Consider the following 71,222-nt stretch of genomic DNA (forward strand, 5'->3'; position numbering starts at 1 on the left):
GGTTTTTCTATAGACTAGCAGCCTTCCACAATGGAGGAATGCTGTGGCTAGGTTCTGATCCATACCATCTGGAAACCTCAATTACTAGTCCAGGCAGTGTGGAGACTACACCATCCGTAGTCACATGATTATTTTAAGCCAATCACAGGCCTTTTATTCAGGTTACCCCAAGTGCTTATTTTCCAATGCAGTGATTCTGTGGATGCAAAGGAGGGATTCTATTGTCTCGAGTGAGGTGATGTGTATGAATGCCAGAGTGAGTGTGTGTGTGTCTGAAGACGGGGTAATCCTGACTAGGCCTTTAAAATCTCCACCTGAATCAGTCATAATGCTTAAAAAGTAGTGCTCAGTTAGTCTGTGAGTGAGTATGTGAGCGAGTTAGCATACTATTTAGAGTACTAAAAGTACACTTTTAGACCACAAATAGTGTCCAACTGTGTTTCCATGTTCTAGGCGGAACCCAGTGTGCTGGTCTCTCTTCTTCTCTCCTCCTCCTCCACTCTCCTTCTCTTCTTTTTTTTCTCCTCTCCGCTCCGCCCCTCCCCTCTCCTTTCCTCCCCTCTCCTCCCCTCCTTCCTCCTCTCCTCTCCTTTCCTCCCCTCCCCTCCCCCCCTCTCCTCCTCTCCCCTCCCCTCCCCCCCCTCTCCTCCCCTCCCCCCCCCACTCTCCTCTCCTCCCCTTCCCCCCCCCTCTCCTCTCCTCCGCTCCCTTCTCCTCCCCTCCCCTCTCCTCTCCTCCGCTCTTCTCCATTCTCTAGTGTCTACTCTCGTCCTATGTTTGTTTTCCTGGCGGCTCACTGCTGTGAAGATCCTCTGGTTCTCTTGTTGCACAGCCAGATGTTCTGCCAGACAGACAGGCAGGCCGAGATGTGTTGCTTCTCCTGTCAGACAGACAGGCAAAGAGGTATAAGCAGGGAAGACAGGCAGAGAGACAGGCTGAGAGGTAGAAGCAGGGAAGAGAGGCAGAGAGACAGGCTGAGAGGTATAAGGAGGGAAGAGAAGCAGAGAGACAGGATGAGAGGTACTGTATAAGAGGTACCGTTCTCCCCTTTTGATCTCCATGAGTTAGTCTGATTGGTGCAGTAACTGCATGGGACTGCATGTTACTCACAGGAGGGTTAAGGGCTTCTCATCATGCAAGTGTTGTTCGACACAATCTCAACTACATCTGCAGAAACTCCCACGGCTGACTCTGCAATGGATCCTCCCCTCTCTTCTCCTCTCCTTTCCTCCTCGATCTGCAGCCTCCTCTCTGTGGTAAAGGACAGAACTACAAGAGACAGGATATAAATGATGTATGTTGCAAGACACCATTACAGTTGTTTGGTTGGAAGTCCTCCATCTTTATTTTGGCATCTTTTGAGTTACGTTCAGTGCAGTGGATGGGATTTACTGCACACAGGAAAATAGTGTAAGAATGAATAAGCAATGTACTTACTCCCTAATCTCATTGTGAATGCTACTTCCCACACACATGCGTACTTTAGTTGCTACCATGGTTGCTGCAAGGTCAAGAACAAGTAAACGTTTAAGCAATGAACTGAAGCTTTCAAATAACTGATTGTTTCCGCCATCTCCGACAGCATGTGATGCAAATGACCAGACAGCAGGGGGCACTGTTGTACTGCGTTCAGTAGAACTAGCCAAAACATCTCAGATCCCCACTGTTAAAAAATGAATATCCCAAGTTGCACATTTCATACTAATATAGGACATTGGTGGGGAAACGATATCAGGTACTCAAAAGTATGTTTAATCTCAAAGGTATGTTTCGATCACCCACTCACTGCATACAACCACTCCACCAACAAAGAGTGACTGGACCATCCTGTGTGCAGTTCCCTTTATCAACCAGTAAAGGGCGCTCTAAACCCAAGTCTCCATTGTCCTCGAGTGCTCCCTTTATAGGCAGGCGGTCACGAGCGGTAGGCAATGCAGAAATGCCTGACAGTGGAACGGACACCACACTAATTGATTTGGTACGGGTCAGTGACGAGTCTCATGGCTACCGACACACAGTTCTGGCTTGCAGACCTCAAACCCTGACATCATCGCATTCACAGTACTGCCCTGGGCATGGCCTTCCATTATCCTTTTCCTGTTTACCAAGTGTTCTTTCTGATAAGGAGGCCTGCGTGTTTGTACATCTGCACTGTATGTGTGTATGTATACGTACGTGCGTGTGTGTATGTTCGTGTAACCGTGTTTGTAGATGGTGAACTCGGGCAGTTTGGGTGTGGAGACCACTGTTCAGATAAGGGCAACGCAACGAAGAGCCTGGTCACACATTACCGAGTTGAAAGCGAATTCTCCAAGAGCCGCCCCTCCTCACTTGCTACAGAGCCTGGCTCGAGCTTCCAAACAGACCACAGAACTGTAGGAACGGCTGCCAGTGCAGTTCAAGAAACCATCGCTAAATCCAGTAGGATCAACCCACTTGCGCATGTTGGTCTCAGATACTCAGACCGATGCCCTTGTTAGAGGCTCGGCATGCGCAGACAAGGTGTGGACACTGGGAAGAAGCCTGGCTGGAGCCTGTGCCGTCGCATGGTGAGACAGCAAACAGTGTCTGGCCCCATGGAGAAGCCCCCCCACCCCCCCCACCCCCCCCCCCTCCAGCCGCCCCTCCCAGGCAGCCAAGGAACATGGTGTCCATCTGCCCCGCCCTGCTGCAGAACGCTGTCCCTGCCCAGACTGGGCAGGAAGAGCCAGGAATACCAGGAGCTCCCAGGGACAGCTGACTGTTGCTGCTCCATCTGCAGGGCGAACAGGCAGGCAGGTGGAGAGGAGGCTGGAGAAAAACCATGGTAACCATATCCATGGAACGGCAACTGCATTCAAGAGAGTCCCAAACTGGATAGAGTTACTGCTGCCGTATACAGAACACTTGTTTTGTGATTTGTTTTATTGGTTGTCACCGACATCATTCCACCAGTCAAGACCCATTTCAAGTCCCATTTGCAAAGACTACAGCTGTGAATCCATGGGATTGTCTTGACATAGTCATGCAAACATACGTTCAGTGTTGATTTTCTAGTCACCTGTTTGTCTGTATGTATGTCTGTCTGTCTGTCTGTCTGTCTGTCTGTCTGTCTGTCTGTGCCTGTCTGATTAACTAACTATCTCTCTCTATTTATCTATCCATCTATCTTTCCTCCTGTATGTAATGATGAGTTGTGTGCAGTCACAGGCCACGCTTCATGTCCAACTAGGCGTTGTCTAAGCAGACACGGCCTCCTGCTCAGATCAGTGGGCCCCAGGATAGGAGAGATGAAAGGCAGGATGGGGGGGATCAGGTGTGCTGTGAAGTCGTGCTGAGAGGCGGGGGGGAGGGGGCAGGCAGTCAGAGGGGCAGGCTGTTATCCAGTAGGCCACAACGCTGGAGGTCCAGGAGAGGCCCATGAAGGGCCCCTCAGAGCTGCCAACAACAGGATGGGGCCTGCACTGCCATCTGGGGGAGTCAGGCTTTGTTTTGCCCTCCACTCTCCCTGTAGACATCCTGTATTTACAAATATGAGGACACTGAACCGGGAACCCTTACGTCACGTGAAAGGAAACTGTGGAAATTGCTGAACAAAACTCGTCACTTTGCCTCGGACCCAAGGAGTAAAAGTTCCCCTTTCTCCGCAGTGTAGGAACAGACTCCTCTTTGTTCGGCTGTGTGCTAAAGCTAGTTTTCCAGAGCCTCAGTCGTTTCAGTCGGAGCTGAGCATGGATTCTCAGAGGGGCCGAGAGGTAGTCTCCTGACAGCAGATGCTGTACTATACACTTGGAAGCGGAAGCTCCCATCAAAGATAGTGGAGCAGTAAAACAAAACAGACTCTGGGACATCTTTTCTTGTGGGCTTTGCTCTTGGGCGGAGGACCGCTGCTTTGGATGGGTGTCCTCCCGTCTGTAGAGTGAGATTAGATATCTGCTGCGTATGTGAAGAAACCTTGCTGTTCGGGGGATGCATTTCATTTACATGTTGAAGGATTCCCTCACGTACACTGGAAGTTTCGACTGAATCCACTTTATTAATCATGGAAAATGTATGCATTTTCGTAACACTGCGTACACAGCAAAAAAAACAGGCGTAACACGTTGTAAAACACACAACAGCACTGAGACATCTGGATAAATAAATGAAGCAATTCAGGCTGCCAAGTAATTTAGTTGAACCACAGATAGAGCAAGGGGTGGGTGTGCTGATGTCCGTATTGAACGCCCTCATCAGGCAGAGTGGCTGTGCAGCAACAGAAGAGCTCTCACAGCACAATCACCACCCACACCCACCCTGACTCCCGTCATTAAGCAATGGATCACAGACGCAGAGGTATCGACGACCGATCCGTCACGGTGAAACAATACGACGAGCGCGTAGAAAACCCCAAACAGACAGAACAGGCCGAAGCTGTTTGTTCAGCAGTAGGTTAGTGACTTGATTTTTTGGTACTTGAAAACCCAAGGGCACAGTGTTGAGACTGAACATCGAGTGGTGGTCTCTCCCAGTGGAGCTCTCTCCAACATTGTCCTGACCCAGTGTGGTACAGTCAGTCCCCTTACAACTGGAGGTTCCTCCCTCCTAGGGATGAAAGGGCGCCTTAATTGAGGAGAACCACAGAACAACTGACACGACGACCAGATTCAAGATTCAACATGAAATCTTTTCCCATTGCTCCCCTCCTCCCTCCCTCAGGCCTTATAAAAGGGAGCGTTCCGCGTGTGCTGCACCACCAACATGTGTTACTCCATGTCCGCTTTGTAAACACAACCTAAAGTAGAAAATGAAATGTCAGATTTGTAAATACGGGGTCTATAAATAGGCAGCTGAGATTAGAGCAGGGGGGGGGGGGGGGCCGAGAGAGCAGGGAGGGAGCAGGGGAACTCCCTAAAGAGGCCCCTTAGGATGTGCGCTGAGTGAAGCAATATCTCAACATCGCTGAGAATGACATTCTGTGCAAGCGAAGCTTCCACAGAAGCCTCCGGTGGGCATGCGGTCTGGGGGCCGGGGGCCAGGACCGGGAGTTGAACTGGAGCAGAATCTGTAACAGTATCTGTAGATGTATGTGTAGCTAGCTGTAGCTCTGGCTGGTGTTGACGTTGAGAGGCTGAGTCTGTATCTGGGACTCAAGCTACGGCTGTAGGTTTATCTGTGGGCCGGGGATGTAGCTGTGGTTGTCGCTCGGGCTAGGGTAAGCTGTAGCTGTAGATTTTTCTCTTTCTGTGGTTGTAACTGTAATTGTAGTTGCAGATGTGGGCTGGGGCAGAGGCAGGAAGTTGGAGAGCTAGGACTGGACTGAGGCAGGGCCTGGGCTCTCAAGTTGTATCAAAAGTTTGGCGTGAGATGCCTGTGCCTATGCCTAGGGCTGGGGCTAGGTTAAGATGAGGCATGTGTCAGTCCTGTTGACTAGAAGTGTCCTTCACCTGACAGAACAGAGCAGCCAGAAGGAAGCAATCTCCACGTCCTCCCTATCCAGATACTTGCCCTCTCCCTAAAGGGGAGCTCAATCCCCACGGGGCGATAAACATACTGGACAGGGTAGTCTCTGTCTACCCTAGTCCTGTTGTCTTATCAGGACTCACGCCAGGCCAGAAGGCTGTGTTCCCAACACTGTTTAAATACGGCACAACACTCAACATGCAGTTGCATGTTTCATCGGAACTGTCACACACACACCTACACACACACATACCTACACACACACATACCTACACACACACACGATGTTAGCACACAGTCTAATTTCCCTCAGCTGTTTGTGGTCTGTTGAGGGCCTTGCTCTTACACAGCGCCCTGAGCGCACTGTCTGACGTTAATCACTGGGAAGTGTGTCCGTTCGCTGGAGAGGGGCCGCATGCCGCTGGCCGGCCTGGTATGTGCTCTGCCGGGGTGGGTCGAGTGTCTCTGCGGACTCGCAGCTTTGGCTGGCACAACTGTCACATGGCTCACCTGGAATGTGCCTGACTTTGAATGTAGATTAGGTGTTAGGAGGGAGTGTACAGTAGCGGAGGATACTCTGACATACTGTATGTGACGAATGCCCACCAGGATATATGTTGCATGGCCACTATAAAATGTGCAGTGATACACGGGGTGTGTGCCAGTATGGGGACGAGGGGGAAGGGGGGGGCTTGGTAAATTGACTGTATGCCCACTACTTTACGTGATACTGGACCACACCACTGTGTACAGTACTGTTTGTATCTTTGTGTGTAGGGTTAATGGGGGAGATGGCGGTCGGGCGGGGGGGGGGGGGGGGGGGGGGGTTGAGGACTGTGTGGGGGTGTAGTGTGTGTGTGTGTACGTGTGGTGGGGGGGGGAGTACTGTGTGAGGGCGTAGTGTGTGTGTGTAGTAGGGGTGCAGGGTTAGTGTGTGCGGGGGGCATAGTGTGTGTGGGGGGGGGTTGTGTCTGTGTGGCGGGAGTTAATGTGTGGGGAGGGTAGTGTGTAAGAGGGGGTAGTGTGGGGGAGGGGTAGTGTGTGTGTGTGTGGGAGGGTAGTGTGTGTGTGTGAACGGGGTAGTGTGTGTGTGTGTGGGGGGGGGGGGTAGTCGTAGGGGTCAGGAAGGAAGCACAGACATAAACGCTGGAATGCCGGGTGCCTCTGGGGCTGTGGGGCTCAGGCACCTGTCTGCCCTCCGTCCTCCAGGGTTCAGTGCTGCCCGAGGGGCATCTGAGACAGGTGTGAACAGGAACACCCCTCCCTGGTTCACATCCCTGCTCCCCTCTCCTCCCCTCTCTCTTGCTCCCTCTCCCCTGCTTCCCTCCTGGCTCCTCTCCCCTCCTCTCCTCTCTGGAGTGGATGAGCTAGGCCTCACAGAGGAGCAACAGAGTGACACAACTCTGAAGCAGGTCTCAGATGATCTGAAGGATGAAGCCAGTGACCTGGATCTGTCCAGGCCCCAGTCCCCACAGCCCCTAGCCCCCCAGCCCCTCATTCCCCCAGCCCCCCCTGGCCAGACCACGAGCCTCAGGGCCCAGCTCTCCCCAACTCCCCAGCCTGGTGGCAGCCTCCCTCCCATGTCCTCTCCAGCATCACCGCGTCCTTCTGGTCCTTTACAGCACATACACTGTAGTCCTACCACTGCTGTAACTGTCCCTTGCTCTCTGTCTTCCTAGACCTCTTCCACTAAGTAGAGCATGGTCAGGTTCTCGGGACCTGTCACCAGTCACCTCATCTACTGCCTGTCTATCTCTGTCACCCTCTCTTCTCTGTGTTCTTCCATTCTGCTGTGCTTTCCTCTTTCCTCCTCTCCTACCCTCTCCTATCTTCCCCCTTTCCTCTCCTCTCTTCCCCTCCCCCTCTCCTCTCCTACCCTCTCCTCACTTCTCTTCTTTCCTCCTCTCCTTTCCTCTCCTCCTCTCCTCTCCCCTCCCCCCCTCTACTCTCCTACCCTCTCCTCCTCTCCCCTACCCTCTCCTTCTCTCCTCTCCCCTACCCTCTCCTTCTCTCCTCCTCTACTCTCCACTGAGCCTGACTCTGCATTGCAGCTGAACACAAACCTGCAACCACAGCAGACTACCAGACGTGAAGGGTAACATAGTCATGCCCTCCAGAACACACACTATCACACGGACACACACGCTAAGACCAATAGACACACACAGGCCAACACACACACAGACCTTGGTGACCTGTGGGTGTCCGAGAGGCCCGACGACTCTCAGCGCACTTGGCTGACGGCTAAATGGAAAGCGTTCTTAAAACGGTGAGCTAAGAGATAACATGGAGCGCTCACAGGCAGCTAGGCAGCCAAACGGGCTTCGAGGTGCTAATCAGCTGGGAAACTCTCACTGCTCTGGGAAGTAGCTGGAGATTGTGGTCGTTAGCGGGCGCAGGACCTGCGCCATGTCAGCGCCGGTCTAGACAGCAGCCATGTGTGAATGGATGACCTAACGCTCACATGGGTTGGAAACAAGTGCTCGCATTTTTGAAGGGAGGCACTGATAAGGTCTATGGCTTATGGGTAAGGGGATATAATGTGTGACAGATCGGTGGCTTGGGTTTTTACAGCATTTAGACATGCTTTGTTGTGTGACACTGGGATATGATTGAATCATATGATAACTAAGCTATTATCAGACTCGAGCAGATCCTGTAATTACCGCATTCAAATGACGACTGATCTCTCCGTCTCCATCTCTGAAGATGAGCATGCGTGATTTGTAAAACCTTCCGCCAAGTTTCGACTTTACAGCCTGGCACGGAAACATTCCTTGGCGTTCGGTGTGAAAGGGCGAATTGTATTTCAACCTAACACTGCTTCGTACCTACCGCTGCGGTTGGAAAAAACGAAGACAACGTGGGTGCCGGGTGCCCCAGTAGACATCGCTGCTTGCGACTCTCCCGCCCGGTCTTTGACTGACCGGTAAATCGACCAAAGAGAAAGTGAGGCGGGCGTAGAGGGAGGGGCCATTCAAATGATGCGGTGACTGCTGTGAAAGAGATGCTCCCAGCTTCTGTGGACTGAACACTTGCGCTTGTGAATGTAACAGTGCGAACGTGGACTCAACTGCTCTTTCTTCTATTGTAAACAAAGCAGACTGCTTTCATCCATTGCAACGAGCGACATGGCTTCAAAATGTCCAAAGTGCGACAAGACGGTGTATTTTGGTAAGTAGCCCAGTTACCAATTGACTTCTCTCTGTCAGCTAACCTTTAATCGATTGTAGCTAGCTAGCTGTTATCAATATTAAAGACTAACGTTAGACTATATAGAGATAGGCGTTAGCTGAACCATTTCTGTTACTACAGAAAACAATTAGGCCTATCGTTTTTTGTCTCAATTCTGTAAATAATTGTAGGCTATCTATCAGTAATGTAAGCAAGGCAAGGTGCCACGTCTTTCTTTTATCAAACGTTTAGTCTGTTGAATTATAATTGTATTCATTCATTGCATCACGGTAGCATGTCTAGACGTCTTGCTTGACCCTCGCAATGTTTGTACGCTAGTACACTGTTGTTCAGGATTGTATGGACCATAGTATCAATCCACGTTCACAGCATTCCAAAGATTAGGGTTACCTATTTGGGAACAAAAGTTGATGGTCACATTCCTTGTATTGTAAATAATTGACTACAGAAAAAACAGACCCGCGATCTCTGGGAAAAGGCTGAATACAAGCTCTACCAATGAGATAAATTCTAACTCCCGATCTATCGCCATAAAGTTATCGTTGAAATATGACAAATTTGATTTGCTGTGCTTGGCACGCACAACTATGCCAGTTGGCTTCGGAGTGTGTTTCCTGCGCTTCTTGCCCAGGGTGTGACAATACCATATGTTCAAAATGACCACTCCTTGGGGAGCTGTGTACTGTTCTGTGGTCAAGCTGTGTCCTAGGACCAGGCTGTTCTCAACCACATGACAGACAAACAAAGATGTACACAACCCCCCACTTCATTTAACTAGCAGTGCACATCAAAGGTAACATTATTATGCTGTCTTGATTTAGGCACAGTCACATGGGGTGTGTGTGTGTTGCTGCCAGCGGATTGAAATAAATACATTTACCCTTCAATGGTTTCATCCTAACTACACCTCACAGCACAGGAAAGCTGTCATGGGTTCAGAAAATCTATTAGAGGATGGAAGGGCTGTTGCATAACTCCAGAGGCAGAATGCTCTTTACAGCTGCTGCTCATGCAGCCAACAACTGGGTCCCTCCAGTCACTGAACTGGAATAACGCGCCCAAAATAATAATAATATGATCTCCTGAAAACAGCCATCATACACGTGTGATTAAACCACTGCTTTTGTGGTCTGTAATCCCAGCAGCACGTCTGTGAATGTGAGTCGATTCTCCTTTCTTATTCCTTTTCTTCTTTTTATGTAACTCACTGGGATCCTGCCTGTGGTTATTTTTACTATGACTGCTGGCTGAGAGAGGTGGGGTGTGGCTGTGTGTGTGTGCGTGTGTGTGTGTGTGAGTAGGAGTGTTCCCTGAGGCAGTCTTGACAGTGTTCATGGAGGCAGGCTTCTGTGTACAGTGATCTTGCTGTGATGTTACTATGATGTGTGATGTTACTATGATGTGTGATGGTCTGGGCATGTTTGACAGAGAAAGACAGGATGGGAGGAGAGAGGAAACTGTAGGCTACTATTGGGGTGTATGTGAAGACGTTGAGGTAGGATGATGAGGTCTGAACCAGGGTGAGGTAGGATGATGAGGTCTAGGTGAGGTCTGAACCAGGGTGAGGTTGTATGATGAGGTCTGGGTGAGGTACGATGATGAGGTCTGGGTGAGGTCTGAACCAGGGTGAGGTAGTACAATGAGGTCTGGGTGAGGTAGGATGATGAGGTCTGGGTGAGGTCTGAACCAGGGTGAGGTACTATGATGAGGTCTGAACCAGGGTGAGGTAGGATGATGAGGTCTGGGTGAGGTCTGAACCAGGGTGAGGTAGTATGATGAGGTCTGGGTGAGGTCTGAACCAGGGTGAGGTAGGATGATGAGGTCTGAACCAGGGTGAGGTAGGATGATGAGGTCTGGGTGAGGTCTGAACCAGGGTGAGGTTGTATGATGAGGTCTGGGTGAGGTAGGATGATGAGGTCTGGGTGAGGTCTGAACCAGGGTGAGGTAGTATAATGAGGTCTGGGTGAGGTAGGATGATGAGGTCTGGGTGAGGTCTGAACCAGGGTGAGGTACTATGATGAGTTCTGAACCAGGGTGAGGTAGGATGATGAGGTCTGGGTGAGGTCTGAACCAGGGTGAGGTAGTATGATGAGGTCTGGGTGAGGTCTGAACCAGGGTGAGGTAGGATGATGAGGTCTGAACCAGGGTGAGGTAGGATGATGAGGTCTGGGTGAGGTCTGAACCAGGGTGAGGTAGTATGATGAGCTCTGGGTGAGGTCTGAACCAGGGTGAGGTAGGATGATGAGGTCTGAACTAGGTCTGGGCGATATAACGAATATTAGAGATAATATCACAATAATTTTGACGACGATGTAAAATGTGAAAAAGTCGTGAATATCAAATATTTCAAACTCAAGCATACTTTTAAAATACTTTTTTTTTGCAGAAATACAATCAATTATTGAGTATACAAACACACACAAGAATGCAAGGGGTACATCACAGTACAAATCATACCAAAACATTATAAAGAGTACAGACATTAATTGGGGGCAAATGAAAATCATGTTCTTTTATTATTTAAAAGAAAATGCAAACATTTACATTTAGTCATTTAGCAGACGCTCTTATCCAGAGCGACTTACAGTAAGTACAGGGACATTCCCCCGAGGCAAGTAGGGTGAAGTGCCTTGCCCAAGGACACAACGTCATTTGGCACAGCCTGTAATCGAACCAGCGACCTTCTGATTACTAGCCCGATTCCCTAACCGCTCAGCCACCTGACTCCCATATCGAGACATATATCGAATATCATAAACATTTTGACAATATCGAGATATATATATTTTTTTATATATCTCCCAGCCCTAGTCTCAATGAGGGTGAGGTAGGATGATGAGGTTTGGGTGAGGTCTAAACCAGGGTGAGGTAGGATGACGAGGTCTGAACCAGGGTGAGGTAAGGATGACGAGGTCTGAACCAGGGTGAGGTAGGATGATGAAGTCTGAACCAGTGTGAGGTAGGATGATAAGGTCTGAACCAGGGTGAGGTAGGAGGACGAGCAGTGTTTCCCCTAGGTTTACATGACTTATGTAAATTAATAATATAATGGTAGGGGAAACACTGACGAGGTCTGAACCAGGGTGAGGTAGGATGACGAGGTCTGAACCAGGGTGAGGTAGGATGATAAGGTCTGAACCAGGGTGAGGTAGGATGATAAGGTCTGAACCAGGGTGAGGTAGGAGGACGAGGTCTGAACCAGGGTGAGGTAGGAGGACGAGGTCTGAACCAGGGTGAGGTAGGATGATAAGGTCTGAACCAGGGTGAGGTAGGAGGACGAGGTCTGAACCAGGGTGAGGGCGATGTGACAAGGTCCGGGTGAGGTCTGACACTCCCGGCCTCTCACCCTCAGAACGTCAGGGTGGCGATATCACAGAGGAATGCAAGACTGCTACTTTAAAAGGAGATTGTGGTTGCTTCCATCACCTAGCCTCCTTTACTCCCTGACTGCCCAGCAGAGGAGGAGAGCATGAGCTCAGGATAATATTGTCATAGGCCTGTCCACAACCTCCATAGGCAATACCTAATATAGTTAGTATGAGAATTTGCCATTTAGAGGTTCTACTGTTTTTGCAATTATTATTTTTTTGTCTCGGGAGCTACAAAAGGCAGGGCGCTGCCTTACTGTACCACCTGGTCTTCCAGCTGGCATGTGCCATCTCTTTTCCTACCTCTCTCTCTCTCTCTCCATCCATCTCTCTTCCTCCCCCTCTCCCTCCATCCATCTCTCTTCCTCCCCCTCTCCCTCTCTCCGCAGACACGCTTATAAAACATGTTTTATTAAACTTCTGTGGCTCTTCACTGTCTGGGTGGAAACTTCCATCTTACAAGCAAATGTCTGATCATTTTCCGCTAGGTCTTTATTTGGAAGCTGATAGCAGATGTTGTCTTAGTTGTGACTGAAAGGCATACGGGCACCCCAGCGCTCCTGCACGGCAAGACTCACGCCGCGAACCCTTTCTCTCTCCCCCCCTTCGCAGAAGGCTATCCGTCCTGTGTGAGAAACCGGTAGCCTATTACAGAATGTCTTTGCTCCTAATCCCCACGGGATTTCTGTGGATGAAAATCCAAATAAACTCCAAATAGAAGCGCAAGTGTAGGCAGAGGAGGAATGTGTGTGATTCCCTGAGGGCGGGCAGGTCAGGGTGACTCGTTCACTTCTCAGATGAACGGGAGGGCACGTCTGTCAGTCTGCAGATGCCTGTGCTACTGGACATTACACCGGGGACTATTGACTGGCATGTGACTGGGCCATGGACCCAGAGGGAAGTGTGTGTTTATGTGTGAGTGACTGGGGGGTGCGTGACTGGGGGTATGTGTGCTTTGTGACTAGCATGTGTGCTTTGTAGCTGTGTGCGTGTGACTGCGTGCGACTTTGTGTGTGTGTGATGGCGTGATTGTGTGCGCGTGCGTGTGTCAGTGCGTATGACTGTGTGATTGCATATGACAGAGTGTGTGCTGTGTGTATGACTATGTGTGTGTGATTGCATATGACTGTATATGTGTGTGTTTGCACATAACTGAGTGTGTGTGTGTGTGTGTGTGTGTGTGTGCGAGTGCACAGCGAAGCTCACTGAATCCAACTGAAGGCAGATCCGTCCTGACCTGGACTAAGACCGGTGATGTCTAGCAGCATGTTGTGCTGCATGTCAACTGGGTTAGCGAACTAAGATGAAGTCCTATTGGTGGCCTGCCATGGGATCCTCTCTCTTTCCCTTTCACTCTCTTTTTGTCCCTTCTTTTTATCTCCCCCTGTACTTGGTGTGGCCCCAGGCTCTGGATTCCTGTTCAGAATTGAAGTAAAGCGGAGGGGGGAGAGAAGGGAGGGGGACGGGACAGCTTTGCCTTCATTTAAACCGAGATACTCTCTAAGCGTCTCACGCATTATAATGGCCAACGACATCTCTATTCAGACAAGGCTGTCTCTGTCCCCGTCCGCTGGCCGAGCAGAATACCTTCCATCCTGCAGCGTCCCCTCAGCCCTCCTCTTACCTCCCCCCTCAGCCCTCCTCTTACCTCCCCCCTCAGCCCTCCTCTTACCTCCCCCCTCCCCTCAGCCCTCCTCAGCCCTCCTCTTACCTCCCCCCTCCCCTCAGCCCTCCTCTTACCTCCCCCCTCCCCTCATCCCTCCTCTTACCTCCCCCCTCAGCCCTCCTCTTACCTCCCCCCTCCCCTCAGCCCTCCTCTTACCTCCCCTCATCCCTCCTCTTACCTCCCCCCTCCCCTCAGCCCTCCTCTTACCTCCCCCCTCCCCTCAGCCCTCCTCTTACCTCCCCCCTCAGCCCTCCTGTTACCTCCCCCCTCCCCTCAGCCCTCCTCTTACCCCCCTCCCCTCAGCCCTCCTCTAACCCCCCCCCTCAGCCCTCCTCTTACCTCCCCCCTCCCCTCAGCCCTCCTCTTACCTCCCCCCTCCCCTCAGCCCTCCTCTTACCTCCCCCCTCCCCTCATCCCTCCTCTTAACTCCCCCCTCAGCCCTCCTCTTACCTCCCCCCTCCCCTCAGCCCTCCTCTTACGTCCCCCCCCCCCCTCAGCCCTCCTCTTACGTCCCCCTGCTCCTGCCTCCTCTGGAGCGTTGCGTAACCACGGGTGAAAGTGCTAAACCGGGGCCCTCTTTCCTCCACACCTCCTTTCAGCCTCCAGAATATCCTTTTTCATCCACATTTTATTTATTTGCCAGACGCCTTTAGCCGAAGCGACACACGAATAGTGCTCTCGCTCTGGTGGAGGTGACTCTGGGCCTGCTGGGTTGGTCCCTAAACAGGTTCATTACCTAGCATAGGTCTGTTGTGTAATGGAGTTATTAGGAAATTACCCATTGAATTCGGCCACTCTGTCTCTTTCTATCTAAATAGATTCAGCCCTTTTGACGGTCCCTCTTCCAGATTGAATCATGCACTGTTCCCGCCCCCAATTCTGCCTGGGAATCCATCCATGACAACAACAAACAAGGTTGAATCTCCTTTGCTAGTGTGTTGGGGTGGGGGGGGAGTAAAAGCACGTTTCACAGCCAGTGTAGCTGAACAGTAGCAACATTGTGAGATGCAGCTGAAAGAACCGGGCAGGGCCAGTATTCAGACCAGCGCTCTGAGTGAGCTTGTGCATTTCAAACAGTAGCCCACATAACAGGATATCTAACAGTATCTTATGTAACATCTAACAGCAGCCTATATAACAGTATATCTAACAGTAGTCTAAATAACATAAACCTATATAACAGTATATCTAACAGTAGTCTAAATAACATAAACCTATATAACAGTATATCTAACAGTAGTCTAAATAACATAAACCTATATAACAGTATATCTAACAGTAGTCTAAATAACAGTAACCTATATAACAGTATATCTAACAGTAGTCTAAATAACAGAAACCTATATAACAGTATATCTAACAGTAGTCTAAATAACAGAAACCTATATAACAGTATATCTAACAGTAGTCTAAATAACAGAAACCTATATAACAGTATATCTAACAGTAGTCTAAATAACAGAAACCTATAACAGTATATCTAACAGTAGTCTAAATAACAGAAACCTATATAACAGTATATCTAACAGTAGTCTAAATAACAGAAACCTATATAACAGTATATCTAACAGTAGTCTAAATAACAGAAACCTATATAACAGTATATCTAACAGTAGTCTAAATAACAGAAACCTATAACAGTAAATCTAAAAGTAGCCTACACAGCAGTCGCTAATAGCATCGTGGTTTGGGTGAATACTCAATTCCGATTTGTTGCAGGGTGTCCACTATTTTCAGATAATGGACACTTACTAAGTAGTTCCAGTGAAACTGTCTGTTCACCGTTTTAAATGTATGTGATTTGTTGATGAAAATCTTGATTGATTATCAGTAGCCTACACAACAGTAGCTTGATTGAGACCACTAACGGGCAGCTTGAGAGAGATGCCCGGCCCGATGGACACTGAGAACCCTGTCTAACATTGGCTAACCCAGGCTAACCCTGGCTAACACAGGCTAACCCAGGCTAACACTGTCTAACACAGGCTAGCCCAGTCTAGCCTAGTCTAACACTGTCTAACCCAGTCTAGCCCAGACTAACACAGGCTAACCCAGGCTAACACTGTCCAACCCAGTCCAACCCTGTCTAACACTGTCTAACCCAGTTCAACCCTGTCTAAAACAGCCCTGTAGAACTGTCCTTCACATAGTTAGCTGGAGCCCTACAGTTTCCAGTGTACAGTAGCATGCATGTAGAGGAACGCCATAGTGGCATGTCTGCTTGTGGTCGCTAGTCTAGTGTGCCATGTCCTGCCTTGTTAGGGTCGCAACGTGACCTAGTCAGGGGCCATGGTGAGGGGGAGGGAGGTAGGGAGGGGGACTGAGGCTAGCTGCAGAGAGGGTGAGGGGGAGGGAGGGATGGTGAGAGGGAGGGTGAGGGAGGGAGGATGTGGGAGGCGACCCAGAGAGAGTTCTCCTGACCAGTGCTGCCAGACAGGATGTGAGTTAACTACAGACCACTGACGTCACCCAGCAGACCTCACGAGGGCGGCCTCTCTAGAGAGGGTGGGGGGGAGGGAACCTCGCCTTGGCTGAGGCGACACGCCACCTCCTCAGCCACGTTTTCTCTTGGGTTGCATCAGCCACATGCAGCAGTAGAGGCAGATATACACATATCCCAGAGGCAGCAGTAGAGGCAGATATACACACATCCCAGAGGCAGCAGTAGAGGCAGATATACACACATCCCAGAGGCAGCAGTAGAGGCAGATCACACACATCCCAGAGGCAGCAGTAGAGGCAGATCACACACATCCCATAGGCAGCAGTAGAGGCAGATATACACACATCCCAGAGGCAGCAGTAGAGGCAGATATACACACATCCCAGAGGCAGCAGTAGAGGCAGATATACACACATCCCAGAGGCAGCAGTAGAGGCAGATCACACACATCCCAGAGGCAGCAGTAGAGGCAGATCACACACATCCCAGAGGCAGCAGTAGAGGCAGATCACACACATCCCAGAGGCAGCAGTAGTAGACAAGCCCAGAGTCCAGAGTCAGACATGCACGCAGCCTTGAGCGCAGCTGCCACATCAGTCCTACTAAACCACCAAGCACTTCAGAGACTAACTGCTTATCATTATGGGATGTTGAGCAGTGTGGCTCGAGCCCTCACTGGTGTCCTTGCTGAATGATTCTGCTGTGTCTCCGGGGTGGGGTGGCATGCCAGAGTGTGGCTTGAGGGCTGAATAGCCATTGTCTCGGGGCAGGTCAAAGGGGAGTCTGACCTTGAGGGTGGTTTGTTGTCCAGCGTAGCAGAAGGCGGAGAGGATACAGTGAGAGGAAGCCCGGGCCGCATGGCCTTCCTTCCTGCTGGGGAGGTGGAGGTGGGAGGGCGGAGACTGGGGGTTTGTGTCTCCGGTCCTTTTGTGTGTGCGCGCGCGCGTGTGTTTTTGTGTGTGTCCCTCTTTTCTTTGTCTCTCTGTGTACCTTTCATTGTACCTTTGTGCCCTGCACGTGCAGCCCTAGCCCCGGCCCTAGCCTATAGGCCCTCTGGAGGCAGGTGCAGGACAGCTAGCATGCGTGCAATGCAAATGCTAGGCGGGCTGGCTGGCCACCTAGACTCGGGTGGAGTACATTTACATTTAGTCATTTAGCAGACACTCTTATCCAGAGCGACTTACAGTAAGTACAGGGACATTCCCCCAAGGCAAGTATGGTGAAGTGCCTTGCCCAAGGACACAACGTCAGTTGGCATGACCGGGAATCGAACTGGCAACCTTCGGATTACTAGCCCGACTCACTCACCGCTCAGCCAACTGACTCCCCTAGAGTCAGTTGGCTGAGTAGAGCTGGGAAAGAAAGGGAGGGGTGGAGGGGGGGAAGAGAGAGGGGGGGAAGAGGAGGGGGGGAAGAGGAGGGGGGGGAAGAGAGGGGGGGGGGGAAAGAGGAGAAAATAGGGGATGGAGGGGGTGGGGAGGAGGGGCGGATGGAGGGGGATTGGACAGGTGGAAGAATGCAGGAGAGGATAGGGGAGAATGGAGGGACAGGAATAAGGAGGGAGGGGGGAGGTGGAGGGGGTTTCCAGTAGGAGGGAGCAGAACAGATGGGTCCACAGTGTGGTGGCCTTCAGCACAAATGAGCCCAACCAGGCATTACATGGAAATATTTACCCGAGTGTCTAACATCATGGCCTGATATGCACTAGGCTATATTTGGACAATTAAGAACGTTACCACATTTGAACGTTTTTTAACCGTCTTAATGTGTCACTCAAATACACGCCCTACTGCTCTGTGTGTGTGTGTGTGTGTGTGTGTGTGTGTGGGAACATGCAATGTGTGTTTGTGTTGTCAGTGAGTATGTGGGGAAAGAATGTAGATGGAGATTGATGGGTGGATAAGCGTAACACTGGAGTCATTTATGCTGATTAAAGAGCGATGGATGATGTTGCTCATCACATTTAATGGCATAATGTGCCCTCCTCTCTCTCTCAATCTCTTTCTCAATCTCTCCCATCATCGAGTCCCTTATTGCTTGATTGATTGATTGATTGATAGTCTTTCTTCAGCCATTTCACCACACACGCGCACACACACACACACACACACACTGTAATCATGTTATTGAGTGATAAGAGCACAGCGCCCCCTCCCCCGGCGTGCTTATTTATCTGCCAAGCTGAAGATCATCTACTCCTCTTCATCCCTCTCTCCATCCCTTCATCTCTATCTCAATCCCTCCCTCCCTCCTCACCTGTCCCCCTGGCCCCAGAGGTCTGCTAGCCTGGCAGGGTTGAGCTATGCCATCTCGTTAGTGTTTTCTAATTAAGGAGGTGTAATTATGCCTGTGGGGAGAGAGCCCATTAGAGGCCCTCTTCCCCGAACGCCCCTGCTTAAACCACTCGCTCCTTATTATCCTTCCCTAATTACACACACTGGATTGCTGCACAGCCAACCCATAAACCGGTCTCTCTCCAGTCCTCACACACACCAGACCTCCGCTCTCTCATACTGGTCTCTCTCCAGTCCTCACACACACCAGACCTCCGCTCTCTCATACGGGTCTCTCTCCAGTCCTCACACACACCAGACCTCCGCTCTCTCATACTGGTCTCTCTCCAGTCCTCACACACACCAGACCTCCGCTCTCTCATACTGGTCTCTCTCCAGTCCTCACACACACCAGACCTCCGCTCTCTCATACGGGTCTCTCTCCAGTCCTCACACACACCAGACCTCCGCTCTCTCATACTGGTCTCTCTCCAGTCCTCACACACACCAGACCTCCGCTCTCTCATACTGGTCTCTCTCCAGTCCTCACACACACCAGACCTCCGCTCTCTCATACTGGTCTCTCTCCAGTCCTCACACACACCAGACCTCCGCTCTCTCATACTGGTCTCTCTCCAGTCCTCACACACACCAGACCTCCGCTCTCTCATACTGGTCTCTCTCCAGTCCTCACACACACCAGACCTCCGCTCTCTCATACGGGTCTCTCTCCAGTCCTCACACACACCAGACCTCCGCTCTCTCATACTGGTCTCTCTCCAGTCCTCACACACACCAGACCTCCGCTCTCTCATACTGGTCTCTCTCCAGTCCTCACACACACCAGACCTCCGCTCTCTCATACTGGTCTCTCTCCAGTCCTCACACACACCAGACCTCCGCTCTCTCATACTGGTCTCTCTCCAGTCCTCACACACACCAGACCTCCGCTCTCTCATACTGGTCTCTCTCCAGTCCTCACACACACCAGACCTCCGCTCTCTCATACTGGTCTCTCTCCAGTCCTCACACACACCAGACCTCCGCTCTCTCATACTGGTCTCTCTCCAGTCCTCACACACACCAGACCTCCGCTCTCTCATACTGGTCTCTCTCCAGTCCTCACACACACCAGACCTCCGCTCTCTCATACTGGTCTCTCTCCAGTCCTCACACACACCAGACCTCCGCTCTCTCATACTGGTCTCTCTCCAGTCCTCACACACACCAGACCTCCGCTCTCTCATACTAGTCTCTCTCCAGTCCTCACACACACCAGACCTCCGCTCTCTCATACTGGTCTCTATCCAGTCCATCCTCCCAGTTCTAATACGAACACACAGAAGGGACTCCCACTACCCAGAAAGCATATGTCTGACTGGGAGGATCAGGTTCCAGAACCATCCTCCAGCTGATGTTTTTAGAGAGATGTCTTGTTGTGATCCAGCTCCAGTATCGGGACTCCTCACAGAGAAGGAGCGCTGAGCTTCCTTCCTCTCTGTTCCAGCTTCTCCTATTGGCCCTGGCGTGTTTAGAGCCCTCCCTCCTCTCTGTTCAAGCTTCTCCTATTGGCCTTGGCATGTTTACAGAGGGCCGTATTTCATCTTCAGCGGATACGTTTTCCTACTTATTGCTGATTCTATTAGTTGGCGTATGACTCCAATATTCAGTGGTAGAGGAGACAGGACAGGAAACTGGGCTGGGAGAGCTCTCTCTGTCTCTCTCTCTGGTCTCTCTCTCTCCCTTTCTCCCTCCCTCCCTCCCCAGATGGACCATGACAGGGCAGGAATGACAGTGCTGTGGCCCTACTGTCAGGTGTTCATCTCCGTTTTCCTCAGAGTAGGAAAGACTTTGGGCCTACGTACTGGTGACCGGGTCAGGGTATCACCAGAGGTCAGAGTTCCTCCTCCGCTAGTTTGGAAGTCTGGCTTTGTAAAAGTGCTGGGAGGTATTAGGTGAGCGTGAAACCACAGCGCAGCATGGGTTCTGGAGGGTTCTGGAGAGTTGCGTTAGAGAGTGCAGCGTAGTGAATCTAGCCAGGTCTGTGTTGACAGGACCGGTCTGAGCCAGATGCTGGAGGGCTTAGCTCAGGAGCTCCACAGCTAAGCAGCTTAATGCAGGTATCATATGTCTGGTGCTTTCTGGGCCCTGTCTCAATGAGGGTCCTCTTAACCATCATCATCATCATCAGCAGCAGCAGATCACCCACAACCAATCACACGCTGCCTCATGAGTAATGACACACAGGTCACGCTGCCAATGAAGGACGGACCTGGAGGTTTGTTTGGGCCTGGCTATGGTGCCACAGGAAAGCCGTGCTGTGCTGTATTGTCTTGTGTTTTGGGGGTTAGACTGAGCCACGGTGACCCAGCCGAGGCTGAACTCTGGACATAGCAGCTTTTCCCGCCTCATCAATATTGACGGCGCTGACTCCCACAGCAGAGGAAAGCCTCTGGGAAGTCCTGGAGTTTGGGTTGGTTTGTCCGAGTGCACACATTTACCCTCCTCTAGTTACCATAATGAGCGGAAGAGCCCTTTCATTAGAAAGGCGGGACACAGTCTCTCGCTCTCTCGCCCAAACACTTGTCTCTCACTCTCTCTCTCTCTGTCACTATGTATCACTCTCCCTCTCTGTCTCTCTCAGATGCTATATATGGGATGGGTGGAGGGACAGGGAGAAGGATAGCAGGCAGGGCCACCAAACTCACACACACACACAGACCTGTCTGGGTTGTAACTCAAACCTCACATGCTCGTTGATCAGACAGACACTACAGCCCTATAAACCAAGGAGCTGTTGGAACTGTGCAGCTTCATCTCCCACACACACAATGACAGGGGCAGGGGGGCACCCCCCCCCCCCTCCCCCCCGGCTGAAGTGTCCTAGGCCTGGGAGTGTAGTGAAGTGTCTGTTGGTGGAGTTGTCCCTATCTCTGGCCTCTCTGACAGCAGTTGTTGTGTGTGTGTGTGGGTATACTCTGCAAAGAGGTCCTCGTTCCTTTTTGTTTTAGTGTAATTGACAGTGAAACAGCCAGGCTGATTGGAGATAGAGCCAGCCCTGTGGGCAGTTCCGGGGGGGGGGGGGGGGATGCAGGGCTGTAAAACAATCCTACTCAGGCAGGAAAGGTTAACGTTAATAGGGAGAAAGCGGAGGAAGAAAGGGGGGGGGGGGGTGAAGAGAGCATGGAGGGAGTGAGGGAGGGAGTGAGAGAGATGAGGGAGGGAGGGGGAGAGACAGATGACGGTGTGGGAGGGAGGGAGGGAGGGAGGGAGAGATGAGGGTGAGGGAGGGAGGGAGGGAGGGGGAGAGAGAGATGAGGGTGTGGGAGGGAGGGAGGGAGGGAGGGAGGGAGGGAGGGAGGGAGGGAGGGAGGGAGGGAGGGAGGGAGGGAGGGAGGGAGGGAGGGAGGGAGGGAGAGCGATGAGGGAGGGAGAGCGATGAGGGAGGGGAGAGAGAAAGACGGAGGGAGAGAGGGAGAGGGAGAGAGAGGGAGTGTAAAGGGACCCTGGCGTCCGGCTGACTGTGTCCTGGCGACCGTGATAAGAGAAGGTGTTTCCTCCAAGGGCTTGGCTGCCCCTGCCCCTCTACCCTGCACCATTGTTAACACTGTCGTGTGTTATGATGTATAAATGGAAGAGTATAATTAGGACCCCTCCGACCAGGTCTGGGAGGGAGGGAGGGAGGGAGGGAGGGAGGGAGGGAGGGAGGGAGGGAGGGAGGGAGGGAGGGAGGGAGGGAGGGAGGGAGGGAGGGAGGGAGGGAGGGAGGGAGGGAGGGAGGGAGGGAGGGAGGGAGGGAGGGGGATGTACAGAGCGATGTGGATTGGCTGTGGAGACTGCTGTCCAGCTGGACTTATGTCTGTCTATCCCACTGGGACCAGCACAACATCCTGGTGTGTGTGTGTAATGTGTGTGTGAAAGTTCCTACTACAGCCTTTCAAACTGGATTTAGTCTGGCACACAGATAAATCGTCATACTGTCATTTATCAAGCTATGAATATCCCCTTTCCACACAGTTATCCTCTGAGAAAGCTTCTTTCTAAGAGGATACAAAGACCAGAAAGCCCTAATGGATTTGAAAAAAAGAGAGAATTTGGCCCAGTTAAAGGTAGTCCCAAGTCTTCCATGAATGCTGCACTGTAATGAAATCTATTCACTAATCATCTTTTTGCTCCCCCCCACCCCCCCCCCCCCCCCCATCCTGCCTCGTGTAGCTGAGAAGGTGTCATCGCTGGGGAAGGACTGGCACAAGTTCTGTCTGAAGTGTGAACGCTGCAACAAGACTCTGAACGCAGGGGGGCATGCTGAGGTACGCCACACACGCACTGTACACACACTGTACACACACACACACTCAAATGTGGACTCCAGCACATGCAACAAACCGTATGTAGGGTAGATGATCAGTGAGTATTGGAATGGGGGAAGGGGATTATTGCAGTGGTCGAAGTATTGATCATGTAACATTCCACTCATTCAGATGGGCTCATCAGCTCTCTCCTCTCTCTCTAATCCCATCACACTGACTACTGATGACCCACAGCACACCCACTATGTGCTAGCGTTCTGTGCTCAGGGTCTATGCTGGCATTCCCCTTTCTGGGAGCTGTGCTTAAATTGTGTGCTAGCGTTGTGCGCTAGCGTTGTGCGCTAGCGTTTTGTGCTAGCAATGTGTGCTGGCATTGTGTGCTAGCAATGTGTGCTAGCATTGTGTGCTAGCATTGTGTGCTAGCAATGTGTGCTAGCAATGTGTGCTAGCAATGTGTGCTAGCAATGTGTGCTAGCATTGTGTGCTAGCATTGTGTGCTAGCGTTCCCCTTGCTGGGGGCGATCTGCAGACAGAGCCATTACTGGGATGAGGCCGGCTCATCTCCCCCTCAGGCTCGGGGCTTATGTTATTGCCTGCCTGACCTCTACTAACGTGCAGTGTCCACCTCGACTCTCTGTGACAGTGTGTGTGTGTCTCCATAGTAAGGAGAGTGTGTGCGTTCCGCCCATAGAGATACAGGACCTGCTTCCTGTCTCTACAGAGTGCTGGACACTGAAGCAATTGCCCAGCAAGCCCCAGAGGATGCCGCTCCGTCTTTTAATCCCAACATATGATTACATGTGCATGTTCTCTCGGCCTCTCTGTCGCTCTCTGTCGCTCTCTGTCTCTCTCTGTCTCTCTCTGTCTCTCTCTGTCGCTCTCTGTCTCTCTCTGTCGCTCTCTGTCTCTCTCTGTCTCTGTCCACTCCATGGATAGCACCCAAATACCGCCCTCGGCTGTGTGTTGCCATGACAAGAGCCTGACTGCACTCGGAAAAAGTCTGTGCCCTATCGTCATGGAAACGGACAAGGGGCTATGAGCTGGGGTTGGAGGGGGGGGGGGAGGGGAGTGTGTGAGGGGGGGATTAAGGAATGCTTTGGCATTGCTGGATGGAGGGTTGGATAAAGAGAGCGGACGGCGATATCTAATCCTAGACCCAGTATGCAGAGGTCAGAGAGCCAGCAGCCCCATAGCTGGCCTCCCGAAGGAGGACGGCGAGGGAGGGGGTGAAGCCCAGCGCGACCTCTCGTCCGTGGGCCGAGAGAGGACCGCAGCTCCCTGGGGGGGTTCCGGCTCATGGTCGTAGGTGGGGACTGTTGTCTTAACAGTAAGATGGTGGCTGTGCCCCCCAAGGCTTCAAGGGGCGGGGTGGATGGATAAATGATTAAATAGATGATAGGTCAGATGCTCTGATTGGTGGATGAAAGGACAGATGGGTGGATGTGTGAGTGAATAAAAGGATGCATGGTTGAGTGATGCATGGTTGAGTGATGCATGGTTGAGTGATGCATGGTTGAGTGATGCATGGTTGAGTGATGCATGGTTGAGTGATGCATGGTTGAGTGGATGGATTGATGGATGAGCAGATGGATGGATTTTTGAATGTATGGATTCTGGATAGTTTGTTGATAGATTATTTGTTGGATCAGATGTTAGTTTATTTCCTCCAGGAACACAAAGACACTTATTGAGAGACTTTCTGCACTTGTTGGTTAGTTGTAACTGCTTTAACTGCTTGTACTGTCTGTGAATTATATTACTGTTGATTGCTTTCCTCCAAGTACACTCTGGTACCACTGGTGGTACTCGTGCCCTCTTCTAGTGGTACGCGGAGGAATCTCTGAAATATTTAAATACCTTAACCATGATATCATTGAAATGTGATTAAAAATACGTTTTGCCTTCCTTATAATATTTTAGGGCATTTTATTTCGTTGTGTATAATCATTGACCTATGCACTTTTTGTAAAGCTCTCTCGTGAGTCGCTTTGGATAAAAGCGCTAAATGAACACGTAAAATGTAAACGTAATAGTTGAATAGATTGATTGATGTGTGAGTGTATGGATGGATGGATGGATGGGCGTGGATGGATGGACGTGTGTGGGTGTGTGGATGGATAGATGAATAAGACGGATGGATGTGTGGGTGTATTGTCAAATCAAGATGTGCAAAGGGTGCTGCCAAGAAGCTTCCTGGTGGGACCAGGAAGTGGAGGACGGGACCAGGAAGTGAGTGGGTGGGGCTGGGATGGATAAGCCATCTGTATGGTCTGGATGGTGCTGCAGTAAAACAGAAGCACAGATTGTAGATCATTGTTGTTCAAGGACTGGGCCAGGCCAGGCCAGGCCAGGCCAGAGCAGACTTGGGGACAAAGACACGTGTGAATGCATCGTTGTCCTGAGAGAACCATTAGTGCTTAGTCAGCGACGTTCGCTATGCCACCGAAGGACGTGTGTGTTTCTGTGTGACGCCAGCGCTCTTTCGCACGGTCAATACACCAGAACAGAGCGGCGCTCGCTGCCCCAGGGCATTCTGGGAGAAGAAACTCGTGCGGCTCTGAGTCCGGAGATGCCACGTGTGGTGAGGTGCATTGTGGGGTAGTGTGTTTCCCTGGCATCCGTGGTGTGGGCGTGGTTCCCATGGCGCCGGTGCCACCCTTATCCTCTTCATCCTCCTCTGGACTCGAAGGCAAACACGCACACACACACGCATATGAACTCAGTCACTCACACACCCTCAGCCTCCTCTCTGTCACACACACACGCCCTCTTTCAAGTGCCCCTCGCTTTTCAACTTTGCTCAAATCCTGAGGCCCAGTTTCCCAGACATGGATCAAGCCTAGTCCTAGACTAAAACCTTTTCAATGGAGATCTTCATTCCAGAGTTACAAGGGGCGGTGGTCGAAATCATCCCTACGAAACGGGACAACCCTTCAAGACTCCGATACATCAGTAGCCCATTGATGCTGAACCTGAGCTCTATTTCAGGTGTCATATGCCATCAAAGGGAGGAGATGCGACATGGAATGATGTCCTGCACTTCTCAGCCTTAAAGCGATGTTAGAACGAGCTGCTCGAGACATCAGCATACTAGCGATGTGTAATAGCCTTTTGCTGTTCCTTTTGCTGCTACTGGTGGCGGAGCTGGTTGCTCGTTATAAAGAAAAACGCCTGGAATACATTGAAATGGCATTCAACTAAGACAATGGTTATCATATTTTTGTAAATCTTTATTCATTAAGAAAAGACTTAATCATTGCCGATGATTTCCAAGGTAGGGGCAATGGGTGTGTTGGGATTGAGCCCGACTGTATACAGACACTTCAACACAGACACCCTCACTCTCCAGATACGTTTTCCCACTGTTGGTGTTTGATGGATCAACAGTCAGTCTCCTGGATACTGTTGATGTCATTATCTGGTGGAGGAAGTGACACGGACAGCACTGTGAAATGGAAAGTGGAACGCCAGCCAGATTCCTTTTTTCACACACTATCTCACATTCTCTCTCCCCCCAGATACACACGCATGCACACGCATGCACACAGACAGACACGCACACACACTCAATATTGAATTCTAACTTATTTAAAAGATGTTTGTCTATTATTGTATGATCACATTATGAATTATGGCAGTCCCTTGAAGATTAAGACGGATATTGCCAAGCTGCGGTTGTCAGTTCCAGTCTCATGTCATTTATTAACTGTCCTTCTCCTCTCTCCTCCTCCTCTCCTTTCTCTCGTCTCTCTTCATCTCTCCTTTTTCGGCCTATCCCTCCTCTCAGTCACATGCACCGAATAGCATTTTGTCATCAGGACAGTGACATTCTTTTGACACTGGCAAGCAACATCTGCGCAGTGGCATCCAAAAACCAAAAAAATACTGTACATAAAAAAATACTCACAGCATCAGAAAATATACAAAGATGGAGTAGAAGCAAAATATCACAAGGAAAGATGCAAAAAAAACATACAACAATGAAACGAAAAACTAGCAGCAGCTTCCCAGTTTAACGTGTCTTCTCTGTCCTCCAGCACGATGGAAGGCCCTACTGCCACAAGCCCTGCTATGCTGCCCTCTTTGGGCCAAAAGGTGCGACGCACATCACTGCCGATCCCACAAACGCATGCTTTATTTCAAAGCGGTAGTGTCGAGTGAGACTAACGTTTTCTGGGGTCCCTGCCTTGTGGCGTCCCGCAGGTGTGAACATCGGCGGGGCGGGCTCCTACGTTTACGAGGCTCCGGTCAACAGCCCGCCTGCCCCCACCGCCGTAGACTCCGCCCCCGACCCGGAGAAGAAGGTGACTGCTGCGCCCACCAGGGCGCTGGTGAAAGGTAAAGGCTTTTTCGCGTGCGCTACTCTGCGATCGTCTAGTACGGTCTGGTGCGTAGTCGGTGTGAACCCAAGATCACCCCTGCGGACTACAGTGCCTTTTGTGCGTGTGTGTGCGTGCGTGCGCACAAGATACATGAGAGTATTGACTGACGAGGGGAAAAACAGCTGAAGGGGAAATTGCGGTGAACTTCCTTCCTACTGGAAGTGCTGAGTGTTCCTGGGGGGGCAGGTGCCAGGTTGTGGGCGGGGCGGGGGGGCGTTTTGCGCTGAGTCATGGCTAGAGGACCTGCTGGGGGGGGGGGCGTGGGGGGGGGCAGAGTTGTATCAACAGGAGCAGGCCACAGGGCTGCAGTCCTATGTTTAGATCGAGTCCGTTTGTGTCGTCACATTTTATACAGTGTATTATATATATATCTCCTCTCTCTCTCTCAGCTGCCAGCATCACCACCTTCTCTGGAGAGGCCAACCTGTGTCCTCGGTGCAACAAGAAGGTCTACTTTGGTGAGGGACTTTCTCCCTGCTCCACCGGCTTTATCTGCTCTACCTGCTTTATCTGCTCAACCTGCTTTATCTGCTCTACCTGCTTTATCTGTTCTACCTGCTTTATCTGCTCTACCTGCTTTATCTGCTCTACCTGCTTTATCTGCTTTATCTGCTCTACCTGCTTTATCTGCTCTATCTGCTCTACCTGCTTTATCTGCTCTACCTACTTTATCTGCTCTACCTGCTTTATCTGCTCTACCTGCTTTATCTGCTCTACCTGCTTTATCTGCTCTACCTGCTTTATCTGCTCTACCTGCTTTATCTGTTCTACCTGCTTTATTTGTTCTACCTGCTTTATCTGCTCTACCTGCTTCATCTGTTCTACCTGCCCTCGTGGTGGAAACCTGGGAAGTGGTTTGTTTGCTTACCATACATGTGTGTGTGTGTGTATCACAGCTGAGAAGGTGACATCGCTGGGGAAGGACTGGCATCGTCCCTGCCTGCGCTGTGAGAGATGCAGCAAGACCCTGACTGCTGGGAGCCATGCAGAGGTGAGGGAGGGAGGGAGGGAGGGAGGGAGGGAGGGAGGGAGGGAGGGAGGGAGGGAGGGAGGGAGGGAGGGAGGGAGGGAGGGAGGGAGGGAGGGAGGGAGGGAGGGAGGGAGGGGAAGAAAGCGATGGAGGTAGGAGAAAGAAATAGAAGGGGATGAAGGGAGGGGAAGTAGGTAGGTAGAAATGGAGAAAGGAATGGAGGGAGAGAGTAATGTGGATGAAAGAGTGCAGAAGACTAAAACAAAGGGAGGGTTCATGGAAGGGTTAGGTAGTGAATGTAGACAGAGGTTCTGTTAAATGTGTTCAGATACATCTGTACCACGAAGCGCTCTGTGTTGTGTTTCCCCCCCCCCCCGCAGCATGACGGTCAACCTTACTGCCACAAGCCGTGCTACGCTGTCCTGTTTGGGCCCAAAGGTTGGTACGCCTCCCGTCTCTAATGTGTTCTCCAAATAAACACTAGGTGGTGCTATCGTGCCATGCAGGCTCCTGCTGTTTGAATAGAACTGCGTTGGGCACAGTTACACTGAGCATGACGCATGGATGTCCTTGATCACAGTTAGCGCCCTGAGCCACGCATGGCTGTACTTGTGCACAGTTAGCGCCCTGAGCCACGCATGGCTGTACTTGATCACAGTTAACGCCCTGAGCCACGCATGGCTGTCCTTGTGCACAGGAAGTGTTGCATAATGTGCGTGATTGGCACATAGTCTTCCCATGTCATGTGTGTTCACTGACAAACTGTTTCTCTGTTGCACCACACGAGGCCCAGCCCAGAAGCATTCTTTTGCAAGTTGCAATATCCGAAACGTGGCGCGTGCGCTTGTGTGTGCGTGTTTTCCAGGGGTGAACACAGGCGGAGTAGGAAGCTACATCTACGAGAAGGAGCCCGGTGCAGTCACTGAGCCCTGAGGAGCCTGAGCCTCGAGACGCACCATCACCACCTTCCACAGTATTAGATTATTATATATTATTATGTTTATTATTAGATATGTTTTTCTACCCCTCACCCACAGCCCCCCCCCCCCCCCCCCCCCTCAGCCTCCACCCCAGACCCCAGAACCCCAGCGTCTAGCCTCTAGCCCACAGAACCCCAGCCTCTAGGCCCTCGCCTTCCAGCACCTGTCCTCTCTGCTGGTCTCCCCAGCCCCAGTTTGCCCTCCGACCCCAAAACCAGGATCAACAGGGAGGACATTACTGGGCACTAATCACATATGCAGTGGCAGGGTCTGAATAGTCTCCACTACTGCATAGTACTGTATATATACAGTACAAATGAGTACTACTATAGTAGTTGGTCGTGTTCCTGAGGTCTGATTGTCCTCCTGGATCACCCGCATGTACTGTTAGAGGCAGAGCTGGCCCAGGACTTTTATGTCAGTGCTGTGCCCCCCCCCCCCCCCGCAGCCCCCCCACCCCGCAAACACTCTGTTACCCCCCCCAACACTGAAAAGTCCTCCTTTATGGCATCGTAACGGCTTATGTCATGTTTACACATTAAATCTCACTTGTAGTGAACTGCAATCAAACCGACTTCTTTTATTTTCAATATATTTCACGTTGAGAAGCCCTTTCGCTACGGTTCGATCTGAGGGACTGGGGGTGAGGGGGTGGGAGAGGTGGGAGACGTGCTCTGGGGGTGAGGGGGTGGAGCACTGACAGGAACATGCTGACAGGTTGAGGAGTCTGGCCTCTGAGACACATGCTGCAGGTGCTGTTCAGGAGCAGCTACATAACCAGGACGGCGTTTAGGACCCACATGTATCATTTGGCTGCCCGTCAACATTCCTGATCAAAAATGACAATGGGGAAGAAAGAAAAATCTGGGGTAAAGTAAAAAAAAAAACGTCTGGTTATTATTTAAAGAGGATTATTTCAAGACATGGGTCTCCTGTTACAGGATGACAAGCAATGTTCTGGACCTTGAAAACTGTTATATTTGGATTTTAATTGATTTTATTTGTTCATTTTGTCTAAAGACAAGGTTTATTTATTGGTTTGTTAAGACAATACCTGGAGCATTTCATGAGGCACTGTACTGTGGGAGAAATGAAGGAATAAAAGATGAACAAATCTCCACAGTAACACGTTTTATTGGAGCAAGTATTACCCTGTTGATCTTTATTTTCCCCTATGACGTTGAGTTATATGAACCATTACCTTTTGCCTGTAGAAGGTAGCTTATAGAACCATAGATCAGAACCTATGCTGACAAATCATTCTAGAAGGAAGAATGTGCTTTAGTATTCTATGACTGTTACTGTCGTCGTGTTTATTATGAACTATTCTGTATAGTGGAACCTTGTTTCAGGACTCACTGTTTGTAGGAAAAACAAGGCTGTACCCAAGTCCTGCTGCTTTGAATTTGTAATCCCTAATAAAACTTTCTATACTGTTGACCAGCTTCTTGTCATGACTTCCTGCTTGAGTTTAGTCATGAACCATGGGTGGCTCTCAGTTAACCACAACGACAATGACAAAGGACATGGGATGTTTAGTTGGACCAGATCATGATGTTACTAGATGTTGTTAAGATGGGTAATCAGGATCTCAAAAGTTTCTACAACAACACGCGATCGCAGACCTTGACTGCAATTATTAACTATCTAATCTGCTTGTAGTTCATATCAGCACCCAACGTGACTTTTATACAAATTCTCTCCACCACCCTGTAAAACCTATAAATAATTTAACAATTTCCCTCTGAGGGATCAATAAAGATCTAATCTAATCTATGCGTACTTTGTAAATATAAACCGTATATATTGTATATCCATCTTCCTGTTTCTCTACCTACCTACCTCTCTCTCCTTAGTATCATTTGTATCCATGTAAGATGAGTAGCTCCAGCTACCATGTTAACCTTCACCCTACCCAACCCTGCAGCCCTCCAGCCCTGCCCACCTGTCCCCCGCCGCAGTCTGCAGCCCTCCAGCCCTGCCCACCTGTCCCCCGCCGCAGTCTGCAGCCCTCCAGCCCTGCCCACCTGTCCCCCGCCGCAGTCTGCAGCCCTCCAGCCCTGCCCACCTGTCCCCCGCCGCAGTCTGCAGCCCTCCAGCCCTGCCCACCTGTCCCCCGCCGCAGTCTGCAGCCCTCCAGCCCTGCCCACCTGTCCCACGCCGCAGTCTGCAGCCCTCCAGCCCTGCCCACCTGTCCCCCGCTGCAGTCTGCAGCCCTCCAGCCCTGCCCACCTGTCCCCCGCCGCAGTCTGCAGCCCTCCAGCCCTGCCCACCTGTCCCCCGCCGCAGTCTGCAGCCCTCCAGCCCTGCCCACCTGTCCCCCGCCGCAGTCTGTAGCCCTCCAGCCCTGCCCACCTGTCCCCCGCCGCAGTCTGCAGCCCTCCAGCCCTGCCCACCTGTCCCACGCCTCAACACGCAGCCTGTCAACATAACACCTATCCCCTCCAGTAGCTGTGGGAGTGTGTGTGTGTGTGTGTGTGTGGGAGGTACAGCAGGACAGCAGCCTTCACCGCTCCATTTACCTGCCATCACAGTGGAAGGCCGTCTCCCTCTCTCCATCCCTCTTCCTGCCTCTGTGGAAACAGGAGTTAGAAAAAGCAATATTATCATTGCTTAGGGCATTTGTAATTATATGTGTGTTTCACCTGTTCAGGGAGATGAATTACCATGCATACCATGTATAGATCAAGTTCTTAACTGACTTAGTTACCTGGCCTCGACTGAGAGGATTGGAGTTAAAGTGAAGTTAACTGTCATAGAAGAGGGATTTAGTTTCAGCTTACTTTTACAGTTGATTAATGACCCTGTTTAAAAGGTGATTTTCATTAGTGTGATTTGTAGACATGAGGTTGACATTAATGTGTTTATGGTGACAGGGTTCACACATGCACACGCACACAGTAAGAGTGATTGACAGTTCAAGGAATGCTTTCCGCCTACTGGAGAGTTTCAGCCTGACATCGCTTAGGAAAAACGTGCTGGATTTTCATTTCTCGAACAAGGAACAAGAACTGCTGCATTGCTAACCTCCGACACACACACTCAAACACTTCCATACGCACACAAACACACCAATAGACTTTCAGACAGATTGTGAAGTTGTGGTCTGTTCTGGTACAGTATATAAGCCTATAGCAACAGTACTGTTGGCCAAAGTACATAAACATATTTAGTGGGTTCCCAAAACTGTGGAAACAGGACAATTGAATCGCTGTGACCTGACTGGACCACACAGTTCTGTTCCCTCCCATGGAAACAATGTGGTAGCCTGGATACCAAACAGAAGTCCATTCAGCTAACAAGCTATGCAGCCTCACTGGGCTGCCAACAGACAACTCTTATTGTTTTAAATCAGCCTCCTTCAATTACGACAGATAGCCCTCTTGGCCACAGACCTACACACACACTCACACTGGGCCAAGAGTTTTTGAATGAAACAGTGCCATTTCAGATTAAGGCAGATTAAGCATAGGGGTTCCGTTGGGATTGTACTCCAGAACTATCAGTGTTCCAGAAGAGCTGTGGAATGTGTGACCTCACAAAGGCCCAACCTCAGCCCCTCTCAAATTCAAATCCCACAAACCGAACCGCCTCTAAGGAAGAAAATCCACCCATGCTTTCCAAGGACTCTCCGTTCACCAGAATAAAGAGGTAAAAAGTTTAGAAACAACCGTACTCTTCTGAGCCACAGCTTCTTCATGGCAGAGAAAATATATTTTGCCTTACATCATAAAATAATATTTCCTCCGTCTACAATAAATCCTCAAATAGAACAGTCTGTTGGGGACATAAAAGACCAAGAGATCCGATTTATCTACCAGCTGTCTTGAGCTTTCAGTACACCAGCCAACAGTCTCACTGGATGGGAAAAAGAGTATGGGTCTCTAGCATGTGACCAGGTCCACTCTCCGGGGACCCCAACTCCACCCACGGGCCCACCCCCTCTACCCCACAATCCATCGTCCCTACTTGAAACCAGAACTCAAAAACAACAGAATTCATACAGTACTTTAGTTTTTATCCATTATAGTCCATTCATCTGTTTTACAATTGTCTCCTTTTTCAGGTCTTGAGAAATTCGTCAATCTAACAGCCAGTCAGTCAGTTAGTCAGTCAGCCAACCAGTTATCAAGCTATCCAGTCAGCCAGTCAGCCATGGCAACAGAGAGGAGACTTGGGGAGCAATCCGGGAGCGTATCCGTAGCGACAGCTGAGCCTCCCCAGCCTGCCACATCTCAGATCAGATCCGCTCCAGATTAAACCCCCAGTTGGTCTGCCGGCTGCCAGCGTCACACGGATTATCCCAGCCACTTCCAGGGTCAGAGGTCACTAATGAGGCGCCTGCTGTTGATTGGATAACTGCTTCCTGGAGTGCTCCGTCCAGGCTGATTAGAAGGACTGTGTGCGACTGGAGCATTGTCCCACTGTCCCACTGGTCATCATGATTAGTGTCTTTGGCGTTGTTGTCAATTGCATGAGTGTCATTCTTTATCCTTATTGCCACCATCTCACCATCTCAATCCCACATCAGAGGGGTAACCTCCATCTCTCACTCTCTCTCTCTCTCTCTCTCTCTCTCTCTCTCCAGCCATCCTCCCCTCCATCTGTCTCTCTGTTCCTGCATCCATCTCTCCTCCTGCCTCCCTCCACTCCTCTCTCCACCCTCCCTCCCTCTCTCCACCCCTCCCTCCATCCCTCACTCCTTACATCTCCTTACATATTCCCTTGACGTCTCCTTCTCTAACGCTCTGCAGATGTGTGGACGTGAACCACAGATGCTCTTCAGCTGCAAACATTGCTTTCCTATTTATTTGTCTTATTTGTCTCCTCTCTGTCTGCATGAGAGGGCCTGATCAATTTGCTGACGGAGCAGATGTGGGAGTTGGATCCTAGGCCAGCCCCTCCCTCCCTTTCCCCCTCCCCCTCCCTCTTCCTCTCCCCCTCCCTTCCTCCCTCGCTCCACCGCCTCTCCCTTCCTCTCTCTCTCCCTCCTCCTTCCCTCCCCCCTCCCTATTCTGTCCTCCCTCTCCCACAGGTTCAGCTCAGTGTGGGTCAGATGATCAGGCATTTACAACAAATGAAAGAGGCTGATGTAATGATGAAAAAGGTTGTGAAATTGACCCCAGAACCTCCTTGCTGCCCTGAGGGGCCCTGGCCACCCTGGCACCACCTCACAACCCCCCCCCCCCCCCACACACACACACACACACACCCTCCAGGGTAGCACATAATCGTTCGGCACAGGTGGGCTGGCAGGCACACTAAGGTTTCAGATAGATGAGAGTAGCAGAGAGACAGGAGACAATGGCATCCTGCCACTGTCCAGGCTGAGAGCCAAGACCTTCAAGCCCATACCACGTGTATCCCTCTTTCCCTCCCTTTTTCTACCCCTCCCTCTATCTCCCTCCCTCCCTCTCTCCCGCTCTTTCTCCCTCCTCCTCTCCCACTCTCTCGCTCCTTCCCTCTCATTCCCTCCTCCCTCTATTTATCTCCCTCCCTTTCTCTCTCCCTCACTCCCTCTCCGTCCCTCTATCCCCCTCTTCTTCCCTCCTGTCCCTCCCTGCCTCTACTTCTCTCTCTTTCCCTTCCTTTCTCTCTCTCTCCCTCTTCTTCTTCACGTCCCCTCCCCGCGGTCTCTCAGGGAGCTGTCTCCCTCATCCCAGGACACGCAGGATTTCACTGAAGGAGTCATGGGCGGCAGTCTCTAAGAGAGACCAGCTGTTTTATTGTATTGCATTGTCTCACACCTATAGTGTGTCAGGCCTGTGCTGATGAGACATGACAGCGGCTCATGGGAGACCAGCGGGGGAGAGACAGGGAGAAGTGCTGCTGTCTCAGCTCTGGTTAACACACAACAGGAAAAGCACATTAGAGATGAGTAGCCTAGCCCTTTTTAGCTAACCAATCTCTAATAGCACGTCAAAGATTGACTGACAAGCCTTCTCTCAGAAAGCACATTGGAGATTAGTTAACTAAGTCCTCTCTCCAACAACAGTTGTAAGATTGCTCCTGCAAGCTCTCCGTCTAATAACACATAATCTAACCCAACCCTCTATCAGACAGGAACTCTGCTCCCTTGGCTGTTCTCTCCAAAAGAAACACTGGATCCTTCCTCCCCTCTGTCCCTTATCTGGGCCTGGAGGTGGACCAGGGCTGGGAGAGAGATAACAGACCGCGCTCCACACAGACCAGACACAGAGATAACAGCTTCAGAATCAAGCTCAAACCACGACACACCCTGTGGGTGTGATGTGAAGGGAGCTGTTCTCTTAGACGCATCCCAAATTTGTTGTCACGATGTCAGTGCTGGTTTATTCATGTCCCTCCGAAGACAGGAAACAGCTGTTCAGCTGATCATGAGGGATCTCCTCATCACGTCCACCGCAAGCTCTTTCCCTCTTTTGTCACAGCGTTTCCTGCTGTGGAGCACACTGCAAATCTCTCACCTCTCCCGAGTCCACACATCTCTGATGCCCTCCCTACCTCTACTGCGCTACCTACCACTATAGCCCTACAGACCTCTACTGCCCTACACTCCTCTACTGCCCTGTCCCCCACTATAGCCCTACAGACCTCTGCTGCCCTACCCTCCTCTGCTGCCCTACCCTCCTCTGCTGCCCTACACTCCTCTGCTGCCCTACAGACCTCTACTGCCCTACCCGCCTCTACTGCTCTACCCTCCTCTACTGCCCTACACACCTCTGCTGCCCTATCCTCCTCTACTGTCCTACACACCTCTGCTGCCCTACCCCCCACTATAGCCCTACAGACCTCTGCTGCCCTACCCTCCACTATAGCCCTACATACCTGTACTGCCCTACACTCCTCTACTGCCCTACCCCTCACTATAGCCCTACAGACCTCTGCTGCCCTACACTCCTCTACTGCCCTACCCCCCACTATAGCCCTACAGACCTCTACTGCCCCACCCGCCTTTACTGCCCTACAGACCTCTACTGCCCTACCCTCCTCAACTGCCCTACCCCCACTATAGCCCTACAGACCTCTACTGCCCTACCCCCCACTATAGCCCTACATGCCTCTACTGCCCTACATTCCTCTGCTGCCCTACTCTCATCTGCTGCTCTACCCTCCTCTGCTGCCCTACCCTCCTCTGCTGCCCTACCCTCATCTGCTGCCCTACTCTCCTCTGCTGCCCTACTCTCATCTGATGCCATAAACTCCTTTACTGCCCTACCCCCCACTATAGCCCTACAGACCTCTACTGCCCTACCCACCTCTACTAACCTACACTCCTTTACTGCCTTACCCCCAAATATAGCCCTACAGACCTCTACTTCCTTTCCTGGCTCTACTGCCCTACCCACCTCTCCTGCCCTACACTCCTCTACTGCCCTACCCACCACTATAGCCCTACAGACCTCTAGTAACTTACCTGCCTCTACTGCCCTACCCACCACTACTTGCTCACCATGGTGAAATGAAACTGTTTGTTTGTCACACCGTAAAAGGGAACAGACAGTTCAGTCATTCAGACACCATACAAAATCTGATGTAGTATCACTGTCCATTAACAATCCACTCTGCAGCTGTGGATGCACCATGGCTGACAGTAGGTCATAGGAACATGGTACTCTCCTCACCCTGCGCTTGATTCAAATCAACCGTTTATCTGTGGCCGTCCAGCCAGCCAGCGAGGAGAAAAGAGACCATTCTACCATCTGCCTGCAGGCTGTCCTTAGTCACAGTCTGTGACAGGGCTGACTAGGGTCCAACATGTCAGATGATCGGAGAAGATACACCCAGCCCCACCCAGTGATGTCATGGTCCAGTGATGTCACAGTCCAGTCTCCTGTGGTCTTTGTACATCCGAAAGGGGAGAGGCTAGTCTCAGTACAATGGGGCCAGTGTGAAGCCTGCCAAACTGGTATGGAACAGTGTTCAGGAGGAGCTGAACACAGGAGCCCGGAGGCGAGTTCCACTGAGACACTTACAGAGGAGAGAGAGAGAGTGAGAGTGAGAGTGTGTGTGAGAGAGAGAGAGAGAGAGAGAGAGAGAGAGAGAGAGAGAGAGAGAGAGAGAGAGAGAGAGAGAGAGAGAGAGAGAGAGAGAGAGAGAGAGAGAGAGAGAGAGACAGACAGACAGACAGACAGACAGACAGACAGACAGACAGACAGACAGACAGACAGAGAGAGAGAGAGAGAGAGAGAGAGAGAGAGAGAGAGAGAGAGAGAGAGAGTCAGATACAGACACAGACACAGAGAGACAGACAAACAGACACAGAGACAGACAGACAGACAAGTGATGAATAGAAAAACAACAGTGGTGGCTGCGGACGTTTGACAAAGACCTTTTTCAAACCCAGGCTGGCCAGTCTCAGGAAGTCATGGAGATGAGTGACTTGTCTCTGTTGTTCATCCAAGGGGCCTGTCTAGTCCTCCACACTCAGCTTCCTGTCTCCATTAACACATACCTCGTCTTACGTGTTCCATCAAGAACACACACAATCCACAAACACACCAGCAAGAACACACAATCCACACACCCTCTCTAGCAAGAACACACACACACACACACCAGAACTAAAGATGCTTTGGGGACAAAAGGGGATGCATTCAGCCCAAGACTTGCACACCAGCCAGGGCAAGACACAGCAGCCAATCTCTGATCATTTCAGTAAATACCTCGGTGGTCAGGGAGCATTCCCACATGAGCAGGGCCCAGGAACCTTTGGTCCCAGCCTTGAGCACTTGGGAAAACATTTTCTCTGCACTCTCCCCTTCACTCTTTTTCTCTCCTAGAGAGAAACCCACGGCCTGTTTGTGTTTTGGGGAGAGCGTTGCCATAGAGACTCTGGGTTCTCAGACTCACAGCATTCCAGTATATTTCTGACCACACTTTCTTTTAATGTATCAGACCCAGTGTCCAAATGTAAATATAAAACCGCCTTTAGTATTTAGTATAAAGTTATATATGGTCTGTTTAAATATGATTTATAGGTTTTTCATCTTGGGGCGAGGAAATTTAAACGTGTGAAATTATTCTTGGAAACTTGATAGGAGCATCTATTTAACAGCACGACTGATACAACAGAACTGCTAACTGGATGCCAGACCTGACCATGATGCCACCATGTGATTAGCCCTTGATTATGGGTTGCCATGTTAGTCACTGAACTACAGTTTGACAGATGATAAGTGGGTAATGGGTTGCCAGATGTGTGGCTCAAAAACCCTCGACAAGAGAATCTTAGCTTGATTGGCTCAAGCAGGATTCAATTAGAAGAAACCACAGGTTCCAGCCCACACATGGCTCCTTCCAGCAGCAAAGAATGTTTTTCGGTTAAAAATACTTTTCCTTAGTAATAATCATCTCTTTCCAAGGCAATTCTTTCTATTAGTAGGCCTGGTTGGAGTAGTAGGCTGGATGGGTATTTTATCTGACCTTCATGAAGGTCTGATGGAGGTGGGGAGTTGATTCCACCATTGGGGGGCCAGACAGGAGAAGAGCTTGTGTTGGGACCGGGCGCTCTTGAGCAGTGGGACCACCAGACGGTTGTCTGAAGAAGACCGTAGGTGGCGGGTGGGGGTGTAAGGCTGGAGGAGAGACTTGATGTAGTCGGGTGCTGTCCCGAACGTCACACCAGAGATTTTAGATTTTAGATTTTAGGATCTAGTTTCCACAATTGGTGCATTAAGATGATACGTTGTTCCTAAATACAGTAAATTTAGTTCAGAAACACACTATTGCATTTCACGAGATGAGGCATTTTTCCATGAACAGCTGGCATGTGAACCCAATCCAGGATGTTTATCACACTTCAGAATTGTTGTTCCATCAAAGTGATCCACTGTGTACGTTCCAGCTGGGGAAATGCATGCCATATGTATTCCCTCCATTTGCAAGTCAAGGCTTGTCAAAGTCTGTTACATTCAGGACTCTCTTTAACAGTACCTCAGGATCTGAGCCCACAGAAGTGACTCTGTTCTGCGTCTCCTTGGGTCCTGTTGAGACGAGGCAGGGCCCAGGTTCCTCTCCCCTTGTGGGCGTAGAAACCACTGAGGAGGCCCTCTGGAAGCCATCAAGAGCCACATGACTAGCAGTAATTAAGATGTCTTGTGGAAATGTCTTTGAGACGATGATACCTTCATCCAGAGGAGACATGGAGGGAGAGCACAGCACATGCCGCGTCTCTCTTGGCAACAGGTTGAGCCAAGCTGGTCTGCTGAGTGTCATGGCTAGCTAACTAGCTGCTGTGTGCGGACTAATAACAGGGTGGGTATTCTTCGCCAGAACGCTCAATGTGGCAAAGAGAGTTACAGTGCGCTTGCGATGCATGCTTTTCATTAGCGTGTCATAATCCCTGTGTGTATGTTTCTCGTTATTGCATCTTAATCCCACAGACCTCGAAGTATTTACTGGTCCTCTCCACAGTTCCGCCATACTTAATGGTTCGTTTTTATATGGAACAACAGCCGCTGTAAAACTTTAGGCCACAGAAGCCACCATGAACCGTGGCCCTCCTCACAGCGCCGGGGGTAAACTAGCAAACAAATGAAATGAAGTTAAATGAAGACAAATGAAGTCCACCATGACTCAAACATTTCTCCGAAACACTTACCCAGGTATTCATTAGCGCTGTAAAACTAAAGGTTGCAGAAACCACTGGAAGTTTTCATTAAGGAAGGGTGTAGTGTGTGGTGATGCAGCGTTCATGATGCTCTTGTCCAGTATTCCCTTTGAGGGGAATCGCAGTTGAATGTGAAACATGAAGAGTTCTTGGCATGGGTTATGCTTCACCTCAACTGTTTGAGGAAACGTGTTGAGTTCCTCAACAGTTGAGCTTGTCCTGTCAGAATCTTTCGTTTATGAAACCTTTCCTATAATACTCAACACTCAAGGAGACTGTACCGACTGGCGCTGAGGAAGATTTAGAGATGCCTGGAAAGAAACACACAGCCCATCATTGATCGGTGAGACTGAGACATTCATTTGAAGCTGCTTTTGAAGTTGGCTTGGTGCCACTCCGAGACTCTGCGCAGAGATGATGGATTCTGCTGCCGTAATGTGTCTTGGAGGCAAAAACTATTTTGGATCTTTATTTCCACTACCTCACAGAACTATGTACGGTATTTTCCATATACAGGAGCTATATATATATATATATATATATATATATATATAACACGAGCAATCTGTCGAACCCATCAAATTGCTCGTGTTATCATACAAACCATTCTGTGTTCTGTGTTCCAGTGCATGAAGTACCTCGTAGCACTAGTATCTCTGAAGCTACTGCTCCATCTGGGATTCTCCTTCCCTCTGGCTTCCCTCCATTCTGTTCTCCTATTATGTCACATCCTGTCAGGACCACAGTCAACAAACGGTGCTCATACTTAATGGATAAAAACTAAACTAGAAATCTATTTTGGTCATGGATCTATTCAGCTATACAGGTGAAGTGACATTTAATGATTAGAGTTCCTCAACGATTAGATTTAATGTTCCTGCTGAGTGGAAAAGTCCAGGGTTGCTTGTTGCTGCAGTAGCCTGGAACCTGCTTTATGGGTAAATGCATAATGCAGACATTTCATATCCTGTCGTTAGTGAGTCATTAGCTCAGTGATTGATTTGAAAGGGGGATTTATGTGGTGCATACAGGATCAAAATGTAACCGTTCAAAGCTTAGGTTGATGATTACTTACAGTGTCCGAGGTTTAAATACAGTTTTGGCCGAGTTTGAAACCAACCATGAGACTTTCAAAAGAAAATCACTGTGCTCTGTTAAAAGTGGTGGACGGGCTTTTTACACAGAGGGTTTCTGTGGTGGAGGTTTCTGGGCCTGGTCCACGTGGCCATGCAGCATGTGTGTGTGATTTCTCCTCTTCACGGTCCGCCAGTGAGTTCTCCCTCACGGAGAATTTCTAATCCCTAATCAAAACCAAATAATCCTGGTTCTCCAGAGGCTGCCTTGCCTGCCAGGGAGGAAGCGTGCATTACTAAGACCGACGGGAAGTCGAGTTTGGGAGGGAGTTCTGGATACGAAGGAAGGACCTCCACAGCTGGCTGATCCCTGAAGGCATGGTTCGCGCAATCACAACAAAACGCCTTTCAGACTATCAAAACTCCAGCCTCTGATACATGAGTCTGATGTCATCCTTGAACGTATGAGTTTTCGTTACCATGGCGGCGTGACATGAGATACACAAGTATCTGTCTTGCCCAGAGAGTGTGGTACAGAAATATGGCCAACCTTACGGCCAACCTGCTGTGTCTCCACCACAGCCAGGAGAGTCAAATCCTCCAAATGGGCGCGAAAATGATTAAATGAACTGACCTTTCGTTGCTATGGCCAAAGCAGGGATACAGTCTATTTTGTGAAGGCCTTCTTTGCCCAGACCAGAGCCTTTACATGGTGAGAATTAACTACCGACTAAAGACTTAGTGCTTGGCGTGTTATGACTTGAAGCCTGCCAAATCCACAGTGAGGTGAGACCCATTCAGTTCTTAAAAATGACAAATGGGTCTCCAACTAGGTACTATAATAGTTCTCTGTTTGTATGTGTTCCGACGAATATATGTATAGCCAGGATACAGTATATAGTCAGAGTTCTACCAGTGGTATATCTTCCCCAGGTCTTGGTATAGACCCAAACACCACATTAAATAAAACAGCATGTGCTTGCATCACAGCCACACATCCTGATTCTGAACAGATACCTTTACATTTGCAGGCTTTTGCTGCCCAGTAGGAGACCTAGAACAATCAAGATAGTGTTAGAAGGGGTGCATCGACCAAAACGGGGTCAACATACATGTGACAGCCCTCAGCCTGAGTTTGATGCATGTCGAGGTCTTTGGGTTTCTGGAAAAAAGCGAACCTTTCGTTTCCGTGCTCATGTGTTTGACATGTCTGGGGCCAGGGAGGGGATAGGAGAGGGGATTTATTGACTGTATGAAGCATAATTCACACAGACCATGGAACAAAGGCAGGATTGTACTTTTAGATATGAGGTGGAGGAAGCAGACTTTAAAGCCAGCAGACAGACTCATTCAGATGTTCTAGCCTGTGTTGTAAAAGATTAAGTTCTTCTGTTGCATCATTCATCACAGTCAACAAAGTCATGTAATATAGATGCTACTAACAGGCAGGACGAGGGTAAATATCAACACAGCTGGCTCTGATGATACTTATCCTCACAAATTGGAAGTCATGAAAGGCTGTAATTGATACTGCTCTAGATTAGTAGTAACAGGTATCTCAGAGATGAGATAAAGGGTGTCCCAGCAACCAGCACCACGTGTTTTTGAGAATGAGAATTTGAGTCAGGTTAAGTTACAAACCTGCTGACTTCTAAATCAGGACTTCCTCCTTCCTGTTGTGGGTTTCTGACAGGAAGGGCATTTTTTTTTACAGTACAGCAGCTAACGTTCTGTAACGCATCACCCCTGTGTCTCCTGAAGGCCTCTTTACAGCACCATGGTGAGGCTGCATGGTGTGCTCAAACACCTCCCTACCTTGACAAGGCCTTGTGGTGTTCTAGAACACCTTTCTAACATGATAAGGCAGTGGGCTGTTCTAGAAGCCCCCCACCACACCTCTACAGCTGAGAGTGGACAGGCGATCCTCCTGCCCCAAGCAGGTGTCTGTCAGCACAGTGACCCGCTGTCCTGGGGTGTCTGCAGGGCATCACTGCAGCGTCAGGGCATCACTGCAGCGTCCACACAGACAGGCTGCACACACACACACACACAGACAGACACACGCACACACACAGACAGACACACGCACGCACACAGACAGACACACACACAGACAGACACACGCACACACACACACACAGACAGACACACGCACACACACACACAGACAGACACACGCACACACGCGCACGCACACACATCCACACACAGGAGGGCTCTGTCTTCCTGGGAGCTACACACACACATGCACGCACACACGCACACACACATCCACACACACAGGAGAGCTCTGTCATCCTGGGGACTGCACACACACACGCGCACCTACATACAAACACACACACACCCCCAGAGCTGCTTGAACCTCCCAGATCACAGGCCTGAGCCATCACAGGTGAAATATTAGTCCTCTGTCTCACTCAGGTAACACATTCTAGACAAGCCTTGCAGGGAAGTAACAGTGCAATAAATAAGGATGAACAGCCAATTCTGGGGGTATAAATGTGACAACTCTGTGAGAGAGCAGGGCGGGGCGAGGCCAGGGCTGGGCGGGGCCAGGGCAGGGCGGGGCCAGGGCTCAATGCTACAGTGCTCACACCCGACCTTGATGACATCCAGATGCTCCTGGATGAGCTCCTCTTCTGAACCACGCCTGGCCTTCTAAGACTGATACGCCGCTCTGAGGAAATGATGTCACAGAAAGTCTGACGGAAGTAATAACCCTTATCACGATAGACTCTCGTCTTTCTATGCTGATGAAGTCCCACACAGCTGTCACATGACATGACACATCAAAGATAAATAGAAAAGACAAAACTTCCAAAATGACTTTCCTTTCTTCTTCAGTTTCACCTTGCTGAGGAGATTGTTTAAGGCTGATAAGAGTTTGATAAGCCCTCGTTTCGGTGCTGCTATTTTCCCTTCCCCAGGCAGAACTGGAAGGAAACGGCTGCAGATGATCATCAAACGCGGTCTGCCTTTTCATATCCTGTTTTTAAGAAGCTTCTGGTTGCCATGACACACGACCCAAATCCTGACAAATAATTACCGGTTGCCAAGGAAACGTCGTTTTTATTGTTTATTTGTTTGTCTTTTCTTGTCTTTCTTTTTTTTTTTTACAAATAGTTGTTAGACTGCCAACATTGTGGCTCACTTGAGACTGGTCCTAATGTTTGAGGGTAGTAGAGGCTGTTTGGTTTGGCTAATTTGAATACAGTTCACATGATTCCTTAATGAGGAGCCTCTGTTTTCATCACAGTGGTTGATTAATTGATCAGGCTTCGTTTATTTGAACAAAACATATTTTCATGCCTGTTTGCATACGTGCTCCACAAGACATTGAGATGTGAAAGACAGAACTTTTACTTTGTGTCTCTTTGCTGTCCGTCTACCCAGGCATTTTAAGAGTGTGTGTGTGTGCATGCACATGTGACTGCACGTGTGTACTTTGCTATCTATGTGAGTGTGTATATATGGATGTGGATACATGTTCTTTATGTGTAAATGTCTGTGTGTGTGTGTGTGTGTGTGAATGTACTGTATGTGTAAATGCATGTGTGTGCTGCATGTTTGTTTTGACTGCGAGCCACGTCTTGACACAGATTCAAACCAAACAAATCTTGAGCCTGTCTGCTGCCTCCTGCTTCTCACAGAAAGCCTGTGGAATGTGGGAGGTGAGGAGCTCAGCTAACAAAGGAGCAGGATTTAGACAAACTGCACAGAGACAGCATTCACAACCTCATGACAGCGCCTGCACGTGCAACTGTCACCTTTCTCAACCCCGGTGTGGCTTCTCTCCACGAGCAGGGTCACGAGGGGTGAGTTTATCTGGAGATATGCCTGAACCCTGCAATCCAGGCAGGTTCTATCTGGTTTCAGTATAGACGGGTGTGATAGCAGTGAATTACCTCACAACAATTAACGTCAACAACAAATATAACCTCATTAACATGTCAGCAATGCTATCATAATGGCATTAGGACTGTTGAAGAACATGTTTGACAGTGTTCCGTTTGCAGTGTTTCTATGGAAGGTTCCAGAAGGGTGCTTGTGGTAAAGGTTGTGGTAAAGGTGTGTCACATTCTCCACTGTGGTTTCACTCAGATATAAAAAGGTAGATAGCTCATTGGCCGCTGCTGTTTGTTGCTGCTCTACATCTGCACATCTGCTATATTTGAGCCCTCAAGATCCGTTAGTAAATATATACAATGTGTACTGAGAAATTGAACATGATACTGGTAATCCTTGGAATATATATTCAGTTACTGGTTATCATGTTCAATTTATCATGTTTATGACAAACCAAATTGAATGAAAATCAGTTCTGAACTAAATGAGTTACAGTGGATGTTTTTAGAGAAGTCTGTATCTCTCAATACACATTGTATTTACCATATGCACCTTCTGTTTACCCTATACACCTTCCTGCCATAATAAATTCCTTGTTTGTGCAAACGTACTTGGCAAATAAATTGAAATTGAATTCAGATTCAGATTCTGTATGTGTTTCCTAGCGGATCTCCAATATGGTAGACACACTGACACACATCAAATCACTAACGCAGTCACTACCTTTCTAGAACTATCGTTAAACTGCTCTAATCACAGCAGGCATTGTGACATCGCAGGTGTCTCTGATGTGGGAAACTACTGATCGCCCTAGCAACCAGATCAAAGCCTGGGTGTGTCTGTGCTTTCTGTTCAGATGAGATCACAGTGGAGGGTTATCTGTGCTGTGTGATGGAATGGTGAGCATCAGGATTACTCAAAGCTTCAGATCATGAACCCATGGATGAACCCGTGGATGAACCCATGGATGAACCCATGGATGAACCCATGGATGAACCCATGGATGAACCCATGGATGAACCCATCGTTCGCACAAGTAAAGTAAAATAAGTTGACATTGTGGGGAATTTTTACTTACAACCTTTAGTTTGAGGGGTTTAGGGTTAGAATTGGTGCTGTGGTTCAAGCTAAAGGTTAGGGTCAAGGGTTGGGGATGACACCATTTTAAATCAGCGTGAATTGTCGGTTCTTACAAAAATAATGTCAAACAAGCCTGTGTGTGTGTTTGTGTGTGAGCAACAAAAGCATGAGCGTGTGTTTGTGTGTGAGCAACAAAAGCATTTGTGTGTTTGTGTGCATGAATCACATGTTCTTCCTTGTTTGTGACTCACTGTCTTACAGTTTCATAGTAAACAGATTATGTCTGGTTGGACTGGGAACACTGAGTTCTACAAATTCTTCCCTCTCCTGGCTACAAGCCTCATTGGCCCCACACCGGTCTGAAACATGTCTCTCTCCCGCCATTGACTCTCTGTTCCTCCTGCTCACCCTCCCTCCTTCTATCTCTCCCTCCATACCTCCCTCCCTCACTCTCCCTGCCTTTCTCCTTCCCTCCCTCTCGTTGTCTGACAGATTTACAGGAGTGATGACCGACACTACCATGGATTGTTTTGTTTCCATCCCTGATTACCTAATCACGGAGCTAAAGTATGTTAGTGCTGCGCTCTCCTCTGATCCCCCCAGATACACTTCCATCCATCATTTGCAGTAACTACAGTGTTCCCAGTCTCATAAAAGAAACCCCAAATTTCCTGGTTCAAAAGGAGCAGGCAGAGCATGGATATGTAATGGATTCACAGTAATAAATGAACGCTTTCACTAACTGTGAGGGAACATGAACTAAGTTTTAAATGTCGTCCAGTTTATCAGTTTAGATGTTCTCTCCATTCAGGACAGTGTACATAAGACTTTCTGTTTACACAGAATTATCTTCTTAACTTCTCCCTCTCCCTCTCCCTCTCCCTCTCCCTCTCCCTCTCCCTCTCCCTCTCCCTCTCCCTCTCCCTCTCCCTCTCCCTCTCCCTCTCCCTCTCCCTCTCCCTCTCCCTCCCTCCCTCCCTCCCTCGCTTGGTGTCTCACCCATCCACTTTCTTATCTCTGTGCCTTCCTCTATCTCTCCTTCCATCTTGTCCTATTGCTTTGTGCCTCAGATGTAATGCTTGTTTTGACCAAGACCCCATGAGGAGCCTTCCTGAGTGAAAGGAGAGGCTGGTGACCAGGGAACGAGGGAGTGTAATCGCAGGCCAGGAGGGAGCGACAAAACATGCGCCAGGCTGGGGTCACAGAGAGGAACGCCTGGAGCCCAGTCAAGGCGACCCCCCACTCCCAGCACCGAGGGCAGGGAGCTGAAGCAAGACATCCCCCCACCCCCACCTGGACCTCCAGGGTGGCAGCAGGGAGACCTGGCACAGATTACCCCCCCTGATGAGGCTTCTCCTGCGGGCACCGCTGGCACGCCCGCCTGATCCCATCTAACTGCTTCCAGACAGGAAACCACAGAAGAAGAGCTCATCCCAGGAACATCTCCTGAACTGCATCTCATTCTAGAAGACTTGATGCTGAATGTCCCAACACAAACAACCCACAATCTGGGACACATAACCATAACAAGAGCGGCCTTTGATATTCCAGCGGCCGTCATTTCCGACCTTGAAGCCCTTTCCCAACGCTGTGCTTGACATATTTTTCAGGGCAACTCTCTCAACTTTACTCCCAGCTGTAATTCCTGTCTAGTTCATATGACCAGGTCAGGGACTAAAATAAACGTGCTGCCCTGCTCCTCCCCTCCTCCACCCACCCTCAACAGGCTGGGACCAAAGTCTGGGTTCTGTTCATGAATATTCCACGGCGGTGGGATGGTTCGTTGTTTGGTTGCCATGGTGAGCTCATTAAAGGGATGGTCCGAGACCTTGTTATCGTTTCGAAGTCAGCCAACAGCGTGGGAGCACACAGAGAGAGAAAGAGGCACGCAAGGTGTGTGTGTGCGTGTATGAGTGTGTGCTTAAAGCTCAGTACGTGTTTACACAGTTAACACCCTCAGGCCTACTTAAACACAGACAAATTGTCTTTACCACTTTTCTGTGTCAAACATTCTCAGGTGGGTTATGACATCAGGTTAACCTTTGAACCCCCTGGTTAGGGCGTATAGGTTTGAGAGGGAGCGCCGAGAGAGTGTAAAACTGTCATTTCCTTTCTCAGGTAATGACGGGACCAATACACAACAACCAGAGGGCAGGTCCTTCTGAGCAAGCTATCAAAATATTCTCCGTGCCAAATTGAGACATTTGTGACAACACAGCACTGTGTGTGATCACATCCCAGTTACACTCCCATCGGTAACTAATACACAGAAGCTGGGACAAGGCTGGGTTCGGCCTGGATGCATGGACGCTAGCACGCATGATGTCATCATTCTCAGGGAGATCAAACCTGACCCAAAGGGTGAGCCCATAAACCGCCCTACGTCAATGTGACATTTGATAATGCTCCCATATCGAGATAACTTTGCACGGTGTGCGAGGTTTCCTTGAAGCGCTGTGGTGAACAGGAGGGGTGATTGACAGACAGATCTCATTTCAAACGTCTGCTTTCAGAGCAGAACTGAACTGGGCGAGCTCCTATCAGTTTCTCGCTAAAGGGGTGTTCAGACACAGATCTAAGACCTTCACTACGCATGAAATCCCATTCCTATCAACCATCACAACCTCCTGTTTCCACCACTGTCGCTGGGCACACTGGATGCGATATGAAGCTGCAAACAGGTTTTGAGAAATAAGGTTTGATTCAGGCTACATCTTTTCTTAATGGTATAGGGTCGATTTAGTAATAAATACGGTAGATGTGGTAATAAATTTAATACAATTTCAAAAATAATAATATATATAAAGTTTTCTGAGGTGGAATTCTGCCATTAGACTGACTGGGGTTAAGGAGCAGATATGTGTAGGAATGAGGCAGCTGAATTGACAAAATTTCTACCGCTTGTGAGTCACAACAACTCATATCCTAGACCAGGCTCGATCAGGCATTCCCTCAGAACTCCCTACAGAAGCTCAATACTTTCTTCTTTTTGGGGGGCTAAACCTTTTTTGACCTCCCCCTGCTGTCTGTTCTCAATGTGGAACACCAGTTCTTGGGAGTAGATTGTGTTTGGCTGAAATCAACACCTGGATGCACAGCATGATGAACTTTGACACTAGGTGTTGCTCCTACATGAAAAGCATGGCCATAAATGATGTGCAAATATTTCTAAGAAGCATGCAGTTAAAACAGCCTACCTAATGTCATTATGACTAAATATAGTTCTTTCAATGAACAGTATTGTTACACAATTATAGCATGTCACTCTTTGACAACTTTTTGGGGACGTTTTAATCGCTTTATTATATTTGAGGGACAAGATCAATATTACATTACCTAGGTTCGGTGCAAATTCAAGGCAACTTCACATCAGAAAAAAATATTTTTGTGGCATACATACACCCTCGCTACATACACGCGCACATTCTCCTACGACGCAAGCGCGCCCACAAAGCCTCTCCCTCCCTATTCAAAAAGAAAAAGTTTCATCGAGCGCAAACTATTTCCTGAGTGGTATAAATACGCGTCCCCGCGCACATCTGGTGTTCAGAACGAGGCGTGGTTGTTAACACACACAGGTAGGCAGCAGTACAAGTTCAGGATACTTTCTCTCTTTCTCTCTTGGAGATCATCACTTAATTTTGCCCAAAAATGCCCAAGTGCCCAAAATGCGAAAAGGAGGTTTACTTTGGTAAGATTTTTTTAATTCTGTTAATTGACAAATTAATTTTCATGTTGAAATTGTATGTTTATTCGTTTGAGCAAAAATAATAATAATCTCAGTTTATCTGATAAGTCTTTGTTTTTGTTGCTGCAGTAGAGTTCTGCTGCAGTTGTACCGCAACCCTGGGTCAATCTGACGTGGAATTATCCGCTATTTCCTGTTCTGTAAAATGAAAGCATGTCTGAATATTTCATATGTTTAAGCCGCTATTTAGATCGTTAAAATAGTAAGATTTGTCCCTTGTCCCTCACGGTCGGGAAGTCTTAAGTTCATTACTTAGAAGAACAAATATTATTTTGCTCACCAACCTTTACTTTTATATCTTAAGAACATCTTAAGAATTTGGTCGAAAATGATCTCCGTTTTTGAAGTGATGATAGTAGTCAAGATAGAAATGTTTTGCTCATAGCATCTTGCTCACAGCACTCTATGTAACTATCTCTAGACAAACAATGGCCAGTCAGTTTATTAGCTGGCAAGCCATACACATCTATACGTTCATCTCAGGATTTGCATGTCAAATTTTACATAAACTAATTTTGCAACGCAGTGGTTATCAGTAGATGATAAGCCAGGGCCAGTAAGGCAAAGCCCTTCCCGACTCACCAGGGCAGGGCACAGTGGAGGCACAGCCTCACTCAACTGTGCCTCCACCAGGTCTACTGCTACTGGCAGGAATAAAGAGCTTCTGTGGTGTTATCTGAAACATCTGAAAAGGATTTTCCCTTCAAGATGATGCTTTTCTTCTTCTCATGAGCGATGGCCTCCGAGAGACATGAGAAGAAGAACCCAGGGTCTAGTCAGACATGGTTGAGTCATTCTCCAGGGCATTCCATGGAAGCAGGACTGACTCCGGCATCTGGGGAAATGATGGAAGGCCTTTTTTTATGTTGTGCCATGATCCTGATTCATTCACCACGTTCGCCTGAGTTAAGTAGCCGCTTCGTCTCAGGAGGCACAGAGAGGCTCTGTTGAGGGAGCGTTTGGTTCGGACTGTCAGTCAGATGGATCGACCTCTCTGGAAGATGTCTCTTCTCCTTTCCTTTCCGCAGATTAACTTTCCCCTTTGAGCCAAAACAAGCACAGATTTGTTTCAATGGTTTCTCTTTTTGTCTTTCTTTCATGTGGTGGAAAAAACACAGTTTAGAATAGGAATCCTTAGGGCTGGAGAGAAATTGAAACAAAGCTTTGTATTCTCAACCCTGGAGCATGTGTTATCAGTTTTCTCTTCTCAAATGTTCGCTTCACATCATATTTCGAGGTGTCGGTTTGGCTCTGCAGCTGTGCTATGAGCCGTGTTGATGAACATAACTCCAGCTGCAGCTGTCAGGCTCCTAGGCCCTCATCCCCAATCTGCTCTATGCTGGTCCTCTGCTCTCCATGCAGTTGATCTCCTAGCCCCATCCTGATGGCCTGCCCCTCTTCCTCTGGGATCAGTCTGTGTACTCCTCTTAACTCTTGTTTGTGTTTTTCCATTTTACCCCCTCTTTTTTCTTTTCCATCCTCCTGCTATCTATTTCTCTTTTTCCCTCTCTCTCTCTCTCTCTCTCTCTCTCTCTCTCTCTCTCTCTCTCTCTCTCTCTCTCTCTCTCTCTCTCTCTCTCTCTCTCTCTCTCTCTCTCTCTCTCTCTCCCTCCCTCTCTCTCTCTCTCTTGACTAGTCTGACTATTGCTTGGGCCATCAGATGGAAGCAATCATGCTACTGCTGCTGCCATCCTCTGAGCGATGGAGGGAAAATTCACTCTGTTTCCAGAGAGGGAAACAATAAAATCCACCCTGCCTAGAATTAGCTTCAGGATCACTGGCACATAGGGATAGAGAGGGAGAGGGGGGGGGGGGGTAATTGTCAACAATCCTTAGTCTGTGTAGGAAATTACCCAGGAACTACAATTAGATACGAGTGTTTACTGTATCTCAGCAGTACCCAGTCCTCTCTGTGGTTTATCCACAGTTTATCTCGTTTCTCCTTTAAAAATCGTTTTTTGTGCAAAGATTTCTGCAAAGCTCAAATTCCCACGATTGTTTCATGACAGTTAAGCGTTTCTCCTCATCGTCTCCTCTCATCTATGACGAGAAAAGTCTGTCCACAAGCATCCATAAAATATCTGGATGTAGAAGGAAGGAAAATGCCTTTGTCTTCACAGGACACAGTTACCCGGTCTTGTGATTAGTGTAGAGACATTGAGAAAGCTCATTGAGTAAATGGTTGAACGTTTCCCCATTTGGGTGTTTTTCCACAGAATCATGTGTGCGTGAGTGTTGGACGACCTCCACATAGCTACGAAGTCCTCGTCCCGTGATGCAAAGAGCAGATCCGTCTATTCTTTTGTCTCTCACTACCCCTGTCACGCATCGCTTCTCTCCATGGTGCACGAACACACACACAAGAGAAACACACACAGAAACACACAGACAGAAACACTCACAAAACCTGAGGCTTGAGTGATGAGGAGTGAATGATTTCCTCATTCATCACAACAACCAAACGTATTTGACACAAACTTAAGAGCTTAACCTGTGGAGCTTAACACCATGCTAGTTTGGCCCGGAGGCGGAGGCAGCAGGGAGGCAGGGGGACAGGGAGGCAGAGGCAGCCGAGAGGCAGAGAGGGAGGAGAGAGGCAGGGGCACCAAGAAGGCAGGGAGGCAGGGCCCACTGTTTCCTGCTTGCTGTGACTTGTTATTGGAAGTAAAGTGCAGTCATTAGTGAAGACTTGGCCTGGATTCTGTTCCGCCTTACCCAACCCGAGTCTGCTGGAATACAGTCAAGCCACACCCACTGGCCTGAAACACACAGACACACTAGGCTGAAACACACAGACACACTGGCCTGAAACACACAGACACACTGGCCTGAAACACACAGACACACTGGACTGAAACACACAGACACACTGGCCTGAAACACACAGACACACTGGCCTGAAACACACAGACACACTGGACTGAAACACACAGACACACTGGGCTGAAACACACAGCCAAAATATAAATCCAGCAGACATATTCACTTCCATCCTTCTGATGGACACCCACATACAGCATAAGGGCTATAAGGTTATTTAGCCTGTATATCAGCTGTGAGCTCACACTGTTCCGTCATTTCAATGTAAAAACGTTTGTTTAACATCTTCTCTTGCACCAGACTTTAGCGAGCCCCTCATGCACATTTAGACCCTCAGATGGTCATAATGGGATTCTCACAACGTATTTATGGGCAGTGTTAGATAGCCTCAGTGCTCCAAAACCCCAAAACTTTTTCTTCCTCCTATTGCCGTTTCCAGACGGTATTTGCGTGGGAGGAGTGGTTGTCTCAGGGTCGTCCGGCATCGAGTTTCCTGCTCGCCGTTTGGCCGCTCCCTCCCTCGTGACGGCTGTGCTCTGCAGTCCTGAGGAGGTCCTACTCAGCCCAAACGGTCGTAAAAACACCCAGAGGCACATGACCACATCTGCCCTCGCTGGTTTTACAACCGTCAACATCGCTGCTCGTTAAAGTCCTTGTCTCCGGGGCCCAGCCCAACAGATCAAGACGTTCTTTTATCAGACTTTATGATGCGAGGGGAGGGGGGGTGAGGGAGGGAGAGGGGAGGGGGGATGAGGGAGGGAGAGGGGAGGGAGGATAGGGGAGGGAGGGAGAGGGAGGGAGAGGGGAGGGGGGATGAGGGAGGGAGAGGGGAGGGGGGATGAGGGAGGGAGAGGGGATGGGGGATGAGGGAGGGAGGATGAGGGAGGGGAGCCAAGCACCACACCCAGCCAGTCAGACAATGTTCCCACGTCTCCCTCATCTGATGTGATGGAAGAGCACAGATAATGTTCCCCTGGTTCAGACCACACCTGTAGAGCATAGACGTAACACTCTGTCCCTACTCTGGGATCATCTAGCATGGTCTGGTGCTTTGTCAGTGTAATAATAATAATTATTATTATTTGTAATTATTATATAATTTGTAATGTGCCTTTCTTGCACTCAAAGCGCCTCCTTAAATTCTAATCACAGTCTCACAACATAATATATTATAATAATAGCGTAAACCGAAAATGACTCTATCACGCCCTCTGCAGACTACAGTGCCTTTTGTGTGTGTGTGTGTATTTCAAAGTGTGTGGGTGGAAAGATGAGTGTGACATTGATCATCCAATAATCATGTCTGCCGTTGCCTTGGCAGCGGAGCGGGTGACATCCCTGGGGAAGGACTGGCACAGGCCCTGTCTGAAGTGTGAGAAATGCAGCAAGACGCTGGCAGCTGGCTCACATGCACAGGTGAGACCTCACACACACCTCACACACACCTTACACACACCTCACACACACAGCAGACACACACCTTACACACAGCAGACATCACACCTCAGTACACTCCGAATACACGCCTCAATACGCATTGGATACCTCACACACACCTCAATACATATCAGATACACACAAGTAACACACCCCACACACGCAAAGTCCTCACACACACCCCACACGCTCCGCACACACACATTCAGAACATTCAGAACATTCTGGTCCGCCTTCATTCTGAAGCCCTGAACCCTTACGAGAAGCGACCTATAAAAGCCCAAACAAACAAAGAGTGACATCATGAGTCAAATGATGTCATGTGTTGAAGGCTCATGCTGTACTCCTCTTCCCTCCAGCACGAGGGCAAGCCTTACTGTAACAAGCCCTGCTACGCAGCTCTCTTTGGGCCTAAAGGTATGTTGTCCCCCTCTGGTTCGCTTGGTAGTCAGTTGATGGTTCAGAGTGCACGTTAATGTCACAGGAGATCCTAATAAACATATTTGTCCTTGTCTCTGGGTCACCATGTAATATTATAGGATGTCCCCTGACCTCTGTATCCAGGGACAACCAGGGTCCAGGGTGTAGAACATTAACTACAAGACAAAGCTTTACTCACAGTATGGTGCTGTGTTCATATCAGCCCAGCAAAAAAAACAACAAAACAGTTTGCTTTCCAAACTGGGTTTGTAGATTTCCTGAACGAGAGGAATTGTTGGAATTCAATGCCAGAGCTGGACAGGGGTCAGGCGTCATGGTGACGGTGTTGTTGTCGGTACATCGGTTCCGTCTGACGGTTCCGTCTGACGGTTCTAGAGCAGCAGGATGCGTTGGGGTTCAGCTGCTCTTTTGTCTCCTTTTGAAACCGAACTCCGGAACATTCTACCAACATAGCGCCCTCTCCTCCTGTCATGTGATGTCATGGTTCTGTCTTTGTGTGTCTCTCACTCGCTCTCTCTCTCTCTCTCTCTCTCTCTCTCTACTTTCTCAGGATTCGGACATGGTGGAACTGAAAGCCACACATTCAATTAGACCCTAGACAGGTAGGTCTCCCTGCATCAGTTATACACTACGGAGCTCAACCCTGTGACATACGACTGCTAACAGACAAACTGAGAAAACGGACATGCACATGGGAATATAATACATGAAAATATGTTATTAATTTGATTTAATAAAGTCTAACCCATGTCTTCTCTGTTTTCTGGTCCAGTCCTCGTAGAATCGCAGAAGCATGGATGTTCATCGGAAGACGAGAAAGCTGTACAGCATCCATCCCCCCCCCCACCACCACACCTTCGACCCCCCCACATCCCCCCCCCCCCCCCAAAACCACAATAAAAAGTTGTTTTTGTGTTAATCCTTTTCTCTTTGCTTGCGTTCTGAGGAACGATGTTGTATATTCCTGTTAGTAGACCAGGAGTGTTAGAATTCCATATCTCCATTCCTGTCCTTGTTCCAGAGTTCCAAGTAAAAACTCCCAGTTTCTCCTCCGCTTATTTCTCCTCATTGGCATCTATAAGGACTCCATTCACACATTGTGTATGTACATACTAGCGCCAGCATTAATGCTAGTTAGATCCCACATGCCTCAGCATGGCAGCTGATCTCATCAGTCATTTAGTCTGTGTGAATCGTGTTTACGGTTTAATGTGTTAACTGCTTGTCCACTGGAGACTTGCGTGCAAAGTCCACTTTCAACACATCAGTAATAGATTTTCATGATTGACCTTCATATGACCATGACTTGTCAATGTGTTACACGTTTCTGATTAAAGTTAGATTTTTACAACTGTCTCTGACCCAAGGCACTTAGAGGGCCTAATACGCAAACCGTCACACCTTAATGACTTAATGACATAGTGGAATAAAGCTAACAACATCATCCCATTCTGATGACTATCCAGTTCAAAGAGGATCATGCACATGGTGTAGAGTATGACAACCAGACACATCAGTGTTAGAGACAGCCTTCCACTCCCAGCCTGTCCAGAGAGCAGCTGGCTCCAGGCCTGTGAGGGGGCCAGGCCTGGGAGGGGGCCAGGCCTGGGAGGGGGCCAGGCCTGTGAGGGGGCCAGGCCTGGGAGGGGGCCAGGCCTGGGATCTCTCCCATCACCAGAGCCCTCTTCCTGACCTTGTGGCTTCCGCTGCCCCACCTCATTCTCTGGAGCCACCCTCGGGCCCCAAGGCCAGCAGAACCAACATTCCCCGCACACACACATACTCACATGCTGTGCCCACACTCACACATACTCACATGCTGTGCCCACACATGCACATAGTCACACCCGTGCACATGCACAAACATTCATGCATACGTGCACTCACACACACACACACATCCACTCACACACACACATACATTCACTCACACACACACACACACACATTGACACGCACACACACACAACTGGCAGCCGCAGCCTTCCTCCCTCCCTTCCCTCCGCCGTCACAGGGCCGCCGTTCCCATGGTAACAGACACAAACAGGACTCAACAGACACCCAACGTGGCGTGTTGCTCTACCCGTCCTTCACCCTCCCTCCCTCCCTCCCCTCCCCTCTCCCTCCCTCCCTCCCTCCCTCCCCCTGAAACAAAGATATCCAGTGTCACACAGACAGACTGGGCCACCGACAATGATGTCCTGGTAAGGGGAAGGGGGGGGGGGGGGGTGCGGAAGGGAGGGGGGACAGAACCTCCCAGCCATGATGCATGACATTCTTCTGCCAGTCTAGTCTTTCTCAAGTGGAACTGAGGACATTAAATGAATGTGCTTCTGTGACAGTTTGGCCTTCTTATACTTTATCACCGAAAAATATGCGTCTACCTTGTTGTGCAATGGTCTGTAGATCCCTGAGGCCTGTCCTCTCACTGGATGTTCAGACATACACTGTCTGGAGCTGGAGACAGAGATATCACAGAACCTCTTTCTTGTTTCCAGTTTGTCCTTGTTTGACACAAGGTTTTCATTCTTTTTATCAACTTACCACAGAGAACAGGAAGGAATGATCTACAACTATCATTGTAGTTTAATTTTTGTGGGGAAACTTCAAGTGTGTGTGTGTGTTGGGGTGTGTGTGTGTGTGGGGGGGGTGTTTGTGTATGAATGTGTTTCAATGTATAACCCAAGATGAACCTGCAGAATCATTATAATTCTGTTGCCCTTGGCTACAGAAATGAGACATGGAAGAGAAGGTATAAATCTGTAACCGGGGGAAATCTCACAGCTCACAGCTACAATTACTCCTGCACACCTTGACAACCGATGCTGGTCCAAGTCACCATAACAACAGATCAGGGGCATAGGTTTGTTTTCAAATCTGGGGGGACAGATTTTTTAATAACTGAGGATGCGGCCGTTAAATATAATTTTCTCAATAAAAAGTCTTCCACGCACATATAATGAAACCATAGCTCCTGCAACTGATGCTGCTTCATGTCACCATAACAACCGATGCTCCTCCGTGTCACCATAACAACTGGACCAGGTCCAGAAACAAACCAAGAACCAGACTAAAACCCAGGTCTAGAACCAGGAACAGGCCTAGAAACGGGCCCAGAACCAGACCAAAACCCAGGCCCACGTGTAGAACCAGAGGGCTGAGTAGGGGGAGCAAACACCAGAACTAAAACCAGGACTGTTCGAAGCACCGCAGGGCCCTTCCTCTGCTAACTCAACTCAGCAAGATTACAATAGCAGCCAGTACGTCTTTACTACATGCTTTTTATGACAGGACATTTCTCAAGTTCCCCCTCTTTAAAAACGGGCCAGAACTGAGAGAACGCAACGCCAGCGGAGAGAACAGGACGTTTGGCTCAATGTTCCTTCTGCTTCACCCACAAGCCTTTCAAGTGCATCAGAGAGCCACTGAATCATGGAACTCATAAACGGAAGGTGCCAGCTTTGAGAGTCAGTAGTGAACCTAATGTGTGCCAACACGTTTAGAAATAACTGCTTGTTTGAGTGCTTCTTTTTACTACCAAGCGAGTCATTTCAAAGTAGATCCCCTTTCAAAGTTCGACTGAGAACCTTTGAATGTGATTTGGGTGTTTTAGGTTACGTTTTATTTTTCTCCTCAAAGTTTCCAGACTGCACTGGAAGTGTTGCCTGTGCCGCTACTGGGATTTCATGCTTTCAGAAGGAGGAGGAAAACGAAAAGTTGAAAAAAGTTAACTTCCCCCTAAGAGCCAGGCTAGGAACAAAAAAAGAATGGTTGATGTTGAATTCAGGGCCCAGGGTGGAATTTCCATCCACTTGGCTGTCTTTCTGGAGGGATGCATGTGGTTTGGGAACAATTATTGAGTTACAGAATTACAGAATAGCATAATTTCCTCTCAGTGTGAAACAGCCAACTCAGTGTTGAGGTATTCTGTGTCAGTTTGATACCTAAACTCCAATATTCACCAGCGATCACCTTGGGAAGGATGGAGTGTGTGATGGGGAGATCTTGTTCGTTCTGTGACCGTTGTCTCTCAGAGGAATCCACCACCTCCTTCCACCAGCTCAAAGCACACAAGGGGCTCATAAACTCTGACTGGAATTTGAGAACGTGCTGTGTGTGGACTCTCGTCTTGAGCGATGGCAACTGAGGGAGTTGTGGAGCCCCGTGATGTATTCCACATCTTTCCCCTGACGGTCTCTCTCTAACGTATCAATCTGGAGACTGCAGGGGAGAAACTGACAGCCGAGTGTAGGAAGGGAGACACCAAGCAGTGGTTCCTGCCCAGTCAGGACCTTGATTACTCTCGATAAATATTAACATTAACATTTAACATTTAGTCATTTAGCAGACGCTCTTATCCAGAGCGACTTACAGTAAGTACAGGGACATTCCCCCGAGGCAAGTAGGGTGAAGTGCCCTGCCCAAGGACACAACGTCATTTGACACGGCCAGGAATCGAACTGGCAACCTTCAGATTACTAGCCCGACTCCCTCACCGCTCAGCCACCTGACGAATATGCAAGCCACTTACAGATATCCCCACCTTTTTAATTCCTTCACCCCCTTTCCTTTTTTCCTTGCTACCTTAGTTCCATCTAGCCTGGCTCTGCCCCCCTACGTACTTCCGCTCAATTTTATTTTTGCTTCTGTACATAGGTCTGGCCATGAGGTACGTAAGTCAGATTTTTCAGGTTGATTTTCTACCGGCGAATAAGCGAACAGAGGGAGTGGCTGAGAACGATGACGTTGATGTTGTGCGCTAGTTTGTGTTGTAGTTCCGTAATGGCGGCGGAGAAAGATGCAAGCGAAGCCATTCGGTCCGTTGTGGCAACGCTGCCAAATATCCAACAGCTAAAGCCAGAGCAAGAACAAGTTTTGCTGAGTTTTGTTGGTGGCCATGATGTTGTGGCCCTCCTCCCCACGGGGTTCGGGAACAGTTAGATTTTCCAGCTACGGCAGCTAGCTCTGTTACAGTAGTGGTGAAGGAATTGGCTAAGGTGAACTCTAGTGATTGGTTATGGCAGATCAGAGTGGCTCGGGGAAGATCCAATAGTTTTAAACTTCAACAGAGTACCCGCCTACAAGGAAGTCAACGCTTGTCAATGGAGCGAGGCCAGACTCTCTGTACAAATGCAATGTACGAGAGTCTGGTTAGGACCTTCTTTCTTTGCTTCCTCCATTGCTCCTTCCTCCCTCCCTCCCTCCTCCCTCCTCTTGTTCTCTCTAGAAGGACAGGAGAGAGGCTGCAGATGATTAGGTCTACTGGCTACATTGTGTATATACAGTGTATTCTATCCCAGTGTGTAAACCCAGTCTGGAAGTGTTGAGGCTGCTAACCAGAATGGAAGTAGATAGGGAGGGGGGGGGGGGCGGGGGCTGTAAAACTGTATGACTGCCCATGTCTGTTTAACCAACCACACTGAGAGGGGGTCCTTGAGTGATCCAAGCCCAGCAGAAGTGCTCGGAGCTGGGGAGGGTGACTGGGCTGCCTGGCCTCACCAGAGCAGCCTGGAGGGGACCTCTCTCCTCCATCCAGACCCCAGGAAGTTCCATTTAATGAGGACCTCCCTATCAGAGAGTATTTAAACTTTAGACTGCACAATTAACATCATCATGATTAAATACATTCACAACCCTCACTGCTGTGTAATGGATGGTTCTGTTGAGTGTGTTGTAAAGCTGGAACTCAGAACAGGACCCCTGCTCTGACTTGCCTTGGGAAAGGGGATTAGGACAAGCAGTCTCTATGGCACACACACACACACACATACCAGCACCTGGCCACAATTGTGTGTATCTCTCCACACATGTTGTCAGTGCCTTCGGCGATTTGGAGGCAGTCTGTGATTACAGGGACTGTATGAATAATTACCCAGTTTCTCCTGCCTGATAAATTACCCAGTACACCAGTCCAATCAATTCTAAATGAGTTAAAGGAATCTCATAAAGGCGTTTTCTTCAAACAAATTTTGTCTAAGTTCTTGTATAAGATTGAGACTCCTTGAATGGAATCCGATGCGTCTAGCCTTAATCATGTGCGGTCTCTCTCAACGCTTTAGAATAAAGCTACCTGAATGATGTCGTGATCTCTGATAGTCTACAGCTGTTTCAGAAAACACACAGATAAAGCAATGCATGTCTCATGTTCAGAATCCTCTCTGAACTCCACTTCCATCTGCCTTCAATTGTCCTCCATCTCTTCCTCCCCCTACTCCAGTTCTTCCTCCTCCTTCCCCTCTTCCTCCAGTTCTAGCAGATTGTGTGTGAGGACATATCTAAGCCTCAGACAGTTGTCGTTGTCTTTCCCAGAACTCCTGCTGCTTGTTCTGGCGCTCTGTGGAGTTGGCAGCTACTCTTATCTTTTTAACCACACCAGCCCCCTCAGTCCTCTGATTGGCCATAATCGAAACAGGCCCTCCACATCACAGTTTCCTGAATAACACACCTCTACTTTTCAGTCCGCTGGTGTTTATTTTTCAGCCTATGAAAAACACTTGACAGAGTCCTGGTATCCCTGCTGGTCTCAGGAGAAACACCACAGACTCCTGGTATCTCTGCTGGAGTTGGGAGAAACACCAAACTCCTGGTATCACTGCTGGTATTGGGAGAAAAACTGCAGACTCCTGGTATCACTGCTGGTGGTATGAGAAACACCACAGACTCCTGGTATCACTGCTGGTGGTATGAGAAACACCACAGACTCTTGGTATCACTGTTGGTGGTAGGAAACACACCAAACTCCTGGTATCACTGCTGGTAGTAGGAGAAAAACTGCAGACTCCTGGTATCACTGCTGGTAGGCCAGTAGCCATAGGCTCTAATCCAAAAAGTTATAACTGCTAACTGTCAATATGATCAAAACAAAACAGTGTCCTCTTCGTCTCATGTCCCTGTGACTGATGAAAATCTTTGCCAATATTGCCCTCTGGTGTATGTTAGAGGAACAGCAGCTAATTGCACTACACTATCATTTTCTGAACATGAATGGAGGAAAAACAATGGCAGGAACCTTGAGTGTTCAGTGAGGGTGTTCCTCTCCTCCAGAGATGCCCGGTGACACAGACAGGTGCAGGCCATAGGCTAAACATAGTCAAGCATTAAGAGAAGTACTTTAATAATCCACGATTATAAAGTAGTAGTTTATTGAACCCAGGGGGGATATTGAACCATGTTTACGTGAATGTGTTGGAAAAAAACTAAACACACTCTAATTGTAAATCTTTTTATTTTTTTTTATTTTATTAACAGTGCCTTTCCATATTTAATTACAAAAAACACAGGTGGTAAAAATCAAAACAAATAAGTTACATCGTAGTAAAAAGCATGAGATTCCGTTCCATAATCAACAATAGTTTGAACCTCATAGGAAAATAGCACAGAAAGTATGCATCCATAGAATTTCATTCATTTATATATATTCTATTCTCTAGCTAAATAAACCTTTTATCTTTAATTCCCTTGACATTTTGGATGAAAGCAAAGAAAGTTTACAGCTTGGTGCTCGTGCCCTCCATTTCATCCACAGTTCTGTTTAACAGTAGGAAAACCATTTCTAAACAAATGCCCCAGGAGCGAAAAGGAACGAGTCATTTAAGGAGACATAAATTAAGATAGTAAAAGTGAACAGTCAGGAAAACTTCTTTATATCAAATGGCTGATTTTCAGAGTGATATTTCACCTCAAAAGCACTCTTGCAAACACACACACACCCGTGTCAGACACACACACACACACTTGTATCAGACACACACACACGCCTGTATCTGACACACACACACACACGCCTGCATCTGACACACACACTCTCACACAAACACACACCTGTATCGCACATACACACACACACTGTGCATAGACCCAGATTGAGCAGGGGGGTCTGTGGAGACGTTCCCCCTTAAGCAGTTCCCAAGCTCCACATCATAGCTGACAGTCTTGGGCCTGCCTGTTGCCATGGCGACATAGCAGGGCGTTCGGCCAGGGGGTTAAAGAGAGATATGCAAAGATAAAGGCTGTCAGAACAGCTCCCCCCCAGTATCAACAGACAGTCTCAATGTTGCCATCCCATATTTAGCAGGAGAGAAATCTTAGACACACTGAGGAGGCGTATGGCTTTAGGGTAGCGTCGGGGTGGGGGGCAGTAGGGACCAGGGGGTTTTAGGTTGGGGTGGGGGTCAGAAGGGGGCAGTAGGGACCAGGGTGTCCTATCCTGGGGATTAGGGGGGGCAGTAGGGACCAGGGTGTCCTATCCTGGGGATTAGGGGGGGCAGTAGGGACCAGGGTGTTCTATATTGGGGATTAGGGGGGGCAGTAGGGACCAGGGTGTTCTATACTGGGGATTAGGGGGGGCAATAGGGACCAGGGTGTTCTATGCTGGGGATTAGGGGGGGAAATAGGAACCCGGGTGTTCTAGGTTGGGGTGGGGGGCAATAGGGACCAGGGTGTTCTATCCTGGGGATTAGGGTGGGGCAGTAGGGACCAGGGTGTTCTATGATGGGGATTAGGGGGGGCAGTATGAACCAGGGTGTTCTATGCTGGGGTGGGGGTCAGAAGGGGGCAGGAGGGACCAGGGTGTTCTATTGCACATACGTTACTGTCAAATTCCGTCTTTTTTTTCCTTCTTACGGCTGTTTTCATGGAGCTAGTTCTAGAACCTCACAGTTTAAACACAGGCAGCGAGGGTCCGGTGTGTTCCGCCTAGTGACGCCCACAGACGAATCAAAAACAGAGCTCAACAACAAATCAGCGCCACAAATGATAATAAAATAACTGTAATAATAATAATGTGTTGTACAAGTAACAACAGCACATCCCGATATCCTTAATAATAATAAAAACAACAACAACAACAACAACAACAGCAATATTCACAATACAACAATGACTATTTGATAGATACAGGCAAAATGTAACAGCAATTTCTTGAATATAAAAAAAAGACCTTTGTAAAATTGATTGTCATTTAAAGATAGCATGGTAACACCGAAGGCAGCGACAGTGAGAACAGGAGAGCCAGAGATCCGGAGAGGGGGAGCAGGGATTCACGAGGATCGAACCCAAAGTACGGAACTTTCGGTTTGGTAGACGTGTCACAGAGCAAGCTTCTGGTAGCCTTGCATGATAAAGGGACAACAGGCAGAGGAAAGTGTTCACACACACGCACCACACCATAGTGGGCTCTCTGTGTGTTTCTCTACAGGTACCAAGGAAACCAAGACAGTAGCATCAGCAGTAGACTGTAGGACAGTTTGTTCATGGGTGTGAATGACTGTGGCTGGATGCACTGTGTCTCACTGGAGGAATCCCAGACAGTCTAACACGACCTGACGAGCTGAGCGGCTGATAGTGCTGAGGGGGAGGAGCTCAAGCTGAAGTGGGAGGGGCCTGTCTGTGTGGGAGGGGCCGGGTTGGGGCAGGCAGGAGAAGTAGGAGGAGCCACTGTGTGTGGAGGAGGCCCTTGTATCAGAGCAGTGTCATGGCTGTTGTAGCACATAGCCCTGTGTCTGTGAGACAGACATATCCCCTGATAGCTTCACAAGCAAATTAGGAGAACGTAATAGAAACACACACACACCCAGATCCGCGTACAACACTCCTCTCACACATACACGGGAGTAAACCGGTCCCTGAATGCGTGCAGGGGACGTCCTGTTACACAGAAAATGTTAAGCAGTTTTACAAACAGACTCAGGTTCAGTCCACTGTGTTGTCGAGGAAGAGCCTCGCTGTTGACTTCCTGGATACCGGTGGTGTACCAGGAAGTCTCGGTGAACCTGAGTGTCAGAGAGACCAGAGTTGCACCTGGCAAAAACAGGAGTCAACTTTTTGCGGTTTTTCAGAGTAAATAAAAAAAATAATCCTTTCATTCGATATTGGCCAATCACATAACTCCGTGGATGTTTCTTGGAGGTGTGTGCCTTTGTTCGCCCAACGTTGTCAGCGCGAAAGTGACAACGTCCCCGATGAACCAAGACGCTAGCTAGCTAGCTATCCTTCCGTAATGTCCAGGACCTCCATGCAGGATCAACTCCCAACGCCATTGCCTGTTGATGAGTGATATGTGTCTGGAGAGAGGATTCCCAGAAAGACCTTCAGCTCGATCTAGAACTTTCTGTTCCGCCCACTACTGAACAGCTGAGTTCCGGGTGTGCAGCTAGGGCTAGGTGAGCAGCTACACAGCCTGGCTGCAGCAGGTGCAAGGCAGTGGGCAGCCGGGACGACGGGAGGAGGGCTGGGGGTCACTGTGGAGGATTTGTAGGTGCGGACAGAAATGAACCAGCGGCCATGCTGACTGAGTTTATCCTGGCACCAGTAAAGGTCAACGCAGGCCAACTCGTATAGATAGCACTGCTATCCTAGAAGTGGCTGTCCATGCCAATCAAGGACACCGCGAGGCGACAGGTCCGCGGGGGGTGCCAGGAGAGGGCGCTAGTCTCCCGTCTCCCCCCGTGTTCTCAGTGCCAGTCCGCGTCGTTCCTGTCCTCATCGTCCTCGGATGAGTCGTCGTTGGTGCTGTCACCCGCGGCCCCCGGTAGCGCTCCGTTGTGCCGCGCGGCCAGCAGGGCCGCCGCCTCGGCCGCCGCCCGCTCCTCGGCCTCCTTCTGGCGCAGCGCGGCCGCCTTCTTCTCCTGCTCCGCGTGGCTCTTCATGTGGGCGCTGCGGCTCTTCACCTTGAAGAACACTCTGGAAGGGGGGGGGGGGGGTGGGGGGGAAGGTAAAGGTCAGAGGTCACACAGGGTCGCACGGCCCCAGGGTCGTTCACTGTTTCTGCTGGGATTAACGGAGGGTAGTTGGGTAAAGGTCAAAAGTCACGCAGGGTCGCACGGTGGTCGTTCACTGTTGTTTCTTGTCACTGCTGGAATTAACGGGAGGATAATTGGTTCTGTGATAACACTAATTTCAGGGTCATAAGGTGTCATTGCACCCCTCTGGGATGGTGGAGAGGCGTGCTTGTATTATGTACACAGTCACTGGGCACGGCACTGCATGGCATGTGTGCACTCTCAGTTGCTAGGAGACAGTTGATAAAAACAGGACTGCTGTTGCCATGGGTGAGCTACTCAGTCAGTCAGCTGGAGCTTGACAAGAGCTGCTGGATACCTTCCTGTTCCAATACCACAGAACACACTTCACACCATCTATATCGACTTTACACACACACACACACACACACACACTCACGTTAAACCCTCATGCTGTCGTAGATCTGTGCATTGCTAAAGTCAACTGAGAACCAATATCGTCAAAACAAAATATACACACCCAGTTAGAATTACATTTAGAACTATTATGCAAAACCCCTTCAAATGAAGGTCAGAATTTGCACCATCCTCGTCGTCACGTTGACACAAACAAATATCAACGATTTAATATTATGCGTAAACCAGGATGTAAGATATGAGGAAAACAGAAGCCTGAGTCTGCCTGTGTGCAGGGGTGAAGAGACTCAGAGGTGAGGAGAGACTAGGAGACTCAGAGGTGTGGAGAGACTAGGAGAGACTCAGAGGTGTGGAGAGACTAGGAGAGACTCAGAGGTGTGAGACTCAGAGGCGTGGAGAGACTAGGAGAGACTCAGAGGTGAGGAGAGACTAGGAGACTCAGAGGTGAGGAGAGACTAGGAGACTCAGAGGTGAGGAGAGACTAGGAGACTCAGAGGTGTGGAGAGACTAGGAGAGACTCAGAGGTGTGGAGAGACTAGGAGAGACTCAGAGGTGTGGAGAGACTAGGAGAAACTCAGAGGTGTGGAGAGACTAGGAGAGACAGAGGTGTGGAGAGACTAGGAGACTAGGAGGTGTGGAGAGACTAGGAGAGACTCAGAGGTGTGGAGAGACTAGGAGACTAGGAGGTGTGGAGAGACTAGGAGAGACTCAGAGGTGTGGAGAGACTAGGAGACTAGGAGGCGTGGAGAGACTAGAAGGTGTGGAAGGACCAAGAGAGACCGACCTGCCACACTTCTTGCAGGGGAACTCCCCCTCCTGGCCCGTGGGGTTGGGTGGGGGCTTGGCTGCAGCAGCGGCCCGCGGTTTGGAGGGAGGAGGATGAGGATGGCCGGCACGAGACGAAGGCTGATCCCTCCTCACGTCCTCCTGGCCCTTCAGCACCAGCACTGCGCCGGCCTGCACCCACACACACATCGATAAACACATGCATATATACGCACATGCATGCACGCACACACACACACACACACAGGCAAATACACACAAAAGGATAAAAACACACACACCTCTGATTAGATTAATTCAGACACACTATCATCAGTAAAACAGCAGAAAGTTCAAAGTCAAAGGGATTATATTAATAAGTAAGAGCAGAGAGACAGGAAGACTAGACACCCCACTCTGGAGAGCCTTGCCCTACAGCTCACATGTGAAGAACATGGAACCAGGCCACAGGTCTTCTGAGTCATTGTTTGCTGACACTACCCTGAAGTTACGCAACCACCGCTAACGCAAGTGGGCCAGGAGCCACTAGGGGGCAGCAGAGCTGAGACGCTTCCCGCTTCTCCTGCAGAGAGCTGAGCTACCACAGCTGGTCTGACAAGGCTTGTGTTTTCAACCAGGGCCGGCATGGCTGACTTTCTAAGAACAGAAGTGCCACATTCACGTCGACATATTGTCTCTATTTTACAGTCTAGCACAGGGGTGTCAAACTCAGATACACAGTGGGCCAAAATTCAAAACTGGGACAAAGTCGCGGGCCAGATTTCATATTTATTGAAGTAAAGGGTCAGGCTCATTTAGCGATCTCTGCAGCTGCCACAATAAAGCTAGCCTTTACAGCAGCTTTACTTCTTGATGTGGCCTTTGTGGACATAGTCTGTCGTGAAACCAAACGTATTTTTATCTCTGCTACCTTCTGGCGCTTTTGCTTCATGTCCAGGTCCTTGTCGTGGTGTTTCGTTTCATAGTGTTTTCTTATGTTATATTCTTTCGTTACAGCCACGCTGGCTCCGCAAACAAGACAAACAGGTCTGTCCTTTACGGTCGTGAACAGATATTCTGTCTCCCGCCTGTCTACAAAGCTCCTGTTTCCACCTTCCATTAGGCCATTTTTGGGGAGGTGTGCCTGACATCTGCCCGAGGTGACTGGTAGCATGAGGTTGCGAATGAATGAAAACAGAGGGGATGCTTGCGGGTCTCGACGCACCAAGGCACTAGCAGAGCATTCTGGGATTTGTAGTAGTATGCGTTACCGCAGTGGCGGGCCGTGCATTTGAAAAAGTATCGATTAAAACATAAGTCAGTGATTCTGATAGTGTGATTCTGATAGTGTTTAGGCCAGCAGAGAAGGCCTTGCTGGGCCTGACACCACTGCGTTACCGGCGGGTCAGCTGAAATAGAAATGTGATATTATCTCGCGGGCCAAATATAATCACACCAGATTTGTCCCGCGGGCCAGAGTTTGACACCCCTGGTCTAGCAGATGCCGTCAGACACGGAACACTACTACTTCCTGGCGTCGCACACCCTCATCGTGTCTAACTTACGTTGTCACTGGCCTGCAAGGTCTGTGTTATCCTCCCTGGGCTGCTGCCGCACGGCTTCCTGTCAGCTGATCCCTCCCACTTCCTGTTGTCCTCTTCCTCCTTCCGAGAGTCCAGTCTGTGAGAGCTCTGTTGGTGGAGCGAAGACGATTACTCTCCGGAAGCCAGCCGATGCTGGCCAGCGTGTGTGTGAGTGCGAGCGCACATAGGTGCGTGTGTGCGTGTGTGGGCGTGCGTGTGCGTTCTGTGGGTGATTTAGCAGGGTGAACGAGAGCGCAGCACCCGAGGCTCAGTAAGCTCACCTTGTGGTCCATCTCCTCGTCGGTGGTCCTGGTCTCCGGAGGTTCTGCCTCTCCGTACAGCAGGACTCCGTTACGGCCCATCTTAACATGCTTCTTGTAAGTGTAGTAGAATTCCACACACTGGGCCACTGTCTTGGTGCTCACCTGGGGAGATACACACACACACACACACACACACACACACACACGAGAACACACGCACATACGAGAGCACATGCGCACAGACACATATATGAGAGCAAACATACAGAGGAACGCATGGACGCAGATACACACGCACAGCCAAGATACACACAAGAACACACAGACACACACACCAGGGTTTCCACTTTGCAGTTAAGGCGGCCGCCTAAGCACACGCCCGCCGCCATAACTAGGTAGTAAAAAAATAAAACAAATAGAACGTCCTGTTTTCTCCCTTCCATTCCAAACCGTGACCAACGCCAGTCTCCCTTCTCTACCCCCCCCCCCCCCCCCCCCCCAACCCCACCCTACCACCTTAGCTAACTATTTCTGGAGCGGGAAACCCTGCACGCACACACAAAACGCGTCATGGGTCTCCGGTTGCGTAGAGGCCAGGAAGCCTGTCCACCCAGGCAGGACATGCGCACGTACCAGCTTCTGCACCATGAAGAAGTCCTTCTTGTAGGCCGCGATGCCTTTGTTAAAGCAGCGCCTCTCCGCAGCAGTCCAGCTGTCTGACCCTGAGGGGGAGGAGGAGGGGGGGAGGGAGGCGGAGAGAGAGGGAGAGAGAGAGAGGTACAGACAGGGAGACGGAAGAGGGGGGGAGGGTTAAAAGGCAGTCGCTAGAGGATGACTGCGAATGTCTGCTTGTCTGCGGGTGGACAACTGATCCACCGTGGACTTGCTCCCCCTACTATGCTCACGCACGCGCGCGCGCACGCACGCACGCGCTGCAGACAGCTAGGACCCGCATGCGGCTGGGTAAACAATGGCTCTCCTGTCTTCTGGGATTAACCACACGTTACTAGCCCCTTGCCCCCTGCCCCCTCCCTCCCTCTCCCTTCACCCCCCACAGCAGACCCTACAAACACACAGTCAGCCCTCTGCAGCTACGCCACACTCACTGAATCGCACACACACACACACACACACACACACACACACACACACACACACACACACACACTGGCCTCCGCCTCCTCCACCACCCTCCTAACTCCCACTACAGCTGGCACTGTGTAGGACTGAGAAGGGATCTGTAGCTAGGCATGGACAGAGAGAGAGAAAGAGAAAGAGAGAGAGAGAGATTGACCAGAGAAAGACAGACGAGATAAATAGAAAGAGAAACCAGGGAGAGGGAGAGAAATAGAAAGAGAGAAAAAGCGAGAGAGAGAGATGTAGATAGAGAGCGTTCCTACCAGAGTAGTGATAACCAGCTAGGCGGTGAGCCTTGGGGAAGACTGGGTTCTTCAGCAGCATTAAAGCCAGCGCTCCCTGTAGGAGCAGAAACACAGTCTGTATCAAAACAGATATTCACCTGTGATGGAAATCCAATCAACCGAGAAACATCCAATATTCCGACGCATTAAAAATCGAAAGGATTGAAAACAATTTAACTACTCGATTAAATAAAAGAGACTGCGCAACAGTATCTCAGCATATTGGAAATCCCAGGGTTGAATCCTGCAGGGAGCAGCAGAGCGGTGAGGCTCAGCTCTGCACAGAGTGGGCACGCTGACAGGCCCTCTCCGTCTCCTTGACAACACGAACAAGCGCTGGTCGCTAGGGCCTGAAACAGTCTCCATATAGCCCTCCGTGGGAGCTCTGGATCTGGCCCGCGGGCCCTCACTGGATCTGTCCTCTGCCAACAGGACGTCTGAGCAGATCTACTGAACAACAACACAAGATGACCCCGCTAGGAAGCTAACTGCCCAAGGCCGGCAGGAAGCTAACAGCCCAAGGCAGGCAGGAAGCCGTCTCAGGAGGGCCTAATGCCTGGTCACAGCCGTCGGCTATGCTGAGTAGCATCACTCAAATCAAGCCCTGGTTCTTTGACAGGCTCCGGTGTGTGCGTGTGTGTCTTTAAATATGACAGATGGCCCTCTTAACAGGCACCATTGGTGTGGATGTGTGTGTGGTTGTGGTTGTCCGGTCATGACATGTAACGTCAGTCACCATGGCCTCAGTTTCTGCTGGTCATATTAAAGGGTCATGGATCACACCTATCCCCCCCCCCCCCTCCCCTCCCCTGTTCCACCTGAACACCCAGCCTGCCTTGCTCACCATGATGTCACCCTTGCACTCGTACAGGCAGTGCAGTGCCAGCTCCTGATTGGTTCCCCCTCCACACAGGGCACTAGAGCAGGCTAGATGCATGAGGTCATCCACTAGAAAGAGAGGGGGGGAGGGGAAGGGGGGGGAGAGGAGAGGGAAAGGGGGGAAGAGAGACAAAAGAAAGGATGGGAAGAGAGAGTGAACAAGAATAATGACTTACCTTTCATGGGTAATGGATTACTCACTTAAAGGTATTCCTGTATTGTGCCCAAACACATACAGGGTGTGGTTGGCAGTGTGTGTGTGTGTGTGTGTGTGTCCGTATGTGCATTTGTCTCACTGGGTGTGTGCACACGTGTGTGTGCGTGTGTGTGCTGGTGCCTGGTACCTTTCTCCTGGAAGGCGGGCCTGGCCAGGGCCTCTCCCAGCGGGGCCCAGAGCAGCTCTGCCAGGTGGGGGTCGTGCTGGGCCCCCTGCCCCTGCCGCAGCTCCGGCACCTCCGCCTGGTAGCGCACGCCGATGTTGATACGCCTGGGGACCCAAACAAGATGCCCGCCGCTCAACAACTGCACACTCGATGAAGGCGCTGGCTAAATAACTTCAACTGAATTGTTTAAAGTAATTTAAAAAATATATTTATCTATATGGTGTTTTTGTTATAGGACGGGGAGGTGGGAAAAGTGACACTGAGGCAACTTCCTGGGAGATTTCTGGGGCAGCTGAATGCGTCCGGAAATTAAAAACTCTGAGTCACTCTGACCCTGGCTGCAGCTCAGCAGTGTGAGAGATGCTTCAGACTGGTGATGCTGAGGTCACACTGACAGACCTGCAGTGTGTGTGCTCTGCTGCTGAATGTGTGTGCACGCCTGACGGCTTAGCCCTCCCAACCTGAGAAAGGAAGATGTAACCTGAGACCAGCTTGCTGGCTGGCTGGTCGGTCTTGCTTGGTTTGTCTTGCTGGTTTGGCTGAGTGGCTGGTTAGCTTGTTGGCTGGTTTGTCTGGCTGGCTGGCTGACTGGATGGTTGGTTTGTTTGTCTGGCTGGTTTGTCTGCCTGTCTGGCTGGTTAGCTGGCTGACTGGCTGGCTGGTTTGTCTGGCTGGTTTGTCTGTCACCTTTTTTCTGGCTGACTGGCTGGTATGGCTGGCTGGCT

The 71,222-nt window shown here is 49.6% G+C and overlaps 3 protein-coding genes across 6 annotated transcripts in view; 2 read left to right on the plus strand and 1 right to left on the minus strand.

Annotated features, from left to right (window-relative positions):
- The first annotated feature begins 8,457 nt into the window (after window positions 1-8,457).
- On the plus strand, window positions 8,458-29,645 carry crip2 (cysteine-rich protein 2). Its single transcript, XM_067242652.1, has 8 exons — window positions 8,458-8,595; window positions 22,582-22,676; window positions 26,714-26,771; window positions 26,880-27,014; window positions 27,448-27,516; window positions 27,955-28,049; window positions 28,409-28,466; window positions 28,894-29,645. Exons 1-8 carry the CDS (start codon window positions 8,553-8,555, stop codon window positions 28,959-28,961), a joined length of 621 nt encoding a protein of 206 aa, XP_067098753.1. The 5' UTR covers window positions 8,458-8,552; the 3' UTR covers window positions 28,962-29,645.
- A 19,485-nt stretch (window positions 29,646-49,130) lies between these two features.
- Window positions 49,131-54,966, plus strand: crip1 (cysteine-rich protein 1). Its single transcript, XM_067242653.1, has 5 exons — window positions 49,131-49,292; window positions 53,491-53,585; window positions 53,966-54,023; window positions 54,598-54,649; window positions 54,820-54,966. Exons 1-4 carry the CDS (start codon window positions 49,253-49,255, stop codon window positions 54,636-54,638), a joined length of 234 nt encoding a protein of 77 aa, XP_067098754.1. The 5' UTR covers window positions 49,131-49,252; the 3' UTR covers window positions 54,639-54,649; window positions 54,820-54,966.
- Window positions 54,967-62,799: 7,833 nt separating this feature from the next.
- Window positions 62,800-71,222, minus strand: part of mideasb (mitotic deacetylase associated SANT domain protein b) — an 18,954-nt gene continuing 10,531 nt past the window's right edge. For 3 of the 4 annotated variants that reach the window (XM_067243961.1, XM_067243962.1, XM_067243960.1), the window contains exons 6-13: window positions 70,459-70,601; window positions 70,080-70,183; window positions 69,215-69,290; window positions 68,448-68,536; window positions 67,833-67,976; window positions 67,534-67,659; window positions 65,988-66,160; window positions 62,800-64,727 (exon numbers count right to left, since the gene is read on the minus strand). In XM_067243961.1, coding sequence (XP_067100062.1) covers window positions 64,499-64,727; window positions 65,988-66,160; window positions 67,534-67,659; window positions 67,833-67,976; window positions 68,448-68,536; window positions 69,215-69,290; window positions 70,080-70,183; window positions 70,459-70,601 — 1,084 coding nt within the window. In that variant the 3' untranslated portion in view covers window positions 62,800-64,498. The other variant, XM_067243963.1, reaches the window with a different exon arrangement.

Source organism: Osmerus mordax, chromosome 9, assembly GCF_038355195.1.
Source record: "Osmerus mordax isolate fOsmMor3 chromosome 9, fOsmMor3.pri, whole genome shotgun sequence".
Classification (NCBI taxonomy): domain Eukaryota; kingdom Metazoa; phylum Chordata; class Actinopteri; order Osmeriformes; family Osmeridae; genus Osmerus; species Osmerus mordax.

Excerpts from the sequence above, each read along its gene's own strand:
- crip1 (XM_067242653.1), top strand. The coding sequence starts at position 49,253 with ATGCCCAAGTGCCCAAAATGCGAAAAGGAGGTTTACTTTG. Across the intron at positions 49,293-53,490 it reads CGAAAAGGAGGTTTACTTTG|CGGAGCGGGTGACATCCCTG; the intron begins GTAAGATTTTTT and ends TTGCCTTGGCAG. Across the intron at positions 53,586-53,965 it reads CAGCTGGCTCACATGCACAG|CACGAGGGCAAGCCTTACTG; the intron begins GTGAGACCTCAC and ends TCTTCCCTCCAG.
- crip2 (XM_067242652.1), top strand. The coding sequence starts at position 8,553 with ATGGCTTCAAAATGTCCAAAGTGCGACAAGACGGTGTATTTTG. Across the intron at positions 8,596-22,581 it reads CGACAAGACGGTGTATTTTG|CTGAGAAGGTGTCATCGCTG; the intron begins GTAAGTAGCCCA and ends TGCCTCGTGTAG. Across the intron at positions 27,517-27,954 it reads CAACAAGAAGGTCTACTTTG|CTGAGAAGGTGACATCGCTG; the intron begins GTGAGGGACTTT and ends TGTGTATCACAG.